At 44.1% G+C, this 72,089-nt stretch overlaps 6 protein-coding genes across 7 annotated transcripts in view; 3 read left to right on the top strand and 3 right to left on the bottom strand.

The window, feature by feature from the left end:
* The window catches only part of nrg3b (neuregulin 3b), a 156,876-nt gene extending 147,451 nt beyond the window's left edge, over positions 1-9,425 (top strand). Inside the window, exon 11 of the mRNA XM_030775172.1 lies at positions 9,292-9,425. Within this exon, the coding sequence (XP_030631032.1) occupies positions 9,292-9,425 (134 nt within the window). The remainder of the gene's footprint in view (positions 1-9,291) is intronic.
* Positions 9,426-14,536: 5,111 nt separating this feature from the next.
* Positions 14,537-23,243, top strand: sh2d4bb (SH2 domain containing 4Bb). The gene is made up of 8 exons (XM_030775533.1): positions 14,537-14,699; positions 17,598-17,757; positions 18,304-18,460; positions 20,158-20,296; positions 20,637-20,946; positions 21,609-21,736; positions 22,605-22,825; positions 23,151-23,243. The coding sequence occupies exons 1-8, from the start codon at positions 14,537-14,539 to the stop codon at positions 23,241-23,243; spliced, it is 1,371 nt and encodes a 456-aa protein (XP_030631393.1).
* A 1,813-nt stretch (positions 23,244-25,056) lies between these two features.
* Positions 25,057-40,285, bottom strand: bms1 (BMS1 ribosome biogenesis factor). 2 transcript variants are annotated; one of them, XM_030774883.1, is made up of 23 exons: positions 40,178-40,285; positions 39,273-39,470; positions 37,615-37,805; positions 37,239-37,318; positions 36,961-37,149; positions 36,498-36,640; positions 36,196-36,317; positions 35,924-36,117; positions 35,164-35,303; positions 31,688-32,412; positions 31,219-31,320; positions 30,668-30,825; positions 30,366-30,447; positions 30,202-30,284; positions 29,930-30,118; positions 29,510-29,698; positions 29,029-29,209; positions 28,877-28,935; positions 28,529-28,651; positions 28,235-28,382; positions 27,216-27,391; positions 26,605-26,766; positions 25,057-25,865 (listed from the first exon to the last, which is right to left on the bottom strand). In XM_030774883.1, exons 2-23 carry the CDS (start codon positions 39,449-39,451, stop codon positions 25,638-25,640), a joined length of 3,843 nt encoding a protein of 1,280 aa, XP_030630743.1. In that variant the 5' UTR covers positions 39,452-39,470; positions 40,178-40,285; the 3' UTR covers positions 25,057-25,637. The 2 variants fall into 2 exon arrangements, with proteins under 2 accessions (XP_030630743.1, XP_030630744.1); XM_030774884.1 differs by lacking the exon at positions 40,178-40,285 and having other exon boundaries at positions 31,219-31,317; positions 31,790-32,412; positions 39,273-39,454.
* A 745-nt stretch (positions 40,286-41,030) lies between these two features.
* On the bottom strand, positions 41,031-44,717 carry mxtx2 (mix-type homeobox gene 2). Its single transcript, XM_030775171.1, has 4 exons — positions 44,710-44,717; positions 42,997-43,019; positions 41,951-42,123; positions 41,031-41,777 (listed from the first exon to the last, which is right to left on the bottom strand). Exons 1-4 carry the CDS (start codon positions 44,715-44,717, stop codon positions 41,031-41,033), a joined length of 951 nt encoding a protein of 316 aa, XP_030631031.1.
* Positions 44,718-49,231: 4,514 nt separating this feature from the next.
* On the top strand, positions 49,232-57,760 carry LOC115812684 (zinc finger protein 518A). The gene is made up of 3 exons (XM_030775170.1): positions 49,232-49,270; positions 52,127-52,775; positions 52,881-57,760. Exons 2-3 carry the CDS (start codon positions 52,145-52,147, stop codon positions 57,758-57,760), a joined length of 5,511 nt encoding a protein of 1,836 aa, XP_030631030.1. The 5' UTR covers positions 49,232-49,270; positions 52,127-52,144.
* A 10,260-nt stretch (positions 57,761-68,020) lies between these two features.
* adgra1a (adhesion G protein-coupled receptor A1a) overlaps positions 68,021-72,089 on the bottom strand; it is a 10,418-nt gene continuing 6,349 nt past the window's right edge. Inside the window, exons 3-5 of the mRNA XM_030774885.1 lie at positions 71,889-72,040; positions 70,025-70,120; positions 68,021-69,521 (exon numbers count right to left, since the gene is read on the bottom strand). Of these exons, the coding sequence (XP_030630745.1) occupies positions 68,021-69,521; positions 70,025-70,120; positions 71,889-72,040 (1,749 nt within the window). The remainder of the gene's footprint in view (positions 69,522-70,024; positions 70,121-71,888; positions 72,041-72,089) is intronic.

Here is a 72,089-nt window from a genome sequence, read left to right as displayed (position 1 = left end):
AGGTGGATGTTTCTGTGATAATAACTGGAAAACATGCTCTACATACGCATAGCCACATACGCTGAAACTCTCCACAAAACCAGTGTAATCGCTGAAAAAACGAAATGACAGTGTGAGATGTGAGACAGATAGAGAGACAGGTGTCATTATTACAGAAACTATTCGTTTTCACAGTTTGCACTGTGCTGGGTGCCATTAGAGTCAAATCATTAAAGGACTGAACTGACTCCACAGAGACACCACCAACAGGCCGCCTCACAAATCAGCCATCCATCACAGACTGACCCTCAGCCGTCTACCAGAGACTGACCCTCAGCCGTCTACCAGAGACTGACTCTCAGCCATCTAACAGAGACTGACTCTCAGCCGTCTACCACAGACTGACTCTCAGCCGTCTAACAGAGACTGACTCTCAGCCGTCCATCACAGACTGACTCACAGCCGTCTACCAGAGACTGACTCTAAGCCGTCTAACAGAGACTGACCCTCAGCCATCTACCAGAGACTGACTCTCAGCCGTCCATCACAGACTGACTCACAACTGTCTAACAGAGACTGATTCTAAGCCGTCTACCAGAGACTGACTCTAAGCCGTCTACCAGAGACTTACCCTCTTTTGGTCTTTTGGGCTCAATGCAAGCAACACAACAACTGCACAAGTGCACAATTTCAGCATCATAAACAGATTTTCCCTCACTCATGAAGTCATCTAAAAGTCAAACAGGCCAATCAGAGGAAGCCTGGGATAAACACTCGACCCGTGGCTGGCATGGACTGCTTCCGCATCACTATGACTTGCCTCTGAATCGTTCGGAATGAATTACCATCACGGTTCCCTCCATCCGATCCTGAGTCGCTGCTCTTATTAAGTTCTCCTGAAGCCGTCCAGCCGCAGCCCACCCAAACCGCACCAGCGCGGCTCTGTGATGATCTGCCTCGCTGATTCACTCACGGCCGTGGGAAAGAGGGCAAGAGCAGAGAACGAGAGAGGGAGAAAGAGGAAGGGGGAGGCAGAGAGAGAGCAAAAAGACACATGTAGCATATTGGTACACATGACCAAACAAGTGCATTAATGATTCAAGACTGTGTATGTATGCACGTGTGTGTGTGTGTGTGTGTGTGTATGTGTGTGTGTGTGTGTGTGTGTATGTGTGTGTGTGTATATATGTGTGTGTGTGTGTGTGTGTGTGTATGTGTGTATATGTGTGTGCGTGTGTATATGTGTGTGTGTGTGTGTGTGTGTGTGTGTGTGTGTGTGTGTGTGTGTGTGTGTGTGTGTGTGTGTGTGCGTGTGTGTATATGTGTGTGTGTGTATGCGTGTGTGTGTGTGTGTATATGTGTGTGTATGCGTATATGTGTGCGTGTATGCGTGTGTGTGTGTATGTGTGTGTATACGTGTGTGTGTGTATGTGTGTGTATGCGTGTGTGTGTGTGTGTGTGTATGTGTGTGCGTGTGTGTGTGTATGCGTGTGTGTGTGTGTGTGCGTGTGTGTGTGTGTGTGTGTGTGTATGCATGTGTGTGTGTGTGTGAGTGTGTGTGAAAAAGGAGAGAGAGGAGAGAGCTATTTTGTGGTGTCTCTGGAGAGATCTGACATGGCAGGGTCATGTGGTCACTCCAGCTTAGCGTTGATCAGTTGACCTGTCTTTGAGCCTGCCACACCAAAGCTCCAGGAAGAGTAATGGTCTGCAGGCCAGTGATCCCTCTGAGCATGCGCTGTTCTTACTGTGTGTGTGTGTGTGTGTGTGTGTGTGTTGTTCTATACTATCTCCTTTACACAAAGGATTTCTGTGAGAGCTGGATTTGCCCAGTCACTGAGCAATTTATCTGGACTATTCTATGGAGGATTCAGGCCGCATTAGAAACATGTCGACATTATGTTACTTTACTACATCCACTCATAGTGAACCTTACACCTTATCAATCGCTTTCAGTCATCGGCTGGCAGTGCTGGTGCTAACGAGTTACAAGGTAACATGATACTGTAATTATGTTACTTTCCTCCGTAAAGTAAAGCATTACAGTAATTATATGACTTTCCTCCGTAAAGTAAAGCATTACTGTAATTATATGACTTTCTTCCCTGATGAAGTAAAGCATTACATTTCATATTTCACTAATCACATTACAGTTACTGGATTATTAAAATGTCCTTTCCTGCATTACACATGTCTTTTCTAAAGAATGTTTTTCGTGCTGAATATTTAAATTGAACTAATAAAACGGATAGTTCCGGTCCTGGGTGCTCATTGGTCAATTCCAGTGACGTTAAAGTACATCTTTATAGAAGCAGCTATGACACCTGTTCACCTTAACTGTGTATCTATAATATGACTACCCACTGTCATTAAGGAGAGATTGAGTCCCTGACAGTGGCTCCCCTTAAATGGGATAAGACCAACCAGTTGGTTAGCTACTTTGATAAAACGGATAGTTCTGGTCGCTTTACGGTTATTTTACAACAGCCCCAAGAGCACCTAAACGGTCTAAACTTGATTTACGTTCGCACGTGCAGGTAACACAAGGAGAGATTAACAGCCTTGTACCGGGATGTACAGTGGAGGAAATGCCTCCCGGGTCTACTGTAGAAGTGTGCCATCTAGGCTATAGCATTTACTATTGCAAAAGCCTAGTGTTGCACTAGGGTATTGTATTGAAAATAAAGTAATGAGAGGACTATGATGTTTGTCCTTGTATTTTTATGTTGTAAATTGGGGAATTTGTAGTTTTAGAGGGTAACTCAAAAGTAAAGTAATGAGTAGTGTAATTACTTTTCAAAAGGAGTAACGAGTAAAGTAATCTCATTACAATTTAAAAAAGTAATTGGTAATTTATAACTACTTACTTTTTTTGAGTAACTACCCACCACTGTTGGTTGGTAAGTGGATGTTGTGAACGAGAAGGTAATGCTTTGTGGACGTGAGATGGTTATAAGTGTAACACATCATAATCATTTATCAGGGTAATCACTGCCTGTCCGGGCCTGACTAGTCAGATGAGCTGTGGTGTTGATAACTGGGTTGGGGTCAGTTCCAGCCACTTATCACTATTACTGACCTCAACACTGGGAAGAGAATTCATCCACTCATATGCATTAAAGCAATGCTTCTGTGTTCGGTTATACAGACACACAAACACACATGCACACACAAGCATAGACTCCCATACACATATACACACACACACACACACACACACACACTGAAATTCACTGAAAAAGAAGAGTCAGTCCTCAGTCTGATCATCACAGCTGGTCCCCAAAGTGCTGCTTCACACCACAAAAGACCAAAACATCCCAAAGTCAACATATCAGTGTCATGAGTTACAGAAAAGAGGCCTGACTTTCCCCTGCATTTCTGAGATGAGTCGGCGACTCAGCGTGGTGTGACTGTGTCCGGCGAGGTTTATCCCGCTCTCAGGCGTTTGTCAACACCAGCGCTTTCCAAACACCCTGATACTCACAGCAAATCGGCCGCACACTCTTCCACGAGACCGCGCAAATCACTCCCAGTAAAATCAGGGCCACTGGCCCAGCCGATGCCCCCAGACAACCCTCCTCTTCAGCTCTGGCAGCCAGCCAAACCCAAAGACTCACTGCTGTCCACTGCAGTCATAAGGCATGCTTCCACACACACACACTCACACACACGCACACACATACTCACTCACACACTCACACATACTCACACACACACACATATACTCACACACTCACACACTCACACACACGCACACACATACTCACACACTCACACACTCACACATACTCACACACACACACATATACTCACACACTCACACACTCACACATACTCACACACACACACATATACTCACACACTCACACACTCACACATACTCACACACACACACATATACTCACACACTCACACACTCACACATACTCACACACACACTCACACACACACACACTCACACACTCACACATACTCACACACACGTACTCACACACACACATACTCACACACACACACACATACTCACACACTCACACACACACACACATACTCACACACTCACACACACGTACTCACACACACATGCGCGCACACACACACACACACTCACACTCACACACACGCACACATACTCACACACTCACACACACACTCACACACTCACACACTCACACATACTCACACACACATACTCACACACTCACACACACACTCACACACTCACACACTCACACATACTCACACACACGTACTCACACACACACACACACACTCACACACTCACACACTCACACATACTCACACACACGTACTCACACACACACACACTCACACACTCACACACACACACACACACATACTCACACACTCACACACACACACACTCACACACTCACACACTCACACATACTCACACACACGTACTCACACACACACATACTCACACACACACACACATATTCACACACTCACACACACACACACATACTCACACACTCACACACACGTACTCACACACACATGCGCGCACACACACACACACACTCACACACTCACACTCACACACACGCACACATACTCACACACACACACACTCACACACACACACACATACTCACACACTCACACACACATGCGCGCACACACACACACACTCACACACACACACACTCACACACACTCACACACACGTACTCACACACACATGTGCGCACACACACACACACACTCACACACTCACACTCACACACACGCACACATACATACACACACACATACTCACACACACGTACTCACACACACGTACTCACACACACACACACTCACACACTCACACTCACACACGCACACACACACACTCACACACTCACACTCACACACACGCACACACACATACACACACACACGTACTCACACACACACACACACTCACACACTCACACTCACACACGCACACGCACACGCACTCACACTCACACACACACACACACACGCACGCACACACACACTCACACACACACACACACGCACGCACGCACGCACGCACACACACACACACACACACACACACTCACACTCACACACACACGCACATACATACACACACACATACTCACACACACGTACTCACACACACATGTACTCACACACTCACACACGCACACACGCACACACACACACACTCACACTCACACACTCACACACTCACACACTCACACTCACACACTCACACACACGCACACACACATACACACACACATACTCACACACACACACTCACACACTCACACTCACACATGCACACGCACACGCACACACACTCACACACACACTCACACACACACACACGCACGCACGCACACACACACACACACAGTAACTCTCTTATGCACCCTCATTCAGATGAATCACACTTTAATGTGAACACAAAGAACAACGGTAACAGCAGCACAACATGCGGTTTCTAGGCCCAAACAGCCCTGCTGCCTGGCAACAGCAAGAAAAGGGGAGAATTCTGTTCAAATGGATCAGACATCAGAGCTCAGACATCTGATGTGTTTGGATTAATGTAGAAACAGGATATAACTATGAGAGGACCCAGAAAAGACAGTTGGTGGAGACCATCCTGTGGAGAGCTGGGTTCTGACAAACACTGACATGTGGATACTCTAGCCTGTCTCTCTTATACATACACACACACACACACACACACACACACTTCCCCTACACACAGACACGCAGCACCCACACAGAGATCAGCCATGCTAAAATGATAAACATAGTGATTACTGTGCACAAAGAGCTTAGGTTCAAATATACCTGGTCAGCATTAGTCTACATTTACATACACATGCCCTAGCATATACATACATACAGGGTTAGGGTTAACATATACATACATACAGGGATAGGGTTAACATAGACATACATACAGGGTTAGGGTTAACATAGACATACATACAGGATTAGGGTTAACATAGACATACATACAGGGCTAAGGTTAACATAGACATACATACAGGGTTAGGGTTAACATAGACATACATACACGGTTAGGGTTAACATAGACATACATACAGGGCTAGGGTTAACATAGACATACATACAGGGTTAGGGTTAACATAGACATACATACAGGGTTAGGGTTAACATATACATACATACAGGGTTAGGGTTAACATAGACATACATACAGGGTTAGGGTTAACATAGACATACATACAGGGTTAGGGTTAACATAGACATACATACAGGGCTAAGGTTAACATATACATACATACAGGGCTAGGGTTAACATAGACATACATACAGGGATAGGGTTAACATAGACATACATACAGGGTTAGGGTTAACATAGACATACATACAGGGTTAGGGTTAACATAGACATACATACAGGGTTAGGGTTAACATAGACATACATACAGGGTTAGGGTTAACATAGACATACATACAGGGTTAGGGTTAACATAGACATACATACAGGGCTAGGGTTAACAGACATACAGGGTTAGGGTTAACATATACATACATACAGGGTTAGGGTTAACATAGACATACATACAGGGTTAGGGTTAACATAGACATACATACAGGGCTAGGGTTAACATATACATACATATAGGGTTAGGGTTAACATATACATACATACAGGGTTAGGGTTAACATAGACATACATACAGGGTTAGGGTTAACATAGACATACATACAGGGTTAGGGTTAACATAGACATACATACAGGGTTAGGGTTAACATAGACATACATACACGGCTAGGGTTAACATATACATACATACAGGGTTAGGGTTAACATAGACATACATACAGGGTTAGGGTTAACATAGACATACATACAGGGCTAGGGTTAACATATACATACATACAGGGTTAGGGTTAACATAGACATACATACAGGGCTAGGGTTAACATATACATACATACAGGGTTAGGGTTAACATATACATACATACAGGGTTAGGGTTAACATAGACATACATACAGGGTTAGGGTTAACATAGACATACATACAGGGTAAGGGTTAACATAGACATACATACAGGGCTAGGGTTAACATAGACATACATACAGGGTTAGGGTTTACATAGACATACATACAGGGCTAGGGTTAACATAGACATACATACAGGGTTAGGGTTAACATAGACATACATACAGGGTTAGGGTTAACATAGACATACATACAGGGTTAGGGTTAACATAGACATACATACACGGCTAGGGTTAACATAGACATACATACAGGGTTAGGGTTAACATAGACATACATACAGGGCTAGGGTTAACATATACATACATACAGGGTTAGGGTTAACATATACATACATACAGGGCTAGGGTTAACATAGACATACATACAGGGTTAGGGTTTACATAGACATACATACAGGGTAAGGGTTAACATAGACATACATACAGGGCTAGGGTTAACATATACATACATACAGGGCTAGGGTTAACATAGACATACATACAGGGTTAGGGTTAACATAGACATACATACAGGGCTAGGGTTAACATAGACATACATACAGGGTTAGGGTTAACATAGACATACATACAGGGCTAGGGTTAACATAGACATACATACAGGGTTAGGGTTAACATAGACATACATACAGGGCTAGGGTTAACATAGACATACATACAGGGTTAGGGTTTACATAGACATACATACAGGGTAAGGGTTAACATAGACATACATACAGGGCTAGGGTTAACATATACATACATACAGGGCTAGGGTTAACATAGACATACATACAGGGTTAGGGTTAACATAGACATACATACAGGGCTAGGGTTAACATAGACATACATACAGGGTTAGGGTTAACATATACATACATACAGGGCTAGGGTTAACATAGACATACATACAGGGCTAGGGTTAACATAGACATACATACAGGGTTAGGGTTTACATAGACATACATACAGGGTAAGGGTTAACATAGACATACATACAGGGCTAGGGTTAACATATACATACATACAGGGCTAGGGTTAACATAGACATACATACATACAGGGTTAGGGTTAACATAGACATACATACAGGGCTAGGGTTAACATAGACATACATACAGGGTTAGGGTTAACATATACATACATACAGGGTTAGGGTTAACATAGACATACATACAGGGTTAGGGTTAACATAGACATACATACAGGGTTAGGGTTAACATAGACATACATACAGGGTTAGCATAACTGCATTCACAGTATCAACCTCAAGGAGTTTCTCAGAGGATCCTTTAGGTTTACAGAGGAACCATCAATGCCAATATCAAGATCTGTTTCAGTGACGCCTAGAGCAAATGAAGAAGCATAAAATTCTGTGTGAGCATGGGTGGTATTTAAATATACTGCCTCAAATATGAGGCAAACACAAGATCAAAGGCCTCTTAGTGAACTCCTGCAGACTCATTCTCTGGCGTCCAATCAAAGGAGGAGAAAACTGAAGCTGGATTCTGACACTAAAAAAAGCACAACTCCTTTTGATTGACAGGCCACTAAAAGACTGTCCTGATTGCTCTGAGGGTGCTGGTCTGATGGGCACTGTTTGTCTACAGACACACACACACGCACACACACACACACACACACGCACACACACAATTCCTACCAAGAGGAGTCAGAGGTTATGTTTGGATGGTCACTGTCTCTTTCTTCCCAGGACACACACACACACACACACACACGTCTCTGTGAATCAGAGCAGGTCTCTGATACGCGGCTGAGGGAGGAAGAGTGAAAATAAAGAGGACACAGAGGGTGTGGGTTTCAGTGGCTCAGTATCAGAGAACAGAGACCAAACCACAGGTCTCAGGCACATCACACTGCCAACACACTTGGTTGATTTTGCTTTTATTTTGGTCTTTGTGATAAAATGTTTTTAAAACATTTGCCACCCAGTGAAGTCTGTGAGGGGACTCCAGGCCTCTCTCTCTCTGACACCTAAAGGTCAAACCCAACAACACACCATGACCTTGCACAAAGTCTTCACCTGCACAGGATGCACAAAAACAAATATCCTCTCTCTCTCTTTCTCTCTCATGGTCTCTCTTCCCCTCTCTCTCCTCTTCGCATCACACACACACACACACACACACACGCACACACATTCTCTAACTCATTGTGATTCATCTTGTCACTGAGTGGATGACGTTTAACACCTTTGCTGGCGTTGGCAGAATGTGCCTCCAATAAAAGAGTCTGCCCCCCCCCTCAAGTTTGGCTGCTTCCCCACCCTCACCCCAGTGACCGTCTGGCCCCCCCTCTGTGTCTCAGCCTGCAGCTCTGGCAGCTGTGACACCCAGGCGATAAGCAGCAGAGTGACCTGCATCTCTCAGGGCTCTGCTGTGTCCTCCATGCGTCTGAGAGGAGACTTGTTGGGCTCTGTGTTCGCCATGCTGTTTGTCTAGTCTCTCTGTGGAGTCCATTCTACAACTCTGGTCGCATGTTAGAAGTTTGGTGACTGGTGGGCAGGCAAACCACCAGTACAGTTTGGTGACTGGTTAGCAGGTGTGCCTTTGTGACGGATCTACTCTCCGTCAGGAATGGACAGTTTGTACGCATGAACTGGTTATACATAAGGGCGGATTAACACACATGAACTGGTTATACATAAGGGCGGATTAACACACATGAACTGGTTATACATAAGGGCGGATTAACACACATGAACTGGTTATACATAAGGGCGGATTAACACACATGAACTGGTTATACATAAGGGCGGATTAACACACACGAACTGGTTATACATAAGGGCGGATTAACACACATGAACTGGTTATACATAAGGGCGGATTAACACACATGAATGGACTGAGTACAAACTCTTATCAGATTACACGCCAAATCTTTATTGATCTACGCCAAATCTGTATTGATCACTGTCGTCGTGATTTTGTTGTGTGTGTGATGTCCAATGTCTTTGTTTATTGATCTGAAAAGAACTGGAATGAGAGACTAACATTAGTAGTCAAAATACTCCATAACTCTAAGTTGGGCAACAATTCAATTTGTCACATTCCACTATTACTGTTAAACTGTTACGTTATGTTGTGCTGTCCATACATAGATGTTGACTGTAAGTTGTGTGATTGTTAAATGTAAGATCTGTTACTTACTTGTTTGATGTTTCCCAGGTGTGACAATGGCCACAGTGAGGGAAAGGTAACCTGTTTGTCATGGGCCCAGGCATAAAGTAAAAGTCTCGCAAATTTCACAGGAAGTCCACTTACAGCATATCCTGTTTAAAACTATAGACACTCTCCATTTTGGTTCAGACGGGTTATTGTGAGATGTGCGAATTCTATGCTTGAGTGAGGCAATAACTGGGAAAGCCATTGCAGGAGATATGTATTGTTTTCTCCTTGCAAGAGTTCTGTAAACAGCGTATGTACTTTTTGTTTTGTTTTGTTTTGTTTTGTTTTGTTTTGTTTTATGTGTGTGTGTGTGTGTTTATGTGTAGTTGGCGGGGAAGGCTGTATGTCTGCTGTGTGTGTGTGTGTGTGTGTGTGTGTGGTTGGCGAGGAAGGTTGTATGTCTGCTGTGTGTGTGTGTGTTTGTGTGTGTGTGTGTGTGTGTGTGTGTGTGTGTGTGTGTGTGTGGTTGGCGAGGAAGGTTGTATGTCTGCTGTGTGTGTGTGTGTGTGTGTGTGTGTGTGTGTGATTAACACTTCTTTCTTTCCCTCCTCTAACTGTCTCATCTCTAATGCAAATGATGATGCTGGGGAAGAGTGTCTTTGTCACTTCTATTTCCGGTCTCTCTGTTCACCCATCTCTCCGTCTTGATCATAATTAACGTCTGTTCTCTGGAACAGTCCCTCTGGGTATGAGGAATACGGCTGCACCAGTCCACTGTGGACAAAGTTTTTTAGATGAGGACCTCTTCTCTCAGCAGTGCCACATTATAGCCCATGGGGAAGCAGGTTTGGTTTTTTAAACCAGTTTAGGTCAGGGTTGACCAGGCTGTGTTACATTGGATTTGCTTTAGTTTAGTTTGGTTAGGTTGGGTTCAGTTGACTTTGGTTGAGTTTGGTTAGATTGTTTAACTTGGTTTAACTTGGTTGTGCTGGATCCAGCTGGGTTGGGTGGGCTGCATCACAGTTGGCTTTAGGTTATATATATTTAGGTTATATATATTTAGGTTATATTTGGTTTGGTTGTGTTGGACTGGGTTGGGTTACATTTGGTTTGGTTGTGTTGGGTTATATTTGGTTTGGTTTGGTTGTGCTGGGCTGGGTTAGGGCACATGGGGGCAGTGGTATGAATGGGAAACTCTCCTGACCAGTCACACAGAGACTGGTCAATGTGCCGCTCATTGTTCTCTCCCAGTTTAATGAGGCCCCAGGTCGGATTTACTCCACGCTCAAACCGCCTGTGAGCGTGTCAAAGGTTTTCCCTGTCGTTATGGATCAAATGATTGTGCATCGCAGGGCACAAACACACACACACACACACACAGAGGAGTGAAAACTGATCTGAGAAATGATCCATTCCCTAAATCAGAGCTGCAGTCTGCTCCGTACACCCTTAACCAGACAGAAGAAATCATCAATATTAAATAGCCCCTCATTACAGACGGCTCCTTCCTAATCAAACCGCGTGCACACATCCTGCGGGTCAGAGCCCCTCTCTCCCGTTTAACAGCCAATTTACTCTGATCTCATGTGTGTTTGGACACATTCTCTAAAGTCTCTCATACACTCTTATTAAAACATGTCACCGCTGGTCCCTGGGTTAGAGATGTGGGCAGCAGCTGTAAGAGGCAAAAAGAAAGAAAGAAAGAAAGAAAGAAAGAAAGAAAGAAAGAAAGAAAGACAGAGGAAAGTTGCTGATGAGAAGGTTTATTATCAGATATTAAAATAATTGTATGCACTTTTCAGTCTGCAGAAAACGGGTGGCTGAATGATTAAAGACAGTGTAAATATAAATATATTCACCTGTGATTTCATGGTCCCGTGAGAGTGAAGCCATATATGTTCTGTTTAATGAAGTTCTGACCCACTTTTGTGTTCTCAAAAATGTAAAGTCTGTCAGATGCGAGCAGGATTCTAAACTTAGTCCCATAAGATGACACAGGCTCCGCTCCACAGCGAAGCGAATTCAGCGTTCTTTCGAATTCTCATTTAACCCCGGGGCAAAGATCTCGGCCGAGCCCAAAATTGAGCCGTTGCTTTTGAGGATCTGGATCTAACACAAAACTACGATGGCGACGCTCGAGTCTGCAGGCACAAACACGCCGTCTGGACCGGGCCACACAGGGGGAGAAGGAAAATGAGATAATTAGTCTCTAGCTCTGTTCTCGTTCACCCACCATGAATTAACAGTGCTATTGTAAACAGCATAGCCTTCGACAGAGTTGGCAGGCTTTTGTTTTTGATTAATTACATTTGATAATGAGCCTCACTGTTAGACATGATTATTAACATCAATGAGATAATTGGTATTTATTTTAGAGTTAGATTAATGAATATGTATGACAGGGAAAAAAAAACTAATGCTCTCTGACACTAATGTGGGCAGATGTGAAAATGTTTGTCTTAAAAAGGATTCAGACGATTAAATTTTCCTCATGGGCCAGAGTTACTGCCACTGTAACAATAACGTTATTTTACTAACGTCGCATCTGCCCCGTTCTCTCTCTCTCCCTCTCCCTCTCTCCCTCTCGCTCTCTCTCTCTCTCCCTCTCTCTCTCTCTCCCTCTCTCTCTCTCTCTTTCTCTCTCTCCCTCTCGCTCTCTCTCCCTCTCGCTCTCTCTCTCTCTCTCTCTCTCTCTCTCTCCCCTCTCTCTCTCTCTGTCTCTCTCCCTCTCTCTCTCTCCCTCTCTCCCTCTCTCTCTCTCTCTCTCTCTCCTGCTCATTTACTCCCTCTGGCTTGAAGTGACAGGGGTGAGAAAGTGTCAGGGGGAAAATGGTGGAGAAAAGACAAGAGTAATTATTGGGTCAGACGGGGTTTTAGCATAACACGCAGAGGCACATACAAATCACCAGCACTGGCACAGCTACGCAGAGAGAGAGAGAGAGAGAGAGAGAGAGAATGTAAGTGAGGGAGGGAGGGAGAGAGAGAGAGAAAGAGAGATGGAGAGAGAGAGAGAGAGAATGTAAGTGAGGGAGGCAGGGAGAGAGAGAGAGAAAGAGAGATGGAGAGAGGAGGGAGAGAGAGTGCAGGAGGACTCTATAATAATTGATTGATGAAAGATATGCAGCACAAAAGCTTTAGATTACTCAGAGAATGGAAAAAGCCAAAGAAAAGAAAAGAAAAGAAAAGAAAAGAAAAGAAAAGAAAAGAAAAGAAAAGAAAAGAAACAATATGCCTGTGATGGACTGGCGACCTGTCCAGGATGTTTCCCCGCCTTTCGCCCAATGAGCTCTGGAATAGGCTCCAGCACCCCCGCAACCCTGATTACGATAAACAGCTTAGAAACTGAACAAAAGAATAAACAATATGGTTTTGTGTAAAGACATACATGATGCAGTGTGGACAGGGGGGAGCAGAGTTAGGATGACAAGTCCTCTCACAAGGCCGTTAGAGTGTTATCAGTCTGGAGTGGAGTTTGTGTAACAGGTTTGTGTGTGTGTGTATGTTAATGTGTAGAAAGGCTGTGTTGGGCTGGGATGTGTGTGATGAGGAACTGGTCCCAGTGTGTGAGGCGAGAGAGGGCAGCTGGAGAGCAGCAGTAACATGAGTCTCAAAGATCCAGTTACACTATGGAAAGGTGGAGAGAAAGGAGCAGGTCATATAACACACACACACACACACACACCCTCTGTCTTTCTCTTTCCCTTACTAACTCTCTCTTTCTCACTCACACACACACACACTTGCTTTCCAGAGCACAGACACCAAAACATTCATACCTCCACACATCTACACACATTGACTAAAACACACACAAAGAAACACAAACTGACACACACATCCACACATACACACATACACACATATAGCACATCCAGCAGAAGTGTGTTTCTGGGCCTGTCACATGCAGACATCCATGTCAAACGCATCTGTCCTGAGAGTCAGTGCAGGAGACAGAGAGAGACAGGGAGCGGCTGAGAGAGACAGGGAGACAAGGCGGATAAAAAGCCAAACAGGATCCACATGCAGCGACCCAGACTGCAGCCGTAGGACGTGAATGAAACAGACAGACAAGAGGAGAAAAAGTCAAGGGAGCAAGAGGAGAAGACAGAGTGAAGGAAAGAGTAAGACAGAAAGAGAGAGTGAAGGAAAGAGGAAGACAGAAACACAGGTAGAAAAACAGAGGGCAAGTGTGGGAGAGGTGACATTAATTATGTGTGACTTTATCTGAGTGTCAGATGCACTGTGCATGACAAACGGCAAAACATAAGGTTCTACAGACTCAGTGAGAATCCAACCAGGGAACAAAGCTGAGGAATCTTTTGGGAAGACGCAGCGACGGCATTGGGACAGAGGAAAATTACCTGTTGAGTTCTGTTAGGGTTAGGGTTAGGGTTAGGGTTAGGGTTAGGGTTAGGGTCACTCCCTCCCACACGAGTGTCAGGATGATGCAGCAGATCCTGCAGGACCTGTTCATAGAGCCGGACCTGCTGGCAGAGCTGAACGACGAGCAGAAACAGATCCTGTTCTATAAGATTCGTGAGGAACAGGTTCGCCGCTGGAATGAGCGCGAGAGCCGAGATCCCAGCCCAGCCATGCGCAAGAAGAGTAAGACTGGAGACTGCTCGGGTTCAGTGTTTTAACTAAGTGTTTTAATGTTCGGGTTCAGTGTTTTAACTAAGTGTTCTAATGTTTGGGTTTAGTGTTTTAACTAAGTGTTTTAATGTTCGGGTTCAGTGTTTTAACTAAGTGTTCTAATGTTTGGGTTCAGTGTTTTAACTAAGTGTTTTAATGTTCGGGTTCAGTGTTTTAACTAAGTGTTCTAATGTTTGGGTTTAGTGTTTTAACTAAGTGTTTTAATGTTCGGGTTCAATGTTTTAACTAAGTGTTCTAATGTTTGGGTTCAGTGTTTTAGTGTAGTCTTTTAATGTTTGGATTTAGTGTTTTAGCGTAGTGTTTTAATGTTTGGCTTCAGTGGAGTCTTTTAATGTTTGGGTTTAGTGTTCTAGTGTAGCATTTTAATGTTTGGGGTTCAGTGTTTTAGTGTAGTCTTATAATGTTTGGGTTCAGTGTTTTAGTGTAGTCTTATAATGTTTGGGTTCAGTGTTTTACTGTAGTCTTATAATGTTTGGGTTCAGTGTTTTAGTGTAGTCTTATAATGTTTGGAGTTTTGTGTTTTAGTGTAGCATTTTGATGCTTGGGTTTAGTGTTTTAGTGTAGCATTTTAATGTTTGGGGTTCATTGTTTTAGAGTAGCGTTTTAATGTTTGGGTTCAGTGTTTTAGTGTAGTCTTATAATGTTTGGATTTAATGTTTTAGTGTAGTCTTATAATGTTTGGGTTTAGTGTTCTAGTGTAGTTTTTTAATGTTTGGGTTCAGTGTTTTAGTGTAGTCTTATAATGTTTGGGTTCAGTGTTTTGGTGTAGTCTTTTCATGTTTGGGTTTAGTGTTTTAGTGTAGTCTTATAATGTTTGGGTTCAGTGTTTTAGTGTAGTCTTATAATGTTTGGGTTCAGTGTTCTAGTGTAGTCTTATAATGTTTGGGTTCAGTGTTTTAGTGTAGTCTTATAATGTTTGGGTTCAGTGTTTTAGTGTAGTCTTATAATGTTTGGGTTCAGTGTTCTAGTGTAGTCTTATAATGTTTGGGTTCAGTGTTTTAGTGTAGTCTTATAATGTTTGGGTTTAGTGTTTTAGTGTAGTCTTATAATGTTTGGGTTCAGTGTTTTAGTGTAGTCTTATAATGTTTGGGTTCAGTGTTTTAGTGTAGCCTTTTAATGTTTGGGTGTGGTGACAAACCGGTCATGGTTGTTTTATTAGACAGAATAGGACCAGTTGTGAACTCCCACATTCTAAACGAAGACTCTGAATTTAAATTGGCCTATAATTCTGGTCTGGTTTAGTACGGTTGTACGTGTAGTTATATTGTAGTATTCTACTTCTGACTCTTCAAAGCCCATAGTGACAGCACAACCAGTTTCAACCAATTTCTTTCTGAAAAATGACATAAACATGTATCATAAACTCTAAAATTATCGACATAATTTATAAGTATAAACAGAACACTCTCTCTCTCGCTTGCTCCTGTATTTACACACACACACACACACACACACACACAAACACACACACAGCAGACATACAACCTTCCTCGCCAACCACACACACACACACACACACACACACACAACACACACACACACACACACACACAACACACACACACACATGTAAAAACATCTTTTAGCCCCTGCCATGTTTCATATGAGCTTCTTTCCTTTGTCTCTCCTCCAACACCAAACGTAGGCCAACAATTGCATGCACAACTAAAACTGGGATGACTGGGCTCCAGTCAGGACTGAGTCTACAGGCTCCAGTTTGCTTATTGTTGTCAATAGAAGTTTTGTGCTGTTGGCATGGACATAGCTGTTTTTAAGATGTACCCAGATTATGAGATCTCTCCGAGGTCTCTGCGACTCTAAGCCATGGCTGCTTTTTCTGAAGCATCAATATCTTTCTCTCTGTGTGCGCAGGGACAAGATGTATGTACAGCCTCTTGCTGAGCGGTGAACCTGTCCTCCAGTGGTTTCAAACTTTTGGATTACTCTCCTGCACTGTACAGCTTTATAATTCACTTCATGCAGTATTTCTGTGTCCATAAGCCAATCAGTGATTTGACTGGTCAGTTCCTTGGCTTTTCTCCAGAGTGATGAATGATTAAATGATTTCACATGCTTGTAACGTCATCCTCATACTCCACTGAAACATAGAAAAAAACAATACAGTTCCTCAAGACTTGGAGGAACTTAAATAAGTGGAATTGTATTCCAGAATAAACTGGCCAAACATTCTGTCACCAGTGCTTTTGAGGAGAAAACAGCATTATCCTTTAAAACTGTGTTAGTATAAAGGAATGCTCTTTTCCCTCACGCCTGAGCATAAAATGTAGCCCATTATCTGTGTTGTTTATTTTATAAAGCCTTTTTATCTTCATTAAGAGAGCCAATCATTTTGAAGTTGAGTGTGCGGTGCTGGCTGGCAATGAAATCCATCAGCAACCGTTAACAATGTCATTATGTCAAATAAGCCTTTTTTTGTAGCTGTGGGGTTAACACACATTGTCAGAGAAATGGTGTCAAATGGGAATTTTATGCAGTAGTTGTTTCAGCAGTGTGCTTGATGAGGTTGGTACAACTCCAGAAATCAGCCGCAGGGTCGTTATGTGAAACCCATCAGAGTGTCTCTGTGTTCTCCCTGTGTCAGGGGGAGAGCAAAACCGGAGTATTTCTCTAATGAGATTCCTACAGCAATGTCTCTGCTGTGTTATCTCTCCTATTCCTCCTGTCTCTGTACATGGCCTCTTAGATTCAGGTGGGTAATCTCCTCGCTGTGTCACGCCGTTGTCTTATCTCTGGGCTCTCTGACAGAGGGTGGTGGGGAACAGGGGAGAGGGGCGACTGTGTGCCAGCTGTTGTCACGGTGACGCTGTGTGATGCCCTCTCTCTGCTCAGGTGGTGGAAAAGGCATCCAATGGCTGTTGGGCTCAGATGGGGAGGTGTGGGTGTGGGTTATGGGGGAGGCTCCAGGAGACAAACCCTTTGAGGACATTGTGGAGGAACTGATGGAGGAGAGAGCCAGGAAACAAGCCCAGAGAGAAGCTCAGGAGCTAAGGTGAGGAGAGAGAGAGAGAGAGAGAGAGAGAGAGAGAGAGAGAGAGAGAGAGAGAGTGATACTGATGCAGGGGGAAAGTATATTAATGGACTGACGAAAGGTAGGAAACAAAAAAGCATTCGATTACTCAGAGGATGCAAAAAGCCAGTGAAAGAGAGATGGAGGAGAGGAAGAGGGGAGTAGGGATGACTTTGTCTGGGGAGAACAAGAGAGGGAGAACAGGGGATGATCATATAAGCGAGAGGGAAAGAGAGTCAATAAGGAGAGTGTGAGAGATGGAGAAGGGAAAGTGGGAATAAGTTTGAAAAAGAGAAAGCGTGTTATGTGTGTGTGCAGAGAGAGAGAGGGAGAGAGAGAGAATGTGTGTATGTATGTGTGTGTGTGTGTGTGTGAGGGAGAGAAGAGATGGGGATGCAGGGCTAGTGTGAGATGTAGGAGGTATGCGTCAGCTTGTGGGAGGGAGAGAGAAAGTTAGCTATGAGGGAGAGGTAGAAAGTTGTAGAGTGTGTCATGAAACCCCTGCTGAATTTGTTGATTTTTTCGGAGGCGTGTGAAGGAGGCAGAGATTGAGAAGAAGTTTCGAGATGCCATGGCGAAGGAGAAGGCTCGATTTGTGGCAGAGAAATGGCGAGAGGAGACAGATGACAGAAAAGCAACCAAACAGGAAGAGGAGGAGGAACACCGCATTCGAGAGGAGCTGAAGGTCACTCTGACAGTGGAAGAACAACAAGACTCTCCCACAACAGTTACAATAACACTACAACCAACAGTTACAGTGACACTACAACCAACAGTTACAATAACACTACAACCAACAGTTACAGTGACACTGCAACCAACAGTTACAATAACACTACAACCAACAGTTACAGTGACACTGCAACCAACAGTTACAATTACACTACAACCAACAGTTACAATAACACCACAACCAACAGTTACAGTTACACTGCAACCAACAGTTACAATAACACTACAACCAACAGTTACAGTGACACTACAACCAACAGTTACAATAACACTACAACCAACAGTTACAGTTACACTGCAACCAACAGTTACAATAACACTACAACCAACAGTTACAGTTACACTGCAACCAACAGTTACAATAACACTACAACCAACAGTTACAGTGACACTACAACCAACAGTTACAATAACACCACAACCAACAGTTACAGTGACACTACAACCAACAGTTACAATAACACCACAACCAACAGTTACACTGCAACCAACAGTTACAATAACACCACAACCAACAGTTACAATAACACCACAACCAACAGTTACAATAACACTACAACCAACAGTTATAGTTACACTGCAACCAACAGTTACAGTGACACTACAACCAACAGTTACAGTTACACTACGACCAACAGTTACAATAACACTACAACCAACAGTTACAGTGACACTGCAACCAACAGTTACAATTACACTACAACCAACAGTTACAATAACACCACAACCAACAGTTACAATAACACCACAACCAACAGTTACAATAACACTACAACCAACAGTTACAGTTACACTGCAACCAACAGTTACAGTGACACTACGACCAACAGTTACAATAACACCACAACCAACAGTTACAATAACACTACAACCAACAGTTACAGTGACACTACAACCAACAGTTACAATAACACTACAACCAACAGTTACAGTGACACTACAACCAACAGTTACAGTTACACCACAACAATGAGGGTTTACATCTCATTTCTCTAAAGCAGTGTTAGGAAAGTGTTCTCTTCAAAGGCCACCCATCTTTTGGATCCTGATTTAACATAACTGAAATCTACCATTCAGAGGCTTATCAGGGTGGCTAATGCAATATAAATAATGGGGGTATAATGAGTTAGGGGCATTAGTTTGAGGCTAGAGAAGAAGCTTGTGTTCTCTGAAAGCCTCCAGAGAACATGCAGCTCAGTAATTCAGCCACCACAATCCCTCTGTCTCTCCACATACAGCCTTGCAGATCAATCTGCATCAGCCTCCTTTCCCTTCTCTGTCTCCTTCAGCTCTCTAATTACATCATTACAATCCTGATTGTGTTAAATTAGTCTAAATTACCGCGTGTTCTGGGTTCAAGTCAGGAGTTCCAGCAGAAGCGTGGCAGTCTTGTTGAATACAGAGAGCCAAGCACTCAGACCTGGCCCAGCCTCATACTGGCAGCTCTGACCTTTAAAGTGAAGGTCTTCTGGTGGAATAACACAGTCCACCACGTCAATAAGAAACACTCTGCCCACTGCAGACTCAATAAAGCTGTGGGGAGGGTTTTATCATACTAACCACTCATCCATGCCTGCCAGCCACAGACAGAGAGAGAGAGAGAGAAAGTTGTCGACCAAACTTTACTTCATCTTTTCTTTTTTTCAACAGAAATGTGAAGAGGAGGAGAGACAGAAGGGTGAGGAGGAAATCCGACAGACAGAGGAGAGGAGAGCAAAGGAGCTGTATATCTCTCTGAAGCAGGAGGAGAGGAGGAGTGAGAGAGATGACAAAGAATGGCAGGAGCAATGTAAGAGAGGACAGAACAGACACAGTGGGCAAGATTCATAAAGCCGACCTGTCAAAATCCTCTCTCTCCCTCTCCCTCTCTCTCTCTCTCTCTCTCTCTCTCTCTCTCCCTCCCTCTCCCTCTCCCTCTCCCTCCCTCCCTCTCTCTCCCTCTCCCTCTCCCTCTCCCTCTCCCTCCCTCCCTCTCTCTCTCTCTCTCTCTCTCTCTCTCTCTCTCTCTCTCTCTCTCTCTCCCTCTCCCTCTCCCTCTCCCTCCCTCCCTCTCTCTCCCTCTCCCTCTCCCTCTCCCTCTCCCTCCCTCCCTCTCTCTCTCTCTCTCTCTCTCTCTCTCTCATCCTCAGTGCGACGCTCCAAGGCGGCGGATGAGGAGATGAAAAGTAAAGCCAGGCGGGCTCGGGATGAGTACAAACGCCAGTCCCTGCGTGCCATTGAGAAGGGCCTAGTGGCTGGTCTCAGCGGATTGTTCCAGAAAACTCACCTGAACGGCTCAGGTCAAAACCGCAGACATATCACAAATCTCGAGCACTCAGGCCAGCCCTCTGAAGCAAGCCAGCCAATCGCCGTGGTTCCTGCCACACCAAACTCCGCCCACTACCGCCGGAGACAAAACCGTCGTCATAGCAGCCCTGCCACACAGGCTCTGTCGGAGAGGTACAATGCTCCTGTTTATCTGAATTATACATCATTTCCCATAAAGATTCATGTATACACCAGCTCATCCTTTACCAACACAGCAACAAACACTTAATAACACTATCTCACTATTTCACTCTCACTCTCACTCTCACTCTGGGGACAAAATGGCAAAAAAGAAAGAAAAAAAATTGAGGTTTTATTTGGTTGAGAATCTATTATAAAATCCTCCTTTATTCACCACCCAAAGTTTGTTTCAGAAAAACCAGAGAGATGTTTTACTGACTTTTACTGGAGACATGAAATTGGCAACACAGTCCACGCAGTACAATGAGCTTCAGAGGACAGGAGGGATTTGACCACATGTTGCCGGTCAGACCTTCTGTGTCGTAGATAATTCTCTCTGAGGTAAACCCTCTCCAGCATAATTGGAAAACTCGGCTCAATTTGGGGGATTTGGGATCTGTGTGCAGGCCTTTGATTTAAAAACATGAGCTGAAAAAGAGAATGAAATATTTACCTGTTTGTTGTTGGGTGTGTGTTCTTTTTTTTTGTTTGTGTGTCAGGTCTATAACTTGAAATGTAATCACAGTTCCCGGAAAGGCCTTGGACAAACCTCTCTTTTAAAAAAGAGAAACGTGAAAAGATTCGTTATCTCACTTGTCTCCTCTCCTCTCCAGTTCCACGTGGCTACGCCCCCCCAGGCCCAACTCACGTGACTCCATCCTGAGATGGTTTAAGGAGGAGCAGAGACCCAGGAGGGCAGGGTATGAGAGAAACAGTGACACCATCGCCCCGTGGTTCCACGGTGGGTAACCACAGCATCATGGGTATTTTTGCCCAGTGGTCCAGTCTTATCCCATATGTTTGAATAGTTACTAGGTTTTAATGAAGGGAACAAGAGAGATGAGTTTTCTGTGTTCTTCTCTCTGGGCCTGGACTTCCACTCGGCTGTGATGAAAACCATCATTTGATTTGAATATGATGCATCAGAGCTAGGGGACAGGAGCAGGTGTGAGTACTGACTGGGTCAGATTACAGAGCACATCTGAGCCGCCTGTCTGATGCGTGTCGAGCCAGACAGGTTAGAATCGCGGTCAGTGTGGGCCGCCGGGGTGGGGAGAGGCTTCCAGAGAAAGGGGGTGAAAGATGCGGTACATAGGGAAACAGATGGACAGACAGTGAAAGTGCGTGTTGGGGTTGGGGTTACAAAAGCAACCAAGTGAGACTGAGGAGCAGACAGAAAGAGTCAGAGAGACAGAAACACAGAGAGAGAGAAATAGAGAGAGAGAGAGAGAGAGAGAGAGAGAAGGAGAAAGAGAGAGAGAGAGAGAGAGAGAGAGAAAGAATGGGGCGGGTCAATAATTCCCAGCGTGTTGCCGTCTTGATTGGGGTCATGTTGTGTGTGGCTTCTGACTGAACTTGATGAAATTAACGAAGTGTCTAACCAATGACATTTGGATAGAGCAGCAGTCTAAGCTCTGGGTCCAGCATCACAACAGGATCAGAGCGCAACACCTGTGTTTCCTGGCACATCCAACGACACACACATACACACACACACACACACACACACACACACACACACACTCACACACTCACACACTCACACACACACACACACTCACTCACTCACTACCGCCCCCTATCTCTCCCTGCTCACCTGCCCCTTCCAGGGATCATCTCACGGCAGGAGTCGGAGTCTTTGCTGATGAACGCATCTGAAGGCTCGTTCCTGGTGCGCGTGAGTGAGCGAATTTGGGGTTACACCCTGTCCTACCGTAGCGCGACCGGCTTTAAGCATTTCCTCATCGATGCGTCAGGAGATTACTACGGCTTCCTCGGAGTCGACCAGAACCGCCACGCGACCTTGGCAGATCTCATCGACTTCCACAAGGTCAGCGGCCTCCACCACAATCTGTCACTTCAGCTTGGACTCGAGAGTTCTTTTTAACAGAGCCCAGACTCTCGCAGAAGTTTCCAGAGTCACACATGCAGCGTGAATGTGAGAGTTTCTCACAAGGTGGTCAGAAAATACATGGTCCATAAATAAACAATAAACAATACTCATGGTCCATGAGTAACAGTTACACACCGCGAACACCTGCACTTCCATCTGCTCTGACCACCAAGAGGGAGAGAGAGAGAGAGAGAGAGAGAGAAAGATTTGGTTTTGACTATCTGGTCCCTTTGATGGTCTCCTCTGTCTGTGTTTTCTCCAGGAAGAAGTGATCACTACGTCTGGGGGAGAGCTCCTGCAGGACCCCTGCAGACCACGGAGTTCAACACAGGATTATGGAGGTCTTTTCCTCTGACCCCCCCCATACCTGCTTGTCATTCCAGCCCAAATGAAACACACACACACACACACACACACACAGAGTTATCACTGTCCATATCCAGGACCTCTGCAGACCACGGAGTTCAACACAGGATTATGGAGGTCTTTTCCTCTGACCCCCGTCATTCCAGCCCAAATGAAACACAGAGAGTTATCACTGTCCATAGCCAGTCAAGGCTCTTCCTCTTGACGGACAAATCGAACACTCCTGCACCGCTGTGGTGGACGGTGGTCTGATGACCCAGGTGTGTTAGCATAGGACTGGATCTTAAGCCTCCACAGCATGTCAGGAGGATTACACACTGTCTCACTTCTCTTACACTAGACCATTACTAATCCTCCCACTCATTTCCAGTCTTAAACAGCCCTTACAAATGCAAATACACAGCAACCGCTCGCATCACGGCCGCGCTTTTCTAACTCACTCTAGATAAGCCCAATGTGTTGCTTCATGTAGGTAATAAATGTGGCATGGATTGAACCAGATAATGGAGATTATGGGTATGTTTTCTGTGCTATTCTGTTAATCTCTGAATCACACTCCACTGCACAAAAACCCTGAGACACACAAAAGCCACCTCCTCTACTACTAAACCTGTTCGGTCGCTCTGCGTAGCCATGGTAGCAGCATCCGGTCGCTCTCGCCTTGAAAGCTCTCCGAAGCCTGTGCGGCGGCTCGGGTTTCACGGCAGCGCTCCAGCGACCTTGCTAAGCGGCGCATTGTTCAAGGGGAAGCAGCTCTTTCAGCCAGAACACACAAAACCCCCACAAACACAACGAACTGTGCCAGAGCACAGAGTCAGAGGGCAGGGCCGAAGCAGGGGGGGGGGGGCGTTTTACCTCTCCATTTCCTCCAGAGAGAGAGGAGTTTGTGAGGTGATAAGACCTGTGCTGTGGTGAAGATGGATGAGGGGAACAGACCAATAGAAGCCTATCGATATGGAGACTATACGCGAGGTAGAAACTAATGTTCAGATCTCAGTCACAAAGCTATTACCCTGGACCTATAAGTTATATACCCAATCACAGGCTGAACACAAACTAGCCCAAAGTAAAACCAAGCACTTTGCCAGGTGTAATACACTCAGTAGACCTGTAACAATCATACAATACAGCATCACAAACCTGTCCAGACAGGATTAAAAAGCCTTTTACCTTAAAGAAAACTGACATTTTCTCCCATTAAAGGCACTCCACAGTGACCCAAACCCTGATGATCAACCTGCTCTGCTTTGTGAAAATGAACACAGACGCACTGAAGGACAAAAGCAGGTTTGGCTTCTTCTTGGCTGTTCTGGGATCAGCTCCCACTGGCATAACTCAGCAGAGACAGATTGGGCCCAGGGTTACCAGGGTTACCAGGGTTTCCAGAACATTCTCCATCGCACCCTGAACGTCCTCCTTCACCAAGGAGACCCCTGATTCCCCAGCAGTTAATTACAACCATTAATTACTCTGCCATTAAAAATACTGACACATAAAGGCATGACTCTGGGCTTCAGGATACTGACTTATGAAACTCAAGGAGCAACATAATAAAACTCTATAAAATATCAAACCAAGTCTCTTATAATTTGCCTTTCTTTTTCAACCAGTTTTAGATGAGACACATGAAAAGATGAAACACATTACTGGGATTACTGGGATTCCATTACTGGGATTAGCAGCGGCTCATCAGACATGAGTAGCTGCATTTAAATGAATTAATAATGGTGTTTTAAATCATGATGTCCAGGTTTAAAAGACTTTTCAGAAACATACGCTTGTTTTTATTAAAATAACAAATATTAAGAAACATTTGAACAGGCACACATGGACATTACTAAAGAGTTCTGTCATGCTCAGGTTGTTTCTCTATAATCCTCTCAGACAGTGTTGGCTGATCAGTGTCAAACTGTTCTTGGCCAGTGCCTTTGTGAAACCAGCAGAATTCAGTCTGAAATCCCAAGCCAGACAGGATAGCACTGCTGACTGCGTCTCAGCAGAAAGAAAGTTGTTTGATTTGAGTCAAAGGCAGATCTCAGCAAAGTCTGCTGTTTCCAGGGCAGAGCTGGATCTGGTGGGCTGGGCGTCTCTGAGGGGCAGGTATGAGAGTGTGTGAGGGGCAGGTATGAGAGTGTGTGAGGAGCAGGTATGAGAGTGTGTGAGGAGCAGGTATGAGAGTGTGTGAGGGGCAGGTATGGGAGAGTCTATGAGGGGCAGGTATGGGCGTCTATGAGGGTCAGGTATGAGAGTCTATGAGGGGCAGGTATGGGAGAGTGTATGAGGGGCAGGTATGGGAGAGTCTATGAGGGGCAGGTATGGGAGAGTGTATGAGGGGCAGGTATGGGAGAGTCTATGAGGGGCAGGTATGGGAGAGTGCTGTCTGTCAGTGGTCCTGAGAGGCCCCTTTCAGACTGGCTTTCAGTTTCTTCTTCTCTTTCTGGCCCATAGCCCGGTACAGTTTCTTCCTTTCCTCCTTCAGTCTTTTCTGTTTCTCCTGCTCCTCTCTGTCCCTCTGTCTGAGGAATTCTCTGTGTTTGGCTCGCTGCTCTGTCCTGGCCTTCTTCTGCCTGTGGTGGTACACTTTAGTCAGAGCATTGAGCAGCTCTGCCACCTGGTGGACAGACACAAGTAATGCATCACTCAACAGGAACTCAGAATTTACAAAAGACACTCCACTCAGCCTTCAGTTTATCTAGAATACTACAGCTTACAATCAAACAAAATTCCATTTTGAAACAAAAGCAAAAAAGTCATAATTCTGAGATCTATGGTCACTGAGTACCCACGTGGCCCTGGACAATCTTGACTAAAACCTTCAACGTACAGTGAGCAGAACCGAAAAAGCTCCGTACAATATACATACTGAATGTTAATCATATAGAATCATCACACTGAGGGTCATACTGACTATCACAGTGGTTCGGTGTATGAACAGTATAATAATATAGTGGTGCAGTGGAGAAACTCTGGAACATTCCCTTTACTTCTGTCACACTGTCTCACAGACGACAGACAGAAAAAGACACTCAGCCGTGGAATAAAAATGGGTTTTATCCTCCCCAGGCCTGGACACGGGACAGACCTGAGGAATGTGGAGGGAATTAAGCAGGGCTCGGCCGAGAAATTAGCCGTTAAATCCGCTGGCGCCCCGTGCCAACAACGAGGATTAGAGAAATGGGATATGTGGAAAGTGTCAAACATTTAAAAAAAAAAAGATATATATATATGTGTGTGTATGTGTGTGTGTGTGTGTGTGTGTGTGTGTGTGTGTGTATCTGGGCGATTTTGGTGTGTGTATTTGGCCTCATGCAGAGTAAAGGGGCGTGTCCAGGCACTGAGTCCCTGCCTACCTTTCTCTCCTGTGGTTCTCTGATGACAGCAGGTCTCTGCAGGTCCCGGGGGGTTCTGACTTTGGCCTGGGTTTGTTTGGGTTTGCTCTTAAACGGCAGTGCTTTCTGAAGTTCCTTAGGGATGTGCAGCGGGTTAAAGATCCTCTTCTGTCTGACGACAGGCTGCAGAGACAACAGACAGGTCAGTATACCACAGACAGCCAATTACACCACAGACAGCCAATTACACAACAGACAGGTCACTGACAGAGAGTCTATAGTGTTAGTGTGGTGGGGGGGGACTATGGTGTTAGTGTGGTGTCTATAGTGTTAGTGTGGTGTCTATAGTGTTAGTGTGGGGGGGGGGGGGGACTATGGTGTTAGTGTGGTGTCTACAGTGTTAGTGTGGGGGGGGGTCTACAGTGTTAGTGTGGTGTGGGGGGGGCTATGGTGTTAGTGTGGTGTCTATAGTGTTAGTGTGGTGTGCGGGGGACTATGGTGTTAGTGTGGTGTCTATAGTGTTAGTGTGGTGTGGGGGGGGGGCTATGGTGTTAGTGTGGTGTCTATAGTGTTAGTGTGGGGGGGAGGGGTGTCTATAGTGTTAGTGTGGGGGGGTCTATGGGAAACCGAACCTGATAAAGCGAGTCTTTGTTGGGCTTGTTGCGGATGCCAAGGTCGTGTTTGAGCTGTCCCAGGGTCCTCATGCCTGTCCACCTGTCCTTCTGCCCGACTGGCATCAGCAAGGACGTCACCGGGTTATAGAGCTGGGGCACAGAGACCGGGTACCAAGAACGCAAGAACACGATGTCTACACCCACACACACACACACACCCACACACACACACACACACCCACACACCAACATCCACACATACACACACAGAGACACACACACACACACCCCCACACACACACATACACACACACCCCCACACCGACATCCACACATACACACACAGAGACACACACACACATGCGCGCATGCACACACATACCGACACACACACATGCGCGCATGCACACACACACACACACACACACACACGCAAACACACACACACCAACATCCACACGCACACACACACACACACACACACCAACACCCACACACACCGACATCCACACATACACACACAGAGACACACACACACACACACACACACACACAGAATGATGAGTACATTTTGATGGTTTGTGAATAAGAGAGGCTAAAACAGGCATTGAGATGCTGTGAGTTGAGTGCTCTGTGAGTGCTGACACTGTTCCGCTCTGACCAATTATTCTTCTGATCTGGAGGGTTATTAGCGCACTCAGCTCCGCATTTACGTCAAACACTGGGATTCATACACACACACACACACACGTGTCTCGGCAATCTCACAGCTTTTTTAAGACACTGACACAGCAAACCAAAAAAAGACTCCATCTGAACATGTGAAGCACCTCTCCAAAACACAGTCAGCCTGGACCGACCCTCTCAGGCCCCTGCTGTATACAGGATGTCCTTTTTTTAAATCTTGTGTATGGCAGGAGAAACAGATAATGAGCAGTTAACGTCTCGGTCGTTCAGGAAAAAGGTTACCGTGGTTACATTGCGTAAGGCAAGCAGAGCGACGGACCAGAGCGGCCGAGCGTCGACGTCACACTCACCGCTCATCAGGAGTCTGTCCTCGAACGTGGCCCTGAAGGCTCCGGGCGGGGTACGCAGGGCTTTCTTAATCTGTCCTTTTATTCCGCTCACAGTTCGAATGGACGCACCCTCAAATTTGGCCACCTCCAGCACTGTGTTAAACATACCCTGAGGGAGAGAGGGCTCATTAAAATTCTCCACAAATTAAGACAGTGCTTTCTTTAACCTTAACTCCCATTTAGAAAGTCTGAAATAAGAGGTTTTCGTTTTACGGTTGTGTGCAGCTTTCTGCGTGACTGTCTAGGCCTTCCCACCTGAATAAAACATGTGTTCTTAAAGCTTTTGTATGGGTATCCAATCAGCTTCAGTTTCTTCACTATGGTCACTGACTTATCCAAATCCAGAACAACTCCAGTGGCCGCAATACGGAAGTTTGGCTAAGAAAGAAAGAAAGAAAGAAAGAAAGAAAGAAAGGGAGGAAGATGGATACAGAGGCATAAAGAAACACTGCTTGATTCACCTGACAGACTCCTAACATCGTATATAACATATATACACATACATGTATTTTCTGCGTACATATGAAAAATATAAACACTGTACATTTTTACATATACACATCTCCCATCCCTGACAGTATCTTTGTCAGTTAAAACACTTACCTGAGTTCCCGCTACAGACTGAACAGCCAGGAAGCCAGTGCCCTGAGGGGTGATGGGACCTGTCAAGTGTAAACACACACACACACACAGAGTTAGTTAATACTGAGTCATCTCCCCTGAGGGGCAGCGTTTGCCTGCAGTTTGCCTCTCACCCCAGATGGTGGCACCACAGTGCATGTGCTCTGGTGTGTATTTGAGCAGGCGATGACGACCATTGTGGTCCTCTATGTGGTACAGCGGAATGGTCTGGAAACGGCGCCAGCCCAACGACAGGATGAGAGGATCACGCGTCTTCAGGATACGGTCATGCCAACGATGTTTCTTTAGACGCATCTGAGAGAGAGACAGAGAGACAGAGAGAGAGATAGAGACAGACAGAGAGAGAGGTAGAGACAGACAGAGAGAGAGAGAGAGAGAGAGAGAGAGGTAGAGACAGACAGAGAGAGAGGAATTAGACTAAACTGTTTTCCGTGTTAAACTTTGGAGAGTGACTGTAAGCTGTAAACGTTTGACTGTAAATGTTGGTAAGAGTGACATCCGTGTTTAATTGAGTGACCTCTCTATCTGAGGTGCTTATATGAAATAAACAAACATGGTGATGAAAACATGAATAAACCCCGTCACATCACTGACCTGCAGATACCCCACGTTGCCCTCGCTGGCCCCGAGAGAGCCCACAATGACAGGGTAGTGGGGGTCAAAGTTCGTCACAAACTCACAGGGCAGGCCGGAGATCTCCAGTCGGACGTACATTCCCGGCCGAAAGCCTTCGTACTGAACACGAACCTCATCATCAAAGTCCTCAAACTCCGCTCGATTCAGCTAAGAGAGACACAGAGAGAGACAGAGAGACACAGAGAAAGACAGAGAGACACAGAGAGACACAGACAGACAGACAGCATATAAATGACATGTTTGTGAAACAGTAAATACAACATTCGTGTATATGTGCTGGTCTGTTCAACATTACAACTTTTTTTTTGATATCACTTAGATATCAGATTTCTTAAGGTGTTTAGGTAATTGACCCTTGTGACCCCAGTGACCTCTGACCTCAGCCTGTTTCTGCATCTCCTCTTTCAGGTCATCAAAGTACGTGGCATCGCCATCATCGTACTCTGCATTGAACCGTTCTTTCAATCGCCGTTTTTTCTCCAACCGCTTTTTCTTCTGAGCTTCATCATCATCAACTTTCACCTGGGGCTCCTCCTCTTCCTCCTCCTCCTCCTCCTCAGTCCCTCCCTGCGGACCACACAGACACACAGTTAGAGGTGGGAGGACACACTAAAGAACTGCTCCCTGAGATGAGGTCTGAAGTCAGGCACCTCTGTATTGTCCTCCTGTTTCCCCGGATTCCCCCTGTGGACTTCCCCTGTCTCCAAATCTTCAAAGTCTCCATAGAGCTCATCTGACAGGGCAAGAGAGTCAACCAATCAGGGCATGAAGTGACCAAGAGGACAACCAATCAGATGTAGTGACAGTGACTCACCATCCTCTTTCAGAAGAGTAGCAGCATCTCTGTCTCCCTCCCACTTCCCCGTGACGAAGCAGTCTCTAATCGAGGCCAGCATCTGAAAACACACACTTACAATTAAATCAGTACACAAACACAACGATGCATGCACACATACACACAAACACTTACACGCATACACTCACACACACACCTACAAACATTCGTGCCCTCGTACACAAACACACACATAAAAAGAGTTTGTGGTGCCGATTATGGTGACTGCTCCTACAGCGACACTGTGACACACTACCTGAGAATACACCCCCCCCCCTCACCTCCTCATCCTCCCAGTCGTGACCAGTGTCAGGCTGAAACCGAGAGCAGTCCATGGCGTCAGCGCGAGCTTTCTTACTCTTCTCCGGACGGCTAACGCGGAACAGTCCACCCAGCTCTTCCTCCTCACTATCACCGTCATCCTCCTCTTCCTCAGCCACTGAGGGAAAAAAAAAAAACAAACAACTTCATCGGTTCTCTGACGCCTCGTCCGTACACAGGAAGCAAACTCTGAGCCAATGAAATTCCCATTCCGACACTGCCACCTTTAAAAAACAAACCTGCGCCTAAACCTATCGCTACCGCGTTGCCATGGCAACCTACCTGTCAGTCACCTGCCAAATAATGCCCCCTCACGAACAACATAATCATGAGTAGAGGAAGTTCTAATACACTGTAACAAACACTGTCCCCGCCCCTTCCCAAGCCCCGCCCAGTTTCCCCACCATGAGAGGGCACTTTGAAATGGTGAGTAAAACGGTCAGAAACAAACAGACATAGCAGACGCTGAACACGTATGAAACACGCTTTGTCCTCTGGAACTCACACTCACCTTTGCCATACACCAGCTTACGGAGGTTGGGCGTGGCCCGCTGTTGCCGTAGGAACACCTCCTTTGCTTTCTCAGCAAGGCCTTCTTTCCAGCGCAGTGCTCCTGACAGAAACAAACACCCAAGGCACTATGACAACCAAGTTACCGCGACAACAAAGCAGTATGACAGCCAAGGCACTGTGACAATCTCTTCCCCCATCCCGAAAGTCCCAAGACTCAATAAAACACAAGTCACTCCCTGGCTGTTTTTCTCCCCATCACTGTAAATAAGTAGTCTCTGTGACAGCCGCTCTCTGTCCTCACTGACTGACGGACTGTTACCATAGCTAACTGGCCACCTAGGTAACAGCAGGTCTGATTCTGTGTGCTGTTAACTCCTGTGAATTCAACATCGCCTAAAACACAGGAAACTACTGTAAACTACAGGACAGAAATGACAGAGACATGAATGACTGACAGACGGTGTTACCTGCACTCTCACAGTCTGCCTGTCCCGCACCATCCAAATCCATCTCCTCCTCTCTCAGTCTGGACTCCAATTCTGACTTTTCCTTTGCAGGAGGTTTAGAACTGGTGGCCTCTTCCTCCCCCATGTCAGCATCTTCCTTAAGCTCCTCGTCCTCCTCCTCCTCATCATCTTCATCTTCATCCTCATCCTCATTATCATCTTCATCGTCCTCATCATCTTCATCAATGTCTTCTTCGGAGCAGTGCCCAGAGTCTGCTGGTCCAGAGCCTGTTCTCTCAGTCGCTGCATCTGCACCTCCCTCTTCTTCCTCTTCCTCCTCATCATCCTCTTCTTCTCCATCTTCTTCAAGCTCCTCTCTTTCACTCCCCTCCTCTCCGTCGCTTTTTTCCAGCTCATCCTCACTGTCTGCAAACGCCGGCATTTCCACCACCACCTCCTTCTCCTCTCTCCGCTCCTCCACCTTCTGCCTCTTCACAGGAGGAGCAACATCCTTCGCCGCTTTCCTCTCTGTCTCTCCCTTTGTCTCATTCTCTTCATTCACGTTACTCCGTTCCGCCTCCTCCTCTTCTTCTCCCTCTTCCTCCTCTTCATCACTCTCCTCGTCCTCATCACTCTCCTCGCTGTCATCCACCTCCTGCTCCTCCTCGTCAGCGAAGACAGCTCTCCTCCTCTCTCTCTGGGTGTTTGGGTCCCAAACGCGACTCTCAGTTGGGGTTGTCCTCTCTCTGCAGGCAGTCAAACAAAACCTCAGCACAAAACACCAACACATTTCACAACTCATTCAGCACAACACACCAACACATTTCACAACTCATTCAGCACAACACACCAACACTGTTCACAACTCATTCAGCACAAAACACCAACACTGTTCACAACTCATTCAGCACAAAACACCAACACTGTTCACAACTCATTCAGCACAAAGCACCAACACTGTTCACGACTCATTCAGCACAAAACACCAACACTTTTCACAACTCATTCAGAAAACAGGTCAGACAGAGGCCCAAGATGAAGCTCCATCATTCCTGAGAAGCAGTTATGCAATAATAGTAATGTTATTACTGTGTGCTGCCTCTTACGACACATCACTGATATGATAAAGGTGACATAAGCTTTGTGACAAGTCATAACCAAAATCACGAGGCCATTCAGCCCATGAACATACATTTATAAACACATTTATAAACACATTTCTACTATCAAAACACACGCAGGAACCAGGGGGAACATCAGTGCATAATGCTCCTCGATGTGTGTTTTCACTGAGTAGCAGTAGTTACTGTGGTATTAACTATTGTATTACATATCAGTCAAGCACCACTGTCCTTTATCCTGGCTGCACAATGACAGTTAGTGTAAGGGCTAATCATCTGTATTAATAATCATCAATAATAATAATAATAATAATATTATTATTATTATTATTATTATTATTGCTGGTGTTGTTGTTGTTGTTGTTATTATTAACAACAACAACAACAATAATACTATCAGTAGTAATAATACTCAGTAATAACAATACTCAGTAATAATAATAATCGGTAGTAATAATACTCAGTAATAATAATAATCAGTAGTAATAATGATCAGTAGTAATAATAATAATAATAATAAGCAGTAATAATACTCAGTAATAATAATAATCAGTAGTAATAATAATCAGTAGTAGTAATAATCAGTAGTAGTAATAATAATCAGTAGTAGTAATAATAATCAGTAGTAATAATAATCAGTAGTAGTAGTAATCAGAAGTAGTAATAATAATCAGTAGTAATAATAATCAGTAGTAATAATAATAATCAGTAGTAATAATAATCAGTAGTAGTAATAATAATCAGTAGTAATAATAATCAGTAGTAATAATAATAATCAGTAGTAATAATAATCAGTAATAATAATAATCAGTAGTAATAATAATAATCAGTAGTAATAATAATCAGTAGTAGTAATAATAATCAGTAGTAATAATAATCAGTAGTAATAATAATAATCAGTAATAATAATAATCAGTAGTAATAATAATCAGTAGTAGTAATAATCAGTAGTAATAATAATCAGTAGTAATAATAATAATCAGTAGTAGTAATAATAATCAGTAGTAATAATCAGTAGTAGTAATAATCAGTAGTAATAATAATCAGTAGTAGTAATAATAATCAGTAGTAGTAATAATAATCAGTAGTAATAATAATCAGTAGTAGTAATAATAATCAGTAGTAGTAATAATAATCAGTAGTAATAATAATCAGTAATAATAATAATCAGTAGTAATAATAATAATCAGTAGTAGTAATAATCAGTAGTAATAATAATAATCAGTAGTAATAATAATCAGTAGTAATAATAATCAGTAGTAATAATAATAATCAGTAGTAATAATAATAATCAGTAGTAATAATAATCAGTAGTAATAATAATAATCAGTAGTAATAATAATCAGTAGTAATAATAATAATCAGTAGTAATAATAATCAGTAGTAGTAATAATAATCAGTAGTAATAATCAGTAGTAGTAATAATCAGTAGTAATAATAATCAGTAGTAGTAATAATAATCAGTAGTAGTAATAATAATCAGTAGTAATAATAATCAGTAGTAGTAATAATAATCAGTAGTAGTAATAATAATCAGTAGTAATAATAATCAGTAATAATAATAATCAGTAGTAATAATAATAATCAGTAGTAGTAATAATCAGTAGTAATAATAATAATCAGTAGTAATAATAATAATCAGTAGTAATAATAATCAGTAGTAATAATAATCAGTAGTAATAATAATAATCAGTAGTAATAATAATAATCAGTAGTAATAATAATCAGTAGTAATAATAATAATCAGTAGTAATAATAATCAGTAGTAATAATAATAATCAGTAGTAATAATAATCAGTAGTAGTAATAATCAGTAGTAATAATAATAATCAGTAGTAATAATAATAATCAGTAGTAATAATAATCAGTAGTAATAATAATAATCAGTAGTAATAATAATCAGTAGTAATAATAATAATCAGTAGTAATAATAATCAGTAGTAATAATAATAATCAGTAGTAATAATAATCAGTAGTAATAATAATAATCAGTAGTAATAATAATCAGTAGTAATAATAATCAGTAGTAGTAATAATCAGTAGTAATAATAATCAGTAGTAATAATAATCAGTAGTAATAATAATAATCAGTAGTAGTAATAATCAGTAGTAATAATAATAATCAGTAGTAATAGTAATAATCAGTAGTAATAGTAATAATCAGTAGTAATAATAATCAGTAGTAATAGTAATAATCAGTAATAATAATAATCAGTAGTAATAATAATCAGTAGTAATAATAATAATCAGTAGTAATAGTAATAATCAGTAGTAATAGTAATAATCAGTAGTAGTAATAATCAGTAGTAATAATAATCAGTAGTAATAATAATCAGTAGTAATAATAATCAGTAGTAATGGGCCATGCTGTCTCACCCGTTCTCCTGAATGTCCTCGGCTGCCAGCCCAGCTCCTCCTGAGAACAGAGACACTTTGCTCGCTGCCATCTTGGCATCCAGGGTGGCATGGGTGCCAATCAGGGACTGTACCAGCTCAGTGGTGGGACCAGTGTCCTCCTGTGACACACACACACACACTCGACTGCATCAGCCTTTATACTGCTCTCTCTCTCTCTCTCTCACACACACACACACACATATACACACATACACACATACACACACACACACACACACACACACACACACACACACACATACACACACATACAAATACACACACATACAAATACACACACACACACATACAAATACACACACATACAAATACACACACACACACACACACACTCGACTGCATCAGCCTTTATACTGCTCTCTCTCTCACACACACACACATACATACATACAAATACATACACAGACACACACTGCATCAGCATTTATACTTCTTCCTCTCTCTCTCTCTCTCTCCCTCTCTCTCACTCACACTATAACCACAGAGACCTGGCCACTGTGTTTCTGACTGCACAGAATCACTCTGGGTGGGTGTTAATCTTTGTGTTTAAACTAAGGAGGTGAGTGTGAGTGTGTGAGTGTGTTTCTGACTGGACAGAATCACTGTGGGTGGGTGTTTATCTTTGCGTTTAACCTAAGGAAGAGGTGAGTGTGTTTCTGATTGGACAGAATCCATGTGGGTAGGTGTTAACTAAGCATGAGATGAGTAGGTTTCTGACCTGCTGCTGTTTGGCTTGGCCTCCTGGCATATCGATGTACACAGCATCTTTATCATACACCACACCTCCCACTCCCGCCATAGGAGCATACAACAGTCTCTCCTTCTCATTCAGCGCCCTCTTCTTCAGCTCCTCTGGCAGAGGGCAGGGGTCAGGCAGGAAGCTGACGTCACCCACAGCATAGTCCCCCACACCTACAGAACACACACGTCCCAGTCACACACTCGGCCTCTGTCAGCAGCCGAACGTCAAACAGAACTCCGTTCACTCACCTGGGATGTGCACCTGACCCTGGCTCTTCAAGTGCGTCCCACGCAGGTAGCCATACAGGGACACGGTTCGGTCACATTTGGGATCCAACCTCACTGCCTCTGGATCAGTCAGATCTTCCATTCTGTGTGAAGGGAAGAGGAAGAGGAGGAGGAAGAGGAAGACGAAGGACAGCGAGGAATCAGATTTTCCCATGAAGCTTCAGTCACCCCTTTATAACCAGTGAATATAGACGGTTACCAGTAAGTGATATGTGAGTGTGACACACACCGCAGTGTGGACTGTGTGTCGGCCACACACTCACCGATCAGCCACCACGTAAGCGTGAGACGTCTGCCACACCAGGGGACGGAATTTCATGACCGAGATAAATCGCCCTAGGTTCTTTACCTCCTGCGTTTGGTACTCTCCGTAGACCATTCCAGAGAGGTAGAAGAGCTTAGCACCCTAAACACATGGAGAAAACTGTGACCCTGTGTGTTAAGAACTTTAGCAGGCTGGTTTTATAGGGGGGTTTTGGGCTGTACCTGGTAGACTTTAGCAGGCTGGTTTTATACGGGGGTTTTGGGCTGTACCTGGTAGACATTAGCAGGCTGGTTTTATACGGGGGTTTGGGGCTGTACCTGGTAGACTTTAGCAGGCTGGTTTTATAGGGGGGTTTTGGGCTGTACCTGGTAGACTTTAGCAGGCTGGTTTTATACGGGGGTTTTGGGCTGTACCTGGTAGACTTTAGCAGGCTGGTTTTATACGGGGGTTTTGGGCTGTACCTGGTAGACTTCGGTCCAGAAGCGATGTTTGAGGCGTTTCTTTGTCTTTCGCAGTACCTTGTTATTCTTGAAAGAGTCTAAGTGAGTCAGGACCCCCATGATACGGGGGAATCCGTGCACCTGACAGATGTTGAGGAACTCAAAGGTTTCCATCTCCAAACCAAAACTGGCATCGATCAGCATCAGCACCTGACCACACAGACAGACACTTCACACACTGCAAGAAAGTGCACATAAAACCACACCAAACAAGCAGAGCACACACCCCGCACACTCACCAGGTCAGCCACCTTGGCCAGGTCAATCATGGTGTTAATGTCATTCCCACACTCAATGAAGGTCAGACGACGCTTCTTCCCTACACAAAAACACGGCAGGAGGTCAGAGGAAAGCAGAGTTAACATTCCAGCTCACGTTCCCTAAACGGACAAATCTGAGTAACAAACATCCACTAAAATATGGCCAGTCGCTCTCACTCGCGTGTCTCTCACGCTCTACAGGGTAACGTTTGTGTAATAAACCCACTGTTTGTCTGAGAAACAGGGTAACGTTTGTGTAATAAACCCACTGTTTGTCTGAGAAACAGGGTAACGTTTGTGTAATAAACCCACTGTTTGTCTGAGAAACAGGGTAACGTTTGAATAAAGTTCCCACCGGAGACAATGGTAATGGGCCCACAGATGTCGGCCAGTTTCTGTCGCGTGTAGTTTTTGATCAGGCAGCGGATCAGGGTGCTCTTTCCCACTTTCGGAGGTCCGACTACAACCACCACGACCGGCGGGGGCTCCAGGGGGGTGCGGTCCACTAAAGGAATGTGATGTTTCTTGGTCTTCAGATCCTGAGTCCTGAGAGATTGAGCGTAAAAAGACGGAGGAATCTGAGATATCACATAGTTGCTGACATAGAAACCTGTTCATCTACAGAGAGCACAAAGTGACTTCACATGTCATTTTCAATATGTGTTAACCACAGCAAACAACGCTCTGCTATCAAATGTTTGTCAACGGTGTTGAGGTGGTAGAGGTGAAACATACAGTGTTAAGGTGGTAAAGGTGAGACATGCAATGTTGAGGTGGTAGAGGTGAGACATACAGTGTTGAGGTTATAAAGGTGAGACATGCAGTGTTGAGGTAGTAAAGGTGAGACATGCAGTGTTGAGGTGGTAGAGGTGAGACATGCAGTGTTGAGGTGGTGAAGGTGAGACATGCAATGTTGAGGTGGTAGAGGTGAGACATGCAGTGTTGAGGTGGTATAGGTGAGACATGCAGTGTTGAGGTGGTAAAGGTGAGACATGCAAGGTTAAGGTGGTAAAGGTGAGACATGCAGTGTTGAGGTGGTAAAGGTGAGACACCTAAACTTTAGTGTAGGAGCCAAATTTGAGCTCAAATTTATTTTCCTGGAGAGACACTTATATTTTGATTTAGATTCACTGGTCTTTTGTTTGTGACTTTTATTTTGACATTTACCACAAGATACCTCAGTTAAGATGGCGTCTTCCATGTGCCCAGGTAGAGCCTCACAGTTTAGACACAAAAAGATGCTGGTGAACAAACAGTGTTTTACCGCTTCTACGCCTCACACTTAACGCTTGATGCTTAACGCTTCTTTGCTTATACACTCTCCACCACTTCTACAAACTCAGTCCAGTTTGCCATTTTAAAAACGCCATAATTTTGGAAACTTTAGAAACCCCCCTTTTTTTTGGTTACTTTGAACACTCAGCCCTTCAAGCAATTTTGAATTAACCACTGTATATCACCTGCCTGCACACCTGCCTGCACACCTGTCTGCACACCTGCCTGCACACCTGTCTGCACACCTGCCTGCACACCTGCCTGCATGCCTACCTATCCCTTTGCCTGTCTGCCTGCCTGCTCACCTGTCTGCACACCTGTCTGCTTACCTGTCTGCATGCCCAACTACCCCTTTGCCTGCCTGTCTGCCTGCTCACCTCTCTCCCACCATCACTGAACACAGGTATGACTCACAGCCGAATACAGCATCTATCAGAAAGACATGTAACCCTAACCCTAACCCTAACCCCAAGTGCGTAACAACTGAAACAGCGTCTGATACTGGATTTGAGTTTTGGTCATTACATTTAGTCTGTAGAAAAACAACTGAAAAGAGAGTGTAACATATCGATACTAAATTAGAGACTAAAACTTAAAAACAAGACAGAAACGTCATCGTCTCTTCATTTCTGTATAATCGACGTGAAGCCAAAGATGACTGTGTGAGACACAGACAGGCCACACACAGACGGGCCACACACAGACGCAGTACTGTGGACGTGTAGTGTGCTGGCTGACCTGTGGAAGGTTCTGGCCATGCGCACGGCAGACTGGACCGCGAAAGCCCGCGGGTTTCTCTTTCGTCCATCCTGCTCCTGCTCCACGCCCTGCTCTCGATTCTTACGACTCTTCTTCCTCTCCGCCTTCGGGCCGCTGTGTTTGTGCTGATGCCTCTTCTGCTCCTTCGTCTTCTCCATCCTCTCTCACCTCACGACCCTGCAGAGGGAACAGCGCTCAGGTTTCTCCATCTCAAACCAAACGCGTCAGCTCCACAACACATTCCTCCAATCTCAAAGCTGTGATGCATCATTATTCACTCACAGTAATGAATAAGACAAGGCAGCATTAAACATAACATTACATAAACAGGCTGTAACGTACTGTATCCTTATGAAACATTTTATTCCAAGTGGTTAAGCACAGCTACAGGGGACACGGGCCAGACCCAACTCTGAGAACATGTCAGCAAATACATCAAACACTATTATGATAGCATATATGCGGTGCTTCCTCATTGCTGGGCACACAAACATAGTTTCTGTGGAATATCAGAGTGGTTGGGAGGGATGTGCTACAAACATCTTTGTCTAAAATGGACTGTACTCACGTGCAAGCAGAAATAACCCATCGTGGAGTCACAATCCACTATAAAGACGCAACCTCGTGAGGCTATTCTCAGACCGACGAAACGGCCCAAAACCATTGATCACTCGCACCCGCGACAGGGCAGTGTTAAGAAATTACTCTTGTGCACATAAAGATGTTACCTCTCCTGGTCCTTCTCCGTTTTGTGAACTTCCATTTGAACTATCATGAAAACACTAATAAGCTTTACATGAAGGTTCGTTTGGCATAAACCCCAGGCACAACGGTCCTCAAAAGCGCAAAGTTTAACCCCGCATACATATAAATGAAAGCCTTACCTTTAAAGGGTTTCGCCAATACTGTCTACTGATGATTTAGGAACAGGTCACTTAGTTTTGTATTGCAAAAGTTTGTTACCATGTCACATCACTATAACGTGTTTCACTGATGTGTTTTTCACGTGTGGATAGAACTTCCGGAAACCGTAGCCTCAACTACTCGTACCGATGTAAACATCGGCTAGAGCGCTACAGTTCCGCTTGTCAGCAGGTTCCGATAGCATTGAGAACCGAATGTTGATGCCTCGTTAAAAGAGGTGGTGAGAGTTGTAATGTGAAATGTAATGTACAGCTTTGATTTATCATGAAGTTCATGTCACGGTTCTGTCTTTTGTGGCCACTGTCAGACAGAATAAAATGGGACATATAATATGGCTAAGACTCTGAGACAAATAACGTATTAAACAATTTATTTGGTAACTATACAATCAGTAATTTCATTTACAACGTGAAACAACTGATGTGGCGCTACAACGTCTTCTTTTACAATATAATAATAATTACAATGATACAATAATTTTCGGAGTACTATTCTAACTGGCTCATTAAATGTAGCGTTTAGCCCGTATCGTATAGATCGAAATTTAACTTTTCTGCTAGTTATTTGGTGAACTGCTCTCGAACTAAGAGGATCGACGCATTCAATAAATAAAAATAAATAGTTAATAATTAAACCTGTAACTTTAACTATGTCGATATTGCTGTGTATCCTGCACTCACACAATATCTTTACATAAAATATTGAATCCATTTTCAAGTACAAAGTCCAGAATATTAAAATCACAAGCCTTTCCTTCTACTGTGTACTGAGACCCCCATATGAAAGAGTCCAAACCACAGAACATCCACAGGGTTACTGCAGGTCAGTGAGACCAGTGGCAGCCCACCACCCTGGCTCCATCTCTCCAAGCACATCCTCCAAACACTGGGATGATAGGTCAGGCAATGGGGCCAGAGAATGCTCGGGAACAGGCCCCTCCCAAGGTGCAGGATGCGGGGAAAACTGCACTGAGGAGGGAGAGCATTCTACGCTCATGTCCCAGCAGGCAGAGTCTGGAGAGCCTGGACAGTTGGACAGAGATGCGCTGCTGGCAGTGATGAGCTCAGAGTGCTGCCCCATGGGGCACTGGGGTGGTGGGTAGAGGAAGACTTGACCCTCGCCAGTGTAACCATTTCTGATGTCTTTTCCTGCAGGACTCCACAGATTCTCATGAGAGACAGTTTCTCCCACAGAGCCCCAGTTGGCCAGTCCGGTCTGGAGAGGTGTGGAAGCAGGAGGGCTGGAGCAGGTTCCCATGAGCCTCTCCTGGCGAGGCCTGGAAACGGGGCTGCTGTAGCCAGGGTCACACAGAGGAAAACCTGGGGCCTGTGGGTGGATGTTACTGAAGAAACAGTCAGACTCCATGTCCTCCAGAAACACAGAGTGTTGGATGTTAAATGGAGCCACCGCTGGGCTTCTCTGCTGTGCCTTCTCTGAAAAGCCCTGGACGTGAGGAGACAGGAGGTGGTCAGGCTGAGGGGTCGTAGACTCTGGCTGAGTTGAGGTGACCTGAGTGGTTCTGTTCTTCAGTGTCCGGGCCCTTTTGTTCTGAAACCATACCTGTGAGAAAGACAGAATTTAGTCTCGACCTAGCAGGCACAAACACTTCAAATTTTCATTTATGGTAAAAAAAATAATAAAAATAATAAAAATAAAATAAAAATAAAGGGAATGCGAGATTTAAGTCTGTCTTGCCATATAAATAAATGCCTTGTGTGAATGTACACACTCACCTGGATTCGGGACTCCGGGAGGCCAGTGGCCTGAGACAGGCTCTCTCTGACAGTGATGCCTGGGTAGGGGTCCACGCTGAACGCCATTTTCAGGAGCTCCAGATGCTCTTTGGTGAAACTGGTTCTCTTTCTGCGGCCTGCAATCTTACTGGCCTGGGACGATCCATCCTGAGCTGCAAAAATATAGACACATACAATATATATTATTATAACTATATTATAATACCCTTATCCGTATTATGATACCCTTACAATTACCCTTGTCCAATGCAACCACATTTCATTTAATGATTAAACACACATGTATATATGTATATATGTATGTGTGTGTGTGTGTGTGTGTTTATATATATATATATATATATATATATATATATATATATATATATATATACACATCAACAGAATCATAGACAAATTCATAAGAGAATTCAATGGGACTAAATTTGATGAAAACACAGAGAATGAATGACAACAGACATGAAGGTATACCTCCAGCTTGCCTGGTTAAGATCCAGGGCCAGAGAGTACTGAACAGGACCAGAGCCACAGGGAGGAGGGATGTAGGGGCTCTTCTGTGTACCACCATTCCCACATTAATATCATACAAACACACACACACAGTACAATACAATACATATATACTGACAGACATACAGAACCAGGGAAAACATGTTTGTATGGTTAGAGTGTAAATGAAGTAGTCCTTCACAGACAATGTTAGATGTTAAAATAAAAAAATCATCCAGAGACAAATCTGACCACAAATATGAGCAAATACATAGAAATAACTTACAAAGATAAAGCACATGAAGACAGCCACAAGACAGATTCAAATTACAAGATACAAAGTATTTTTTTAAACACAGTAACAAAGCCGACAACATGAAAATCCTCCAAAGACAAAATCAACAAAAGATATATTGTTATAAGATAATAAGATAATATAAGATAATAAAACCCCTGTTGAATATTGCTTGGGTGAAAAAGCATTGTTTTGCAATTATGACCCAAACTGAACATGGTAGTCCAGTACTCATCCTCACCAACACTGCAGTCGGTCCACATCCTTCCTGTGTATTCTGAGTCCAACTTCCTCCCTGAGGGAATCTGCTAATTAGTTTATGGTTCCTTTAAACAGGTGGAGAGAAGATGTTGTTCTCGTGGTTGTGTGATGGTCATCTGACTCTGGGGTCAAGGCAGGCTCTATTTAAACCGGCCCTTGTCGGCGTAGCGGTGGGCGGAGTGAACACTCTTCCCTCTGAAGAACAAAGTGCTCTGATCAGATTTAAAAAGCCCAGCGGTCACACCCATCAGGCAACACTTCACACCTCTCATCTGCAAACCCACTGTATTAGATTTCAAACACACACACACACACACACACTCTCCTCTCTGAACCCCTCACCAGCCACACGTCACATCATTTACAGAATCATTAACAGGACAACAATGAACATTAAGAGAACTTTTTGTCACTGTAAGAACAAATGGATGTGACCTTTCTAATATCTTCCTTAATTAAAATGCTTTGTCTTGATTTGAAGCAATCAGATATTCCAAATGACTTACAAACAATCTGACTGGAGATAGTCAGGTTACATATAAAACTATATTTAATGCACGTTGAAGACAGTGCATAAAAACTATATAGAATAAATGATGTTAAAAAAGTGCATGTCCAAGACCTCTGCTGAACGAATCCAGTCAGACCTAGATGATTTATTGTCGCATTTCTAACTGTGCAAAATGTAGAAACCAGAATCAGAATCAGAATTTGGTTTACTGCCAAGTAGGTTTACCCCTATGAGGAATTTTTCTTGGTGTGTTGGTGCACCATACCAATGCAACATACAAATATAACATCCACACATACACATACAGATACAACGCTAGTGTACAGTGTACAGTGTATAGTAACAGTAGTGAATCAAGACACAGTGCAAGGAGCAGTATGATGTACGGGGAATACTGTAAACATACCATACAAAATATATTAACAGAGACAGAAAATATGAATATTCAATATAAAATGTCAATGCAAAGTGGAATATAAACATATATTAAATGAGGTAGAAAATATACTGAATATTGAAAAACTAGAATGTAAGAAGTGCAAAGTAAAACAGACAGATGACTAAATATTTTAAGGGGGGGGGGGGGTCAGGGGGTTTATTGATCAGTTCTACTGCTCTAGGGAAGAAGCTGTTTTTGTGGCGCGTGGTTCTGGTCTTGACAGACCTCAGTCATCATTCATTCAATCATTCATATTTTAAGTGGGTAAATTTGAATGACATTCCCGGCAGATTTAACTGATAAAACAACGTGTTCTTGTTGTTGTTTCTTGTTTTGTGTCAGTTTTTCGTTCCAGCTTGGGTACTCCTGACTGGGCTCTGAGTGTGATGCGTTACAGTCGGCACTCCGTATCCGCGGATTCAATCAACCGCGGATCGAAAATATTCGGGAGGGGTCCAGAAAGCTCAAAAAAGAACTATGTACTGTATCTGTTCTATTTATTACACGGCCTTGTTTAATACTCGATTCTGATTGGTCAATCACGGCACGCTACGGTCTGCTTTTTATGAATAGCAGTCCGCTGCAATAGGTGGTTGCAACGGACGCAGTTCTGAATCTAACAGGTTTTTTTGCGGAAGTAATAACATTATTTTTAAAGTAATATTTTGTGTAAAATTACTGATTTCTTTAATGAGTAGCCGTGGAATATTGTACGGCGAGCCGGTTATTATTACGAAATAAACTCCTTCATGCTGATTCAAGACCGCTTCGCGTCGTCCGCGCCGCTTCGCAGGCCTGCATTACCCTGTCGGGGTTTATTTCGCAGTAGTGACCGGTTTGGTGTTCATTATCCCTTACGTATTTCTCTTTCGGTTCATTAAACGAAAGCAACCTGTAAGTCAGAGGCGTTGTTAGGATCTTGAAACATTGGGGGCTTAGCCCCAGGGCCGGCCCAAGCATTTATGGGGCCCTAAGCAGAATTTGATTTGGGGGCCACTCACCGCCTTGGCGCTGCCAATACTATTGACTATTGTCAATGCTTGACCAGTCGCATACCTACTGTAAATCTAACACACCCATTATCAGTTTTATTAGTTGTAGCTGTGTCACTTACATTATACCAGCGTCTGCCTGGCATGTTTTTACCCTTCTACAGTTTTTAATTTCAAAAAGTAGTTAACTTGCAAGAGTAGTCTGGTGTTAATTTGCACTTTAATATTCAAAGTTATACTTTAAGAGTCATTTTAAGAGACTGATAGTGTTCAGTATAAGTTTGCTGTTTTGTTGAATTTAATCATTTGTAAAACATTAATGTAAATGTTTGGCACGATATTGACTTATATTGCATGTTACATGAACGTAGTCGGACCCAGAATGGTAGAAAAAACACTCACTCTCTCGGCTCTGGCTGGTGCAAATAGACCACTGCAGACCACTTGAGCACTCTTTTAATCTTCTGAGCTAGATGACAGGCTTACTATTTTCGTGAATTTCACCCCAGAACGAAACGTTTTTGGGCAAAATTCGTGAGGTGTTTCGCTGTGTGGAAGCCTAGCATAAAAGTAAAAAGCAAGCAGATGCGTTCTGTCCGACATTATTTTTTCCCCACGGAATTTACCCAGACTTTCGCTACGTAGCGTTCGGTTCCCAAACCTGTGGAAATGCGGGCCGGTTCTCAAAAGGCACCAAGGCAGTACTGGCTCCGCACCGGCACGGGCACCAGCACCGTCCAAGTGGAAAAGCGCTCACAGAGAACCCAAAACGTACATGCGTTTCTGATTAACGATATCATATTATTTTCGATTGTTAATGTATGATCGGAATGACAGATGAATTGATCCGGAGCTATTTTTTATTATTTTTATTGTTGTAAAAAAAGAGAGAGAGAGAGAGTGAGAGATCCGGGGCTATTCATAAAACATTCGGGGCTGTAGCCCCGGACGCCCAGGTCTAACGACGCCACAGCTGTAAGTGTTGAAAGAAAGAAAATGTTACGTTGTTGGTGACGTGTACTATGTAGTTGGGCCTACGATGAACATGTACAGACTTTTTTCTTGTCATTATTCCCAAAACAATACAGTGTAACAGCGATTTACATAGCTTTTGCATTGTATTATGTATTATAAGTAATCTATAGATGATTCAAAGTAGTATATATAGGAGGATGTGCGTAGGTTATAAGCAAATACTACGCCATTTTATATGAGGGACTTGAGCATCCGCGGATTTTGGTTCCAGGACCCACCACCCGCGGATACGAAAGGCCGACTGTATGTGTAATGGCGCGTCATGTATTGGTTTATCTTTGTGCATACTGTTTTAGTAGTTTATGTTTGTGAATATTGTTTTAGTAGTTTATGTTTTTGAATATTTTTTTAAAATAAGCTTATCACTGAGTTTTTCATTAACCCCCATAACAGAAATAAGGTGTTTACTTTTGTTAGGGATCCATGATAGTTATATGTCCATTATATTTATATATGTGTGTGTGTGTGTGTGTATATATGCATGTATGTATGTATGTATATAGATAGATAGTCTGTATATCCATTACAATATGTTGTATTTAATCACCCTAAATAAACCAGCACATCAGTCAATATCAGGTTTTTAATATGAAAAAATTGAGATGAAAAAATGTCTGATGACATTTAATATAATTCCTGTATTTCCTCTGAATTACAGACAAGTCATAAGATTTCCATTAAAACAGTAACATAAACGATTTTCTAAATGAGACATGTAAAGAATGTGATTTAATAGAGTATGTGGGTTATTCTGATGAACTAAATAATCTCATATGTAACATTATTAGAGATGACAGATGGAGTGAAAGGTGCAAACTGTTGTCACATGTTCATCAGTCAGGATGATTAATGTACCTCAATCACTCAGTCCCTACAAGGCCTGTGAATGGGCATATAGTTAGTGCTTACATTGTTAATGCTCATATATATAATGGTCATAGTTAATGAGAAAATGACCCAGCTTTGCTGTTAAGAATGTGATAATGTCTGTGAACATAACAGAAGACATGTCAGTGGCCTCCTGGTCATGCCCTGTAATGTTCACTTTGTGCCTACAGCCAGCACAAAGAGTTAACTTACAGTGTGTCTAACCATATCACTCCTGATTCCTCTATGCATGTAATTTGATGGGATATTAAAACACAAAATAATTGTATTAGATGTTAACTTATATACTACATGAATTGCGTTAAAGGAAAGGTTTTACGTATTCAAATAAATATTTAAAATGGTATGACTATTATAAAACAAATTGAATATTATAAAACAATGTGATCCATCTCATTTAATTGTTTGAGACTGAGCTGATTCTGATACCAAACGATAAATATTCAGTGTATCGTGTAAGGCAAGAATGAGGAAAGAATGTAAATGACATCACACTTCTAAAACGATTTACTCCCAATAAACAGAAACACCAGAGGGAAAAAACCCCAGTCTGAAATAATCAAGAGAGGAAACCGAAAGCTGCGGTTCTTCTCTCACTGTCCAATACTGCACATGAACTCTAACAAGAGGATACACTCTCGCAAGTTTCAATGTTTTCACTCTACAATTTAGACGCTGTTCCTGTGGTTAATTAGTGAGGAAGAAAATCATCCTGTGTCTGACAGTGAGCTAGTCCCTTCTCCTGAACCCTCACAAAGCCCAGACAAGGATAAAATGGAAGGTGCATGGGTGAAATACATTGTCCAAACACCCTATGTGTCAAATTAGTCATTTGTTTACCTCCCCAGCACACATGTACACAAATGAGTGTTCACTGAATTCTCAACTCCTGGAATTCATGCACAGTTTATTAATGAGTGATGCAGAAATGTAAACAAGCTCTTTAGAGTTTAGATGAACATAGAGATATGCACTCAGACAGGACCACAGTCATGGCAGCACATAATCTCACCAGTATGACACACAGAGACCTCTACACGCCTATGACCTCTACATGCCTATGACTTCATCTGTCCCACCAACACAGGACAAATCAGAGTCAAATGTGAAAAAAGGAAAATATAACCATAACATAAACAATATTTTAAGAACTTAAGAATGTTTTTTAAACCTTACTCGGCAAGAAACACAGAGTAACACAGGTAAAAGGGTTTGTTGTTCTTATCAGTGTAAGTAAATTAATAAATGTACCAACAAAACCAACAAACTAACAAATATTGGAACCACTGTTAACCACTGGAAACTGATGTCCCTTAATTTTTTTTTTTTTTTTTGTATTTGCTACTTTTTTAACTGATCTAAAATGATTTCTGAACATGAGCAACGACACTTAAAAACAGAGCCGGAATAAAACTCCTGTTAATACTCTTGTTACAATACACTGTGTCATATACACGTTTAAGAATGGGAAAAAAATACTTTTGAAACAATGTCAGTGCAGTTTGGCCAGGGATGTATGTGTGTGTGAGAAGGCGTGAATGAGTGTGTGAGAAGGCATTAGGGTATTCTGCCCTTGTTAGGACTCCCTGTATCATTGTCCTCTTCTGCCCTTGCATAGTTAGGACTCCCTGTATTATTGTCCTCCTCTGAGCAGCAAACATTCCAGTTCCTCAGGGCTGCTGCTTAAGCTTTAACTACATTTTGGCTCTGACTAATACATGTTAAAATTTACGGTCCATTCCCACTTTAGTGCAAATAGGAAGGCAAAAACTGTCTGTCAGCCATCTTCATTTTGTGTGTGTGCGAGAGAGTGAGAGAGAGAAATTAGTTTTACTCCCAGCTGCTGGATCACAGTTAGCCTACGTTATCTATTACATGGTAGCTGCTTCTTTGTATGTTGTTGTTGTTGTTGCGTATGTATACCGTAAACCTTTGACCACTTAGTAAAAGTGGGCTTGTTATTTTCGGGACGCAAAATGGCGCGTTCTGTCATGACTTGTGGCGCCACTGAGCTCTGTCCTGAGCATTCTCCAGCCTAACAGTGCCTGTGACATGCGACAGTGGGATAATACTGTTGTTATAAACGTTGGTAGTACAACATGGGTTCTAGTTGCAGGCGGATGACTGCCGAATGATGTTCTAAACTCTTGAAAGTCGTACAGACGACAAGTGGCAATCTCCAAAACATACATTTGCTTCTTTTTACTGCTTTATTCACAATATGCATGAAGATTTCGAGAGAAAAAGAGGATAATGAGACTTCCAGGTAATCCATATTCATCCGCTTTACGGTCCTGCCTTAGCACTCACGCGCAGGAGACGGAGCAGTACCCGGATGGAACTGTCATGGCTGCCGTCTCCGACCTGCAAGCCTAAAGAAAAAAGAAAGGTAAATTCTGAACTATGGCATTGCAAACTTATAATTTAAACATAATTCGTTGCCTCTACATATACTAGTGGGCCGTCTAGCTTTATAAATGACCCGTCTCTGTGTTGACTTAACGTATGTTTTAATCGTTTGACCATGTCAAGCGTGGGTGGGGGCGACTAGCTTTATTTTTTGTTTATCTAATAAACCGCGTTAACCAAGTATTGGTTGTTGTGTCGGCTGAAGAAACGAAGAGTCTCTATCGTAACGAATGTGCCATGTTTGTTGATAAAAGCGGTACAGTGAGTGCTAGCCTATATTGACATGGCACTTCCTCAGCCTGCTATGTACAGTGAATGTCCGCGTTGCTCGAAGTTGGTGAATGTCAAGTCAATTGAAATAACCTACTTGACTCTCTCAGTTGCAGCAGATGGCCTGTCTGTTCTCAGCAGGCAAATAGTCGCGTTACTTGACAATGCCCTGTCGCGTACACTCTCATTTCAGTCAGTGGTGGAACGTGTAATTGCTCTTTGCATTTCTGAAGTTGCCAAAACTTCATATTCATGTTGGAGAGATAGGTGGTCATGTATAAGAAACATCCATGCCCACCTTCAGTGAGAATGGACAGAAGTGCAGTCGAAGGACCTTGGTTCGCGCTCATTAGAATAACCGTAGTTACAGTTTGACATCTTAAAGGGTCTTCAGCAGATCCGAAATGGGTCTTGTTTGGCCGCGTGAGGGTCTACATCACCGGGTAGCCACTGGAGGTGTCTGTACGTGTTCAGTGTTAATGAAACGAAATTTTCCTTCAGTGTCAAGCCACGTAATAGTATTTTATTATACTTACCGTATTTTTCTCAGGCTTCACGTTAGTATGTCAGTTTTAGAATTAACCATCTGAAACCCTCGAGATGAGTTTTGTTGTTCTTATCGTTGTTTTCTTTTTAAATAGCGCTGAAGATAACCTTCATTAGTTGAAATAAATTGAGGCTAGTAAAAGACGATGATGTATGTGCCATCTGTATATAACCGCTTAGAGTGGAAAACAATTTGTCAATAATGAGACTCGAGTAATGAGATCTGAAATCTGTTGTGATAAACATGTTTTGGTTTTCATAAATAAAAGAGGATTTTGCATAATTCGGCCAGGTCAGAGCGGAGCTGACATAAAGAAGGCAGGTGTTAACTCCGGGGCATGTGGGGGCTAGTTATGTTTGTTGTAATTTTCACACAGAAAACTGAAAGGTTACAAAAAGCACCAGATTAATGCAGTTAGAAAAGAGTGTTTGATTTTTGGTAAAGGATGTCTGAAAGTGTAAACCAGCATTGTGATTTTGATGACAGTCATCATGTGCAGTCATTAGCAATCCATTCACTCATTCATTCATTCATGGACCTGGCTTTATCAAAGGATCGCTCATCTAATTAAAGAGAATAAAGAAAAGATTTTTCAGCTACTAACAGCCCTAATGGATGACAATTCAGAATCAGCTTTATTCACCAACAGCTGTGCATGTGCTAGGAATTTGTTCCCAAAACAGTAAAAGAATAGTAAAACATAGTGACAGAGCAGTATGTAAATGTTACACACTTGTCACCGAGGTGACAGGTGTGTCAGGCTGCTGTTTAATTCTTTATTTTGCTAACGTTGCAGGTTGCTGATAGTCCGCATGTAGTAATATGTGTTGGATGAACTGGTGCATCTTGAACTGAATGTTGTCGTATTCATGGAAGATGCAGGACTGTTTTACATGCAGGCCAGAACCATGTCTGCTCTGCCCTGGGGGACAACCTCCCAGTTCCAGCCTCTCTGAGCATCAGGATCCCTCCGTCTCTGATTTATTACCTTTGGCCTAAACTGGAACCTCAGCCTCATCAGCTGAACCTTTACACAGCACAGAGCTCAGGACTCAGTTGCTATTGTATCTGTCCTCAGTTATACAGTATTTCTGTAGTCTTTCTGTGTTTAATTTGTCCCTCCGTCATCAAACAGATAAGAAAATTGAAGTGAACATTAGATGTTAACAGTGCTAGAGAAGTGCAGTTTGAGGTGTAAGTTTTGTTCTGCAGACAGGGTTCAATTGTCACTGTGATTTTCTCGTTTGGCATGATAGGACATTACCTGCTGATTGAGAATAAGTTCTAATTTTCACATTTTAAAAACTGATTTATGAGTGAAATTTGCTTCTCTCTGGCCATCGTTAGTGCATTCTCTGTATTGGGATGAATGTGTAATGTTTGTTACTGGACGTATTTGTTACTTAATAGCCATAGGTGTGTATGAGGCATCTGTCAGGTTTTCCTGAGTTCTCAGCTGTCAGCTCCACATAAAACATGTGTCAGCAACAAGCATTTAACCAAATCCCATATCCCACTATTCTTTCAGTAACAAGCAACAGCTATTCATTATGGGAAATGTAGTGCTATAGATTGACATACAACTGAGTTGTATGTCAGTCACATTCATGAAGCCATATTTAACAGCCACCAGGTATGAAATACAATGGCAGAGAAAGGGAGAGCGGAGCCAGCATAACTGGAACCAAACTGGACGTCGAAAAAATGTAACAAAAGAGAAAAATGTGTCAAAAGATTAACACCTGACACAAAGCACTAGTCAGTCAAGTTACACAGCAAACAGACACACACAGGCCTCCTGGTGCAACCACATGAAATAACCTATTGGCTGACTGTTCATGTTGTATTCACCTGAGCTTACTTTAGATTGGTAATGTTCAATAATTTTACATCTTTCAACTACAGGGCCTCAGGCACACAATGAAAATTTCATACACTAAATCACTTGTAACAAATGTTTTTGCAATACATAGTTGCTTTTTTTATTAAAATCTGTTTTTTTCTTTCTGTTGCTCACAGGAGCTGGTGGTCAGAAACATGGAGGCTGATCTTACATCTTCTGATGATCCCCCGGAATACCACGCCAAGACTGTTGAATCCGAGGGGGGAGGAGAAGTCCTGAAGGACCACACGTGGCTTCCTTCAAAAGAGCTTTCTAACAAACCTACAGAGCCAGCGGGGACTGACCCGCGTGAGGACGACGAAGCGGTCTCTGGGGAGTCGGGCCTCGATAATCCTCAGAACGCGAAGGAGGCGTCCAAGAAGTCGCCGTGTAAACTGCAGCAGGGTGCAATTTTCTCCGGCAAAATCCTCAGCTTTTGCTGTTCCGAGTGTAAAGGAGATACTACTTACAGTCCCAATGACTTGCTGAAGCATTTTCAGGGTACCCATAAGGGGAGCCTTCCCACTTATCCGTGTGACCTGTGCAGCTTCGTGACCAACGAGTTTGCCGCTCTGCAGCGGCATCGTATCGGACACAGGAACACTCTGGTCACCTGCGAAATCTGTAACGACGGAGTGCAGTACTCTCTGTTGCTACTCACCAGACACTATATCATGTGCCACAGCAGAAATGGACACTTTCATTGCGAAAAGTGCGAGTTTTCCACCAGAGACGCGGGGACCTTCGTCCAGCATATTCATCACCACAACGAGAACAGATACAAATGTGTGAAATGCCAGCACACGTGTCCCACGCGAGGGGAACTCCAGAGGCACCTTCTGGTTCATTCTGGTACATTTCCTTTCACGTGTCAGTTTTGTGGCTACGGAGCGGCGCGAAAAGATTATCTCTCCAAACACGTCAGCGCTGTCCACAGCGACGACATCGACAGAATGAACAAATGGAGGTCGATGGAGGACAGTCCTCGAGTGAGCGCCCCTGGGCTGAAACTGTTGCTTAAGAAGAGTCCTGTAGCAGGGGGATCCCGGGAACCACAGTGGATGTCCAAACTGCATTCCCTCCCTGGGGTGGGTCTTCTGGACCAGAATGGCAGGCTGCTGAATCCAGAGAAAACTCTGGAGGAAACGCAGCAGTTTCTTGAACGAGCTGTTGGTGTCAAAAAAGAAAGCAACAAATGGAACAAGGCGTCTCTCAAGAGTGAGCCACAGTGTTCGTATCCTGTCGCATCAGCTGCAACTCACCCCAAAGTACAGGAGAACGACCTGAGTCCCGGGGCTGGACTTCTGAACCCCAGCAACACAAACGGCCTGACTGTTCTCATGGTCAAAAACAAAATCTCCATTCCTCCAAACTGCACTACAAAAGTCATGGGGTTCAAAATGGTAGATGGTAAAAAACATTTAGTTCTAAAAGTCATACCAACCAAACAAGAGACTCCCGCTCAGAATGAAGTGTCACCCACTGAGAACTGTCATTCAGCCGCTGCTGATGATGGAGAAAGAACGACAAACTCCCCTTGCTCTCTCCTGAGTCCAGTGCCTGGGGAACCAAATATGTCTGGAACAAGCAGAGATCTTACCACAACAATAAAGGTGGAGGCCCCAGAGCTAGAGCCTCACGATGAGGACCTCTTACCTCTGCAAGAAGAACGTGATAAAGGTGTAAACAGTAGAAAATATTACGACAAGCAGGTTTCTGATTTAACGATCAGAGACATCGAAGAGCCACTTCCCTCCTCATCAGCCTCTCCTTGCTCTGATGTTGATTCCTCCAAGACCAAAGAATCACAGATCGCCATGCACACAAGCAGTCAGCCCAATGAGAAGTCCCCCCCACACGCTGAAGAGCTTCCAGACACGTATTCAACTGAAGACGAGATACAGAGTTCTCATTCAGTCAGTGCTGAGGCAGTCTCATTAGATTCCAGTGTAGCTGAAACCACATCCTCTGATTCAGTAGATTCTCAGGCAGCTCCACTAGATTTAAATACAAATGATGCCAAATCCTCACGTTCAGTAGCTAATGAGACCACACCCTCAAATTCAGTCGCTAATGAGACCACACCCTCAGATTCAGTAGCTAATGAGACTACACCCCCAGATTCAATAATCAACGAGACCACACCCCCAGATTCAATGATTAATGCGGCCACACCCACAGATTCAATAGTTAATGATCTCACACCCACAAATTCAGTAGTTAAGGAGACTACACTTGCAGATTCAGATGCTGCTATTACTACACCCTCTGAGTCAGTTGATAGTGAGCTCATGACATCAGCATCAGATTCAGTTGCTGAGGACAACACACTTGTACATTCAATTCCTACAGAAACCATGCCCTCAATTTCAGTTCCTTCAGAAACTATGCCCTCAGATTCAGTTCCTACGGAAACCATGGCCTCAGATTCAGTTCCTACAGAAACCATGGCCTCAGATTCAGTTCCTACAGAAACCATGGCCTCAGATTCAGTTTCTACAGAAACCATGCCCTCAGATTCAGTTGCTGAAGAAACCATGCCCTCAGATTCAGGTGCTGAAGAAACCATGCCTTCAGATTCTGTTCCTGAAGAAACCATGCCTTCAGATTCTGTTCCTGAAGAAACCATGCCTTCAGATTCTGTTCCTACAGAAACCATGCCCTCAGATTCTGTTCCTACAGAAACCATGCCCTCAGATTCTGTTCCTACAGAAACCATGCCCTCAGATTCTGTTCCTACAGAAACCAAGCCTTCAGATTCCATTGCTGAAGAAAACATGTCCTCAGATTCCGTTGCTGAAGAAAACATGCCCCTGGATTCCAGTGTTCTTGAGACAACACCTTTAGATTCAATTCTGGGAGATTCCACCGCCTCTGAAGTGTCACCTCAACATTTGATTGTGATTGAGGACACACTCTCAGAGGCAAGCAGGGATCAAAGAGTCAAAAGTTTGACCTCAGACTCAGCTACAACTGAAACTGCAACCCCTGATGCTAATACCCGAGAGACTGCTTCCCCTGAGTCAGCTCCTTATGGGGAGTCTGACCGTGAAGTCAGTGAGAATGAGGTGGCTAATGATGGCAACGTCTCTCTGGAAAATACAGACACTCATGGTGAAGCCGCCTTGACAGCAAACCACTCTCCGGCACCTGCGCCCACTACAGACAGTAATTCCACTGAAGATCCTGATCCATGTGAAGGCTCCACAAAAATAGGAGAGTCTTCTGAAAACCATGTGGAAAAAGTCCCAGCTCTTGATTCAGTGTCTGAAGAGACGCCTTCCCCGAGTGAAAGTGCAGTAGACACTTTAACTGACAAATCAGCTGACAAAATGCCAGACTGTGATTCGTTGGCTACTAAGATTTATCAAGAAAATTTCAGCTCTACCCACGACTTACCTCCTAATGGTCCCTCCAACAAGAATTTAACTGTAGAAGATGCTGTTGTTGATGACAGGTTTTCTGGTTTGATTACAGGTGAAACCACGCAGTCGGAATCGATCCCCCAAACCAATCTAAACTCAAGCGAATTGTCTGATTCCAAAGATAGTAACTCAGAGGTTGAAAATTCCACTCTGAATTCCCCAAACCAAGAAGTCTTTAGTTTTCACAATTATTCTAAAGAGACCTCCAGTAGCTCACCTGATTCGCTGCCCCCCGGTGACCAGTCACCACAACTACAGAGTGAGGCAAGCAGTTATGAAATGAACGACATCAAGGTGCCCTCTGACTGGAGCTTAACGCTACCTGCATCCCCTCCTCCGTCAAAAGATGAGGAAGTTGGAGATGGCGAAAAAAGTAACGCAGAAAATGGTGATCGTCTCTCAGATGCTGGTGATACGTCAATGGAGAGAGTGTCAGACAGTGACATTGAGGTTGATGAATGTGTAGCTACTGTTGATGACTCACCCCTTCCCACACTGCCAGAGTCTGAGAATGCAACTGCAAGTTCTGCATTAGGCCGAGCAGAGGGAGAGAGCACTGTCTCCTGTGGTGAGAAGGCTACAGGGACCATGAGTAACGCAGCTGTCTTGGGCAAGATACTTGAAAAACATTCAGATGCCATCATTAGCCAGCAGCTGGAGAAAGAGCGACTGGGCTCCTCTGCGGCCTCCTACAAGGCTGTCAGACCCACAAAGACGATGCTCCGCATTCTGCAGACGCCCGAGGGGAAGCAGCAGATGTTCCTTCAGACCTCAAAGACCCCGTATGCTGTACCTGTCCAGCTGAAAGGTGGCTCAGGATTCAAGCTGTTAACCAAGTCTTGTGCTTCCAAAATCAATGTATCTTATGTGAAGCCAGGAATGGAAAGGCCCGGGAACACCCCAGGGCTCGCACTGACTCTGAACAGTGGCAGGATTGGACCATCAGCACAGGGAACAAGTGAAGAAGAGAATTCTTCACATCTGGGGTCTCCTCCACAGGGCCCCAGCAGCAGTAGAGGTCACTATCTGGTCAATGCCTCTGCCCTTAAAGGGTCTCTGCTCTTGTCTGGCCCTGTGAAGTCTTCAGGAGAACAGGCAACCAACACTCCGCAGACATGCTACTTAGTTCAGAGACCACTCCCTGCCTCACCGTCTGGTGAAGAGTCAGCTAGTTCAAGCTCTCAGACCCTGCTAACTTCCCATCCAGTGCTGGCAATGCCGGTGAACTCTGCGGATAAAACCGCCTCCAGCCTGCAGACAGGTCGACAAGCCTACCTGGTCAGGTACATTTCTCCGGCCAAGTCAGGTTTACTGGTGAACAGTTCTGATGGGAGTGCGGTCAACACAGGCGGCCAGTCAAACGAACCTGGTAGAAACAGAGTTTTTCTCAAGATTGTCAGAAGTCCTAACGGCACACGGTTTCTCTCAAGCACCCCGTATTCTCTGTCTAAAAAACCCATCTACCTGGCCGCTGGTTCTTTACAAAAACCATGCCTTTTGATGTCATCAAATAAATCTTTTGTCGGAGGGACCGCGGGCTTGAGAACTTCGGGCTCTCTGCATGACCCCTCGCATAAACTGAGTTCAAAATCGCAGCTTTCTGACATTTTGTCCCTGTCAGCCAAACAGCTTAGAAACAAGGATGACCGTGGTGTGGAAATGCAGAAATCGCAACTTGTCCCAAGTCAAACTCGTCAGCTGAGCCAAAGGAAGAGGCGGAGGCGGGCCCTGTTTGAGGAGTACCTAGAAACATCCCCCAAGTCAAGGAGAATCTCCGGTAAGTCGTCAGCTGAAAAGAACAGTACATCGCTATGGGAGCCAGTGGCCAAAGATGTGGAGAGAACACTGAGGTTGTCTCCCTTCAGTCCACTGCAGCAGGTGAAGTGCCCCCGTTATAACCAGCCTGTGGTCGTGTTAAACCACCCAGACGCAGACATACCTGAGGTCGCTAGAATTATGAGATCAGTCAACAGGTACAGGGGTGAAGTTCTCAAAGTAGCGTTGTCCCAAAGTACAGTTAAAGCCCTCTCTAAGCTCAGCCTCATGGAAGTCCCGAGGTCGCGACCCCACGCTTCGGAGAGTCACAGCTCGAACAGCGGTGGGTTTGCACGAAAACGTCCACTAGAGAGCGCTGTCAGGGAGAGGTTCATCTTAAAACTGAAGTTAAAAAAGACCAGTAGGAACAGGTATGAGGTCGTGAAGTCCTCGTCTAACGTTAGTACAGAGCAAACCTCCACGTTCGGCTGTTGGTTCTGTGGCCGAGTGTTCGGTAACCAAGAGGAATGGATCGGCCACGGCCAGAGACACCTGATGGAGGCGACCAGAGACTGGAATAAGCTTTTTTAATGTAACCACAAAGCCCCAGGAAAGGGCTTCATGCCGTCCTTAGAAAAAAAAAACAAAAAAGACTGAGAAAAGATTTGTTTTTATTTCTTTCCTTAAAGCAACAAAATGCAGTCATACCCCGGTATGCTGCTGATATTATTTTTCCATAGATATCCCTCCAGGTGCTTTTAATGGGTATACTATCATGGAGAAAAGTGTGGTACCTGAAGCCTGTTTGTATGTATATAATCTTAACCCATGTATATTTAAATATAAAGCCTTGAGTATGTACAGGTTGGAACTGTGAAAACTGGACACACTGTATGTTTCATGGTGCAAACTTATAGATCACTGGTTTAAAAAGAGGGTGCTGTTGGGGATGGGCTTCTTTAATGCAGGCAATTTGACAAATTACTCAGGTTCTATAAACTGAATGAATGGTCAGATCTGTTTAACATCTGCATTGGTTTTAAGACTTTTAAGTTGTGTTTCATGTACTGCAGAATTTGTTGTTGAAGCACATTGTTACCCCGTGTAAGAGATCACAGAGTTTTAGTGTTGTAGTTTGAATTCCGACTTGATATGTCCCTTTGGCCTTGAATATTTGTAAATGTGTTGAATTAACAGAGAAAGAATATGGTGCGGGTATAATATCTGGGGATCTTTTAAATGATTAGATTTTTTTTTTTTAAAGAGACTCAACAACACACACAAACCATGAAGTTCATGTCAAAACCATACCGTTAAAACAATGATGCTGTCTAGTGTTTCAGTGGTTTGCCCTTCACACACTGTGTTTTATTGTACTTGCGTTTTCGTTTTTCACGTCCAGTTTAGACTTAGACTGGTGAAATGTATCTTCTCTGACAGAAGACCCAGTGTCCGTTCAGTAGCAATATTCAGTTTTGTCATAGTTTCACATACAGTCTGAACGTAATTTTTTTTTTTCTTCACACAGTTCACTCCTCCACCTTTCCTTTTCTTTAGCTGCTTTTCTCCTGTGAAGGAAGGCGGGCGCCTTTAAAGGGAGGGTTATGCTTTAGTCCGAGACAAAGAGAAATGTCACTGGGTGTATTGAGATGCAAGCCAACAAACCTCACATGGCCAGACAAACACTAACTGCGTTTTTCCCCTCTCCTCATAACTTGAGTGCCTCTGTTGGCCTCAAAGTTATGTCAGAGAGGGTTTCTTTTGTGTGTGTGTGTGTGTGTGTGTGTGTGTGTGTCATGTGTGTCTCTGTGTGTCATTGATTTGACTTTAGTTATTACCACTGCTCATCGTAAGACTGAACCCCATTATACTTTGAATTTATTTAAAATTTGATTGTAGTTTTTGTTGGGAGATGGAAACTGTATTTTCACTGTTTGTGTCTAGGCTCAGTCATGGAACAGTGTTGTCCGTGTTCTGACCACTGCCATGACCCCAAACACTCAGGGTGTTTTCTGCCTTTAATACACAGATGGAGCATGCTCAGGCTGAATTAACCATAAGCAAACCACTTCTTACATCCACAATACTAAATTTAAAGCAGAAACAGGTTTTATTCCATCTTAGACTTGCCAATATTGCCCCCCCCCCCCCCCCCCCCCCTTCCCTTTTTCTTGTCTTCTTATCAGCGGTTTTTAAGTGCTGGGATCTCAGTTTTAGTGAAGCAGAATGATTGGAGTCCATGCCATTTGACCATTTGGTATTTGGGATGAACTGATGTTTGGAGCTCATACCCCACCTGTCACAGCACCTCATCCTTTCTCCCCTTCTCCTGACCCGCAGCTCCTGATTCCCTGTTGGTTTCTGTCTGAATATTTGGTTATGATGTGGGGCACATGGGTTGTGTAGTGATTAAAAGTCTTTCATGTGTGTGTTCTGTTTCAACCTTGGGCCCAGGGTGGAGAAGCTAAGTTAGAGTGATTTGGTTCAGGTGGGAGTCATATAGTTTTCAGAGTCTTTGTCTCGTTCTCCTTTTGGCCTTGGTTTCTTGTCTTATAAAAACACAGCCTGTCTAGCTTCAGTCTTATGAATGGGAAGGATATTATTTCAAGATGTCAGTGGACAAAACTTTAAAAAAACAAAAAAAAAAGCCTTTGGTTTTTCATTTGTCTTGGTATTCGATGTCATTTGAAATTTGAAACTGTATTAGTGGGTTCAGTCCCTCAGTTCTGTGAGATGACAATCACTATTAGTCATTTAAACAAGTCAAACCAACGGATGCACACTGTCACCAACCACAGCATTCACTTCACTGTCACTCAGCTCCGCTGAGTCTCACCTGTGGGCAAAACCGCCCCCCATTCCGATGTGTGTCGGCACGTGACAACCAAATAGACTATTCCTGAGGCAAAAAACACACACACACACATATATACACACATATTAATACTACACAAATCCATGTGATGTTTCTGTCACGTAGGTCGCTGGGTTTATTGGGATTTGAGAAGCGTTATTTTTCTATGCTAAGTGCCTAAAATGTGATGCACCAGGTTCACACTCTATTGTACTGTATTTACCTCCGTGCAGTTCCTCCTTCCTGAATAAAAATGTAAATAATTTGGGGAAAAAAAGTCTCATTCCTTCTGTTTTGTCTCTGATGTCAGCGCAACCTTTTTTTTGCATCTATAGACAGAAAACTCACACAGCACTGTTGAAATTCATGACAGAAAATTGAACTTTTATGAAATATTGCAGAAAAAAAAATGTTATATCGACTGTTATTCTGAAGTATCTGTATTTTCTGTCTTTTCACAGTAGGGGGCAGTGTTGCATTGACATTCAGTGCTTGACGTGGGATTGTAAATGTGAGTGGTTGAATGGGAGATTTGAGGTGTATAAAACTGGCAAACCTTGTAAAATCAGTCATAGAGCAGAACTGCATAGCATTCACGGCGTCTCACAAATATACTGTTACCTCAAAAAAAAAACCAATCACAGAAATATAATTTTCTGTAATCTGAATATTTGGTTGTTGCTCTTTTGAAACCTGCACCCATGGCCCACTGAACTTCCTGAGAAAATAAACACAAACATAAACACAAACAGAGTGAAACAGTGAACGGTGAAGGACATTGTGTACAACCTGGTTCACCTGCTATTCTGTTATGGATAATAATACATATATACATTAATAAATAATATTATTATATACAATATAAGTAATGGAAATGTAGTATATATAGTGTGTGTATATATATATATATAGAGAGAGAGAGAGAGCGATAGATAGATAGAGATATATAGATAGAGATACATAATGCGCATGCTTGTGTGTATGTTTAGGTAGATAGATGTATATGTACATATATCCACAGACAGACAGACAGACATATAACGTATCAGATGTTATGGCCTGAGTGAGTCTGTGTGAGACTGGTGTGGGGGTCGTGCACAGATCTGTGATTGATTAAAGACTCGACTGATTTGATTCTCTGTCATTGGGTGCCAGGGCCGGCCGTCGCTCGTTCTTTTAAAACCCGGTGGAGAGGATCGCTGTGTGAGCCACACACTTGCACTGGGTGCGCTGTAAATAGGTCAGCCCTGCTCCAGCGCCGACTGCGGACTGCTCCAGACTCCCCACCGCTGAGTGGCTGAGGCCGTGGAGTGGCCCGAGGGGTGAGGGGGTGGAGGGTGGGGGGGCTGTTTCAAGAGAACTGAAGAACTGAAGCGTTAACGCAGATGAGAGAAGTGGGGGGGGTGGGGTTCTGAAGAAGCTATAGTCATTTAGTCACCGCACAGTGACGTGGTTAATTAAAGATCTGAACATTGACATGCACAGAAAATACATGAAGTCAATTTCTGTTTCATCCATCTCTTCATTTTAATGCCATTCTGTTTTCAGCATCTCAAAAACAGTCACAGAGCAGTACAGTATATGTGTGTGTGTGTGTGTGTGTGTGTGTATAACATTTACATTACTTATATTGCATATAATAATATTAAAAACAGTCACAGAGCGGTACAGTATATGTGTGTGTGTGTGTATATATAACATTTACATTACTTATATTGCATATAATAATATTAAAAACAGTCACAGAGTGGTACAGTATCCAGAGACCTGAGAATTCAAAGATGTTTTTCTGTCGTAGACACCTGTACCTTTCATAGTCCGCTGCTTTTATACCGTTACAGTACACAGGTTCTGCAGTTTTAATGACTGATACATAAATAAATTGTGCCAGTTGTTATATAGATGTCGGTTTTCTTTTTCTGTTGTGTCAATGCTCTAGTTGTGTGTGTGTGTGTGTTGCCATAAAGCGTCTCTGGTCTGTGTTTTTGATGAATTCGTGTCTGTTTTTGAATAGACGGGTCAGGGTGTCAGGGCATGTTTTCAGATGACTAACGTCTGTGACGTTTCTGTGTCTTATACAGACAGTCTCGAGTCTTCAGACTGACTGACGGTGAAGGGGATCCAGGCTGGATAAGCAATCATGCTTCATCTCTTCTCCTCTCCCCTCCTTCCATCCCCTCACACTCCTCCACTCCTGTCTCTCTCCATCACATATCCCTCTCTCTCTCTCTCTCCCTCTCTCTCTCTCTGTCTGTCTCTCTCTCTCTCTCTCTCTCTCTCTGTCTCTCTGTCTCTCTCTCTCTCTCTCTCTGTGCTAGCTGACATTCTGACATTCTGAGTAGCGTGGTGCGTCCATTAGCACTCTGCACACTCGGCAGAAATATCAGGCGCTGCACTCGCGAGCCTTTCACTCAGAGATTCGGCCAAGGAAAAGCACTAAAGAAACAGGTCAGACGCTGCTGCTGAACTCTAAATAAGTAATAAGTGAAAAGGTAAAGTGAAGTCAGTGTTTTATATATTTAAAAAACCCATGGGCCAGAGTTGTGACTGAAAATTCACAAAGCTGGAAAAGTCCTTGCTAAAAGGTCACCATTCGAAACATTCAAATAGAAATGCTTTTTCAGTGTAAAGCATAATCACATAGTAGTAATGATAATATTAATGATAATAATAATAATAACAATAATAATAATGATAATAATAACAACAACAATAATAATCATCATCATCATCAAACAGCTGACTGTGAAATTTGGGAATGTGTCTACCACTAAACTTGTGCTGAAGCAGGTCTTGGCTGTGGCCAGCAGGGGGCAGCGTAGATCTCCAGCCCCTGCAGAGCTGATGCAATGTGAAGTGAAAGCGTTCATCTCCGCTGAACATTTTCACGACAGCAGCGCACGCTCGCAGCCCACGGTTTTTTCCCTCCGCCGTAGAGCGCATGAACCGTGGAGTGGACTTTGCCGTCTCCTTTAACCGCACTTTCACATGGGTTACACGGGTTACACGGGTTACATGGGTGTTGTGTCTCTGTCTCCTCATTTTCATGATCTTCTCTTGAATTTCACCGTGCAGTCCATTATCACTGTCAGATGTCAGAGGAATCATGGGGTGCTTTTCCTCAGGCCTCTCACACACACACTCCTATGCAGAGCTGTGCCAAACCTGCGCTGAAAGCTTCACCCCGGGCTCCTCAGCAAACCCAGAGCTCTCTGCCAAATCACTGGCATCCTACTGAATTTGTCTGCTAACAGCCAGCCCTACTCTTAAGCCGCTCCTGGTTCTTACACGGCAGAGCTGATGTCACAGTCCTTGACAACAGGAGTCCTGTGAGGAGGTCAGTTGCCGTGCGCTGACGACAGGCGAATAAACAACCGTCCGAACCCTCCAGCCCAGCGGGCTGTCGTGAGGAGCTAAGACAGCACAGACAGCATTTGGCTTCATGTTGGACTCGGGGTCAAATCTGAAAAGGGTGTGTGTCTCTGTGTGTGTGTGGCCAGCGCTGATGGTCAAAGGTGAAACACTGACAGGGTGAGAGACAGAGTAGGTGTGTCATTCTGACTCATAATATGGCCTCTCCAATCTCCCTGGCACAAAACACGGGCAGAAATCCGGTCGATACTTGTGGTGCAGAGGACAGACAGAGAGAAAAAGACAAACTGCACAGGGGATGGTGATAAAATACATTTATTGGAAACTGTGGCAAATGTAGAAAAGAAAGAAGTTAGGATAGCTGGCTTTGGGTTTAGATCACAGCACAATCACATGTACTGAGCTTCAGAAAATCACCTCCTGCTCCGGCACAACCAGGGTGGGGGGCACAGTTCTCTTTTCTCCGCTGATGGAATGACAGATAAGGGTAAAGGCCTCCCCATTTCCACAGTTCTGAGAGATGGACGGGGCAGCATGGCTTACATGAGAGGGGCAGTGCACGTGCATGAAGCCCCTTTCCACTGTCTGTCCTTTTGCTTTTTTTCCACTGCCATCATAGTCTAGGGATCAACAACCAACGTTAAGAACATGCAGATATTTGTGGATCTGGGTGACGATGATGATTGAAGTATAATCCCTGAGCTAGCAAAGAATTACTCTCTCTCTCTCTCACACACACACACACACACACAAACAAACATAAACATGCACGCATAAAAGCAACAACATACGCACGTACATATACACACACATACACACACAAATATTTTGTTTTCAAGGGCTAGTCCAAATATTCCACATCATATAAGTAAAGTTAATCTGCCAGTTATCAAGAAACCAAAATGACAAAACAGGTGATTTGTTCAGTTTAAGACAAAAGCTATCTTACACGGTCATATTACCTGTGCAGCAAATGTTGCATTGCAGAAACATGGAATCAAACCTTCACACACACACACAGACACACACACACATACACACACACACACACACACATACTGCCATGTTCCCTAGGTTCAAAAGGCAGTTAATCACTTTTTTAACTCACAGTTTCCACAACAACATTTTTTTTTTTCAAAGTGACACTTAGACTCCAGATTTGAGGATTAAAATTCTGCTGTGTGAATCTGCTCTCAGGTGCACAGAAAAAAACCACATGACACACAGAATCAGCCACAGTGGCTCAGGCACCTCACTCACAGTCCTTTTGGTTACACACGTGTTTATGAAGTCTGTGAGTGGCAGTCTCTTACTGTAAAGGAGCCTGTGTGTTAGTTACTGTGAGCTGATCTCCAGTTCCTCTCTAATGGCCCACTTATAAAGGCTACATATGTCTCATATCAGGAGATTGGCAGGTATCAGTCAGCTACTGGTCAGATACTGGTCAGTTATTGGTGAGTCATCTGTCAGTTACTGAGGCTTGCTGAGTAAGACCACTGTTATTTTGGGGAAGAGTTGAGGCAGAAATGATTTTCTGATGAACTGACATAATCACAGTGCTCTGAATGCCTATTGGCTGACGCTAATTTAATGCTCTGAATGCCCATTGGCTGACACTAATCTAATGCTCTGAATGCCTATTGGCTGACACTAATTTAATGCTCTGAATGCCCATTGGCTGACACTAATTTAACGCTCTTAATGCCTATTGGCCGGCACTAATGTCGTGCCCTGTAACAGGACAAGATATTTTGAAGTAAAGGGTTAAGGGAGCAGTTACATGGCAAATTCATAATGGCGTTTTCGTTGGTTTTAAACATGTCTGTTCCTGATGGCTGTCTTTCTGTAATATAAACAGTGCATATGACGATGTTTAGCTCAAAATGTACACGTTGTGATTTTTTGTGGGGGTTTTTTGTGTGTGTCTTTGTGTTTTCCAAAAAACACAAAAGGTGGAATCCTTCCATTCGATACAATGAGGGTGCAGTAAAACAGAAAATCAAAATGTCCAGTAATGTCCAGTTCAGTAAAATGTCCTGGATTCCAGAGGGTGACTGTTGAGGGCAGGAGAAAGCGACACTGTGTGTTTCAGAATGCATGCTGGTTCGCCACCTTTCTGCATAATCTGTCACCATGGTAACACACTGGAGCCCTCTTTGTTTTTTTATGTACACGTATCTGAGGACATAAGAACAGATGATTGTGTGTCTGGTGACGGGTATCAGAGGACATGAAAACAGATGATTGTGTGTCTGGTGACAGGTATCAGAGGACATAAAAACAGATGATTGTGTGTCTGGTGACAGGTATCAGAGGACATAAGAACAGATGATTGTGTGTCTGGTGACAGGTATCAGAGGACATAAGAACAGATGATTGTGTGTCTGGTGACAGGTATCAGAGGACATAAAAACAGATGATTGTGTGTCTGGTGACAGGTATCAGAGGACATAAGAACAGATGATTGTGTGTCTGGTGACAGGTATCAGAGGACATAAGAACAGATGATTGTGTGTCTGGTGACAGGTATCTGAGGACATAAAAACAGATGATTGTGTGTCTGGTGACGGGTATTTGAGGACATAAAAACAGATGATTGTGTGTCTGGTGACGGGTATTTGAGGACATAAAAACAGATGATTGTGTGTCTGGTGACGGGTATTTGAGGACATAAGAACAGATGATTGTGTGTCTGGTGACGGGTATCAGAGGACATAAGAACAGATGATTGTGTGTCTGGTGACGGGTATCAGAGGACATAAAAACAGATGATTGTGTGTCTGGTGACAGGTATCAGAGGACATAAAAACAGATGATTGTGTGTCTGGTGACGGGTATCAGAGGACATAAGAACAGATGATTGTGTGTCTGGTGACGGGTATCAGAGGACATAAAAACAGATGATTGTGTGTCTGGTGACAGGTATCAGAGGACATAAAAACAGATGATTGTGTGTCTGGTGACAGGTATCAGAGGACATAAGAACAGATGATTGTGTGTCTGGTGACGGGTATCAGAGGACATAAGAACAGATGATTGTGTGTCTGGTGACGGGTATCAGAGGACATAAGAACAGATGATTGTGTGTCTGGTGACGGGTATCAGAGGACATAAGAACAGATGATTGTGTGTCTGGTGACGGGTATCAGAGGACATAAGAACAGATGATTGTGTGTCTGGTGACAGGTATCAGAGGACATAAAAACAGATGATTGTGTGTCTGGTGACAGGTATCAGAGGACATAAGAACAGATGATTGTGTGTCTGGTGACGGGTATCAGAGGACATAAGAACAGATGATTGTGTGTCTGGTGACGGGTATCAGAGGACATAAGAACAGATGATTGTGTGTCTGGTGACGGGTATCAGAGGACATAAGAACAGATGATTGTGTGTCTGGTGACAGGTATCTGAGGACATAAAAACAGATGATTGTGTGTCTGGTGACGGGTATTTGAGGACATAAAAACAGATGATTGTGTGTCTGGTGACGGGTATTTGAGGACATAAAAACAGATGATTGTGTGTCTGGTGACGGGTATTTGAGGACATAAGAACAGATGATTGTGTGTCTGGTGACGGGTATCAGAGGACATAAGAACAGATGATTGTGTGTCTGGTGACGGGTATCAGAGGACATAAAAACAGATGATTGTGTGTCTGGTGACAGGTATCAGAGGACATAAAAACAGATGATTGTGTGTCTGGTGACAGGTATCAGAGGACATGAAAACAGATGATTGTGTGTCTGGTGACAGGTATTTGAGGACATAAAAACAGATGATTGTGTGTCTGGTGACAGGTATCTGAGCAGAGGGCAGGGTTTTAAGGGCTCATATTCAACACTAAAGGGTTTTGGCTCAGTCAAGAGAAGACTTTGGCACGTGGAACTGACATCCAGATTCAAACCCACACAAGTCACATTTTTTTTCTGCTCTCATGTTACCAATGAAAATTCACAGGGGTTTTTTTTTTCGATAGTGAAAAAACAAAGTTGGTCGTTTTGCTGGTGTGATCTCCGTAGCTAAACCATTATCATATCTATTTTCAAACAGGAAAAACCAGAGAGAATCGGGGCCACGGGGGAGACACTTCTGTTCAGAGTAAAGAATTGCTTTTGATTCTGTGCACACAAACACGCATGTTCGTACATGCACATATGTTTCATATGTACACACAAACACAAACACAGGCAGACATAATGGCACATTATAGAACCTACCCAATATCACGCGCACCCATATACCGTAGAAAAATCATTTGCCTTTGACACAATTATAAAAATCTTCTGAAATAAAACGGTTCCCTTCACAGTCATTTTCAAATGGCTTTAAAAGAAATGAAACGGAGCCAGGCCCAAAGGGAAACAGGTGAGACAAAAACGCAGTGAGAGAACACCTGGCAAATAAAATGTACAAAGGCATAGTGTTTGGAGTTGGACTTTCAGTCTTGGTTAAAGGAGTGACAGGACTTGTGTGGAGCTGGAGTGGGGCACGAGGAGGACAGGGGGAGCACACACTGGGTTAGTACAGGGAGCAAACAGACGGTTGTCAAGCACAGTTCAGCCGTGGGACCGGCGGTCTCTGATGTGTACGTAGGATATGTGAGGTTCTCAGTCCCAGGCCTTACACTGTAGTTTCATTCTTCCAGGGGCCAGTCCTGATGTTTCCTGTGGAATCTGAGCTGAACAGGAAGTCCTCCTGCAGGCTGCCATTCCGGCTCAGCGTTCCCCTGCGGCTGAGCGTTCCTCTCCTGCTGAGCGTGGCCTGAGAGCAGGGCAGAGCCGCCCGTGCCGGGGCCACGTCCACGTGCAGCAAAACCTCTTCCTCTTGATCGGCTGCTTTGGCTCTGTCGTACAGGAGAGAGCCCGTATCAGCGTCCTCTGCCTGGCACACGCTGGCAAACGGGTCGAGTTTTGGGCAGCAGATGCCGGAAAACGGATCTGCTTTGGCACAGCACGTGTGTCTGAGGCAGGCATGTCCTTCCAGGCAGGAGAGCTGGCCGTCCAGGTGAGAGGAGTGGCAGCTCAAGCCGTCGTGCAGGCTGTGTGAGGTCAGCTGACTGTCCAGGTGGGGGCTGGGACTGGGACAGCGCAGCTGGGTGTCTGGGTGAGGGTTGTGGCAGCTCAGCTGACTCCCCAGGTGTGAGGTGTGACAGGTGAGTGTGTTGTCCAGGTGCGTGCTGTGAGGACTGTCCAGGTGGGAACTGTGCACGCTGCTGTCCATACTGGTGGAGGTCATGTGATAGGCGTAGTCTCTGAGGCAGGGGCGAGGCCTGTTGAAAGAACGAGACTTAGTCCTGTCCTTCAGGCAGCTCTGAAGGGGCAGAGCGGGGCGGGGCAGCTCATCTGGGAGGGACTGCGGGCGTGGTGAACTCCCCAAGACCGGGGACGGGCTGTGAAGGGTCGCACAGCAGGAGCCGGTGTGATTTTGGGCGGATGGTAGCGCGGCTAGTTTGCAGCACGGGGTAGACGGGGCGTGGAGGTGGGGGGAGAGGAGAGGTTTGCCCGCGCACGGCGAGTCCGCGTGGCAGCGGATCTGCGTGTGCCCTTGCGCCTGGCCGTGAGGGTGAGTCCGAGCGAGTCCGAGTTCGCCGGCATTTCCCGCTGCGTCTCCGTTTACCTCCACCTTCGGCCGAGACGGGCAGCACGCCCACCAGCGGTGCCACACGTCGTCACGCTTGGCACAGTGCTGGATGAGGAGGAATAATCCCAGCGTGACGGAGAACGCGCCGTACAGGCAGCTAAAAATCATGTCCAGAAAATGACCCTGCGACACAGCCAGGGCTCCAAACGCCCAGGTGGCCAGGAACAGGAAGAGTGTGAAGGCTGTGGCCCTCAGCTGGGCTTTAAAGGAGTGCTCATTGGCCAGCATGGAGGCAGTGAGGGCGGAGCATCTGGCATGGGCCATCTCGCCTGATTCACCCGGTTCACCTGAGTGGCAGTGACCCATTTCAGCAGCGGCCAGTCGTTGCTGTTCTTCCGTCATGGCTTTCAGCTCGTACTTACGCTCCGGGTGACGTTTCAGCTGCACAAACGTACACAGGAAGTACATGCACATCAGCAACACCAAGAACGCTGTGGGGCTGTAGAATCCTCCCAGACTGGGCTCCCAAGCCATCCAGCAACTGTGCAAGGAAAAGGGCTTTTTTTATAAATCAGGACCTGATACTGTGGCTTCCTCCTCTGCATTATATAAATTTACACTGTTAATTTACACTGTTAATTTACACTCTTGAGGTAATTTACACTGTTAATTAAGAGCCAGCTTTCTAAATGCACGATGCTTTCATTAAGCCATTAGCTGTTTCGCTACAAAGCTCTGAGCAAATACATTACAATGAATAAACACACAGCCCAGAGCAGCAGGCCTGTCCTTTAGCAGGAACAGTAGAAAGCTGTTTTTGGGGTTTTTTTAAACTAGTCATTATCTGTGCGTTTCACAGCTTGTTCTTCCACCGCCCCAGCAAAGCTAATCAGCGTGAACAAAATGCCAGAACAGATAATAGACATTACGAGAAGATGCCAGAACAGATAATACACATTACGAGAAGATGGCATTCAGTTGGGGGGGGGTCATTAAGCTGAAATCTGTGACCTGTGAGTGAGTGAGTAGAAACCAGGTACTCACTAAGGGGCGTCATCTTGACTCCCATAGTTTTCCATGCTGAAGGCTGCTGTGACCCCAACGATGATCAGGGGAACCCCACCACTGACCAGATAAACCCTGAAAAGAGAGAACATGTAACACTGGGGGAAAGAAACGGTGAGAGCAGAAACGGCAGAGGTACCGTGACGGCAGAGGGAGGGGTGACGCGGAGGGGAGGGGGTTTGGAGCCAGCTAATGAGTGACAGCTCACAGGGCTCTGCATCATTCTGACACCTGCTGCTGTTGCCCCGGTAACTGCCTGTCACACCATCTCACTCTTTCCCCTGCTGTTGTCTTTTGTCTCTTTGTGTCTGTGAACCATCATTAAGGCATTCTATCTCTCTCTCTCAGACACCAGAATGTTGTGTTGAAAATCACCCAAACTACCAGAGTTGGTTATTTCCTTAAAATGTACCCCAGTCACTGACAGGCACCATCAGCTCATAATCTACATATTTCTGATTATGGTGGCCTCACTATTAACTAGTTAGCTGTTACACCAACAATGATTTTTTTAAATTTATGATGAAACAATGACTAAAAGATTACAAAGAGAAGAAGTGTTGTGAGGCAAAAAGTATCTAAAATATTGAAGCCCACTTTAGAGTGAAGCTGTGGTGTCTGTGTCGAGGCAGAGAGACAGTAGAGTCTGTGTTAAGGCAGAGAGACAGTAGAGTCTGTGTTAAGGCAGAGAGACAGTGCAGTCTGTGTTAAGGCAGAGAGACAGTAGAGTCTGTGTTAAGGCAGAGAGACAGTAGAGTCTGTGTTAAGGCAGAGAGACAGTAGAGTCTGTGTTAAGGCAGGGAGACAGTAGAGTCTGTGTTAAGGCAGAGAGACAGAACAGTCGGTGTCGAGGCAGGGAGACTGTAGAGTATGTGTTAAGGCAGAGAGACAGTGCAGTCTGTGTTAAGGCAGAGAGACAGTACAGTCTGTGTCGAGGCAGAGAGACAGTAGAGTGTGTGCTAAGGCAGAGAGACAGTACAGTCTGTGTTGAAGCAGAGAGACAGTAGAGTCTGTGTTAAGGCAGAGAGACAGTACAGTCTGTGTCGAGGCAGAGAGACAGTAGAGTGTGTGCTAAGGCAGAGAGACAGTACAGTCTGTGTTAAGGCAGAGAGACAGTACAGTCTGTGTTGAAGCAGAGAGACAGTACAGTCTGTGTTAAGGCAGAGAGACAGTACAGTCTGTGTCGAGGCAGAGAGACAGTAGTGTGTGTCGAGGCAGAGAGACAGTACAGTCTGTGTTAAGGCAGAGAGACAGTACAGTCTGTGTTAAGGCAGAGAGACAGAACAGTCGGTGTCGAGGCAGAGAGACAGTGCAGTCTGTGTTAAGGCAGAGAGACAGTAGAGTCTGTGTTAAGGCAGAGAGACAGAACAGTCGGTGTCGAGGCAGAGAGACAGTGCAGTCTGTGTTAAGGCAGAGAGACAGTAGAGTCTGTGTTAAGGCAGGGAGACAGTAGAGTCTGTGTTAAGGCAGAGAGACAGTACAGTCTGTGTTAAGGCAGAGAGACAGAACAGTCGGTGTTGAGGCAGGGAGACAGTAGAGTATGTGTTAAGGCAGAGAGACAGTGCAGTCTGTGTTAAGGCAGAGAGACAGAACAGTCTGTGTCAAGGCAGAGAGACAGTAGAGTCTGTGTTGAGGCAGAGAGACAGTGCAGTCTGTGTCGAGGCAGAGAGACAGTAGTGTGTGTCGAGGCAGAGAGACAGTAGAGTGTGTGCTAAGGCAGAGAGACAGTACAGTCTGTGTTAAGGCAGAGAGACAGTACAGTCTGTGTTGAAGCAGAGAGACAGTAGAGTCTGTGTTGAGGCAGAGAGACAGTAGTGTTAAACACTCTGTGCACCCGTGATACCTGAAAATAGTGGCTTTAGGGCGTTGCTTAGGGGCCACACCCCTGTCTTGTGAAGGGGGTGGGGCTTTGGACACCTCCCTGCAAATACTCCTGGCAGTGAAAACCAGCCATAGCATGGTGGAAAGAGAGGAGTAGTGCAAGACAACACCAACCTGTAAGAGAAGAACAAAATAAATAAGATCTCTCTCTCTCACACACACA

This window comes from Chanos chanos, chromosome 5, assembly GCF_902362185.1.
Source record: "Chanos chanos chromosome 5, fChaCha1.1, whole genome shotgun sequence".
NCBI lineage: Eukaryota > Metazoa > Chordata > Actinopteri > Gonorynchiformes > Chanidae > Chanos > Chanos chanos.
This window is presented reverse-complemented; position numbering and strand designations above follow the sequence as displayed.

Coding starts and splice junctions, on each gene's coding strand:
- mxtx2 (XM_030775171.1), bottom strand. Junction 42,124..42,996: donor GTGGACCGACTGCAGTGTTG/GTGAGGATGAGT, acceptor ATATTTTTGCAG/CTCAGGATGGATCGTCCCAG. Junction 41,778..41,950: donor TCCCGGAGTCCCGAATCCAG/GTGAGTGTGTAC, acceptor TCTTTCTCACAG/GTATGGTTTCAGAACAAAAG.
- bms1 (XM_030774883.1), bottom strand. CDS start 39,451: ATGGAGAAGACGAAGGAGCAGAAGAGGCATCAGCACAAACACAGCGGC. Junction 26,767..27,215: donor ACAAAGACTCGCTTTATCAG/GTTCGGTTTCCC, acceptor TTGTCTCTGCAG/CCTGTCGTCAGACAGAAGAG. Junction 25,866..26,604: donor GAGAACCACAGGAGAGAAAG/GTAGGCAGGGAC, acceptor TCTGTCCACCAG/GTGGCAGAGCTGCTCAATGC.
- sh2d4bb (XM_030775533.1), top strand. CDS start 14,537: ATGATGCAGCAGATCCTGCAGGACCTGTTCATAGAGCCGGACCTGCTG. Junction 21,737..22,604: donor CATCGCCCCGTGGTTCCACG/GTGGGTAACCAC, acceptor TGCCCCTTCCAG/GGATCATCTCACGGCAGGAG. Junction 22,826..23,150: donor ATCTCATCGACTTCCACAAG/GTCAGCGGCCTC, acceptor TGTTTTCTCCAG/GAAGAAGTGATCACTACGTC.
- LOC115812684 (XM_030775170.1), top strand. CDS start 52,145: ATGGAGGCTGATCTTACATCTTCTGATGATCCCCCGGAATACCACGCC. Junction 52,776..52,880: donor CAACGAGAACAGATACAAAT/GTGTGAAATGCC, acceptor GTGGCTACGGAG/CGGCGCGAAAAGATTATCTC.